This window comes from Orcinus orca, chromosome 3, assembly GCF_937001465.1.
Source record: "Orcinus orca chromosome 3, mOrcOrc1.1, whole genome shotgun sequence".
Classification (NCBI taxonomy): domain Eukaryota; kingdom Metazoa; phylum Chordata; class Mammalia; order Artiodactyla; family Delphinidae; genus Orcinus; species Orcinus orca.
In genome coordinates this window covers 90,788,487-90,860,575 of record NC_064561.1, presented here as the reverse complement: position 1 = coordinate 90,860,575, position 72,089 = coordinate 90,788,487, and the positions used below count along the sequence as shown (strand labels likewise).

General features: G+C 39.6%; 1 protein-coding gene across 1 annotated transcript; it reads right to left on the bottom strand.

The window, feature by feature from the left end:
* Positions 1 to 11,969: 11,969 nt before the first annotated feature.
* On the bottom strand, positions 11,970 to 34,204 carry FEM1C (fem-1 homolog C). The gene is made up of 3 exons (XM_004267467.3): positions 34,015 to 34,204; positions 32,444 to 33,161; positions 11,970 to 16,643 (listed from the first exon to the last, which is right to left on the bottom strand). Exons 2-3 carry the CDS (start codon positions 32,985 to 32,987, stop codon positions 15,337 to 15,339), a joined length of 1,851 nt encoding a protein of 616 aa, XP_004267515.1. The 5' UTR covers positions 32,988 to 33,161; positions 34,015 to 34,204; the 3' UTR covers positions 11,970 to 15,336.
* Between the last annotated feature and the right edge of the window lie 37,885 nt (positions 34,205 to 72,089).

Here is a 72,089-nt window from a genome sequence, read left to right as displayed (position 1 = left end):
CCACAACCCTTCAATTTCTGAAAAAACACAATATCCACCAAGTGCAATAAATCAAAGCACCATATAAAGAGGTATGCCTACATAGAATCCAGACTAACTTCATTCTCTTCATATAGGATGCCCAAGTTGAAAATTTGATATCCTGGAACCCCTGGGGCCCTGGTTGCTCTATGGGGATACTCCCAAAGCCTTGGACACACAGGTCTTCCACCTGAAGAAACACCACATGCTGAGGACAGCTACAGAAATAAAATTATAACCTCTGGGAGGAAAGGAGCCATCCTGAAGAGAGCAGCACAGGGGGACTGGCATGCCAGGAACTCGAGATAGTACAACTACAGGGGATGATCAAGTAGAACTGTTTAAAATGATGAGATAGGTGGAAATTGAAAAAGGAACAGGAAATCGTGAACAAAATAGAGCTTCTAAAAATAAAAATATAGGGACTTCCCTGGTGGTGCAGTGGTTAAGAATCCGCCTGCCAGTGCAGGGGACACAGGCTCGAGCCTTGGTCCGGGAAGATCTCACATGCCACGGAGCAACTAAGCCCCTGCGCCACAACTACTGAAGCCCACGTGCCACAACTACTGAAGCCTGCGTGCCTAGAGCCTGTCAACGAGAAGCCACCACAATGAGAAGCCCACGCACCACAACAAAGAGCAGCCCCCGCTCGCTGCAACTAGAGAAAACCCACGCACAGCAACAAAGACCCAATGCAGGCAAAAATAAATAATTAAAAAAAAAAACCTCACAAAAAACAAAGTGTCAACATGGTTAGTTCCCTCTGGAGGCTCTGAGAAAGAAACTGGTCCATGCCTCCCTCCCAGCTTTTGGTGGCTGCCAACAACCCTTGGCATTCCTTAACTTGTAGCTACATCACTCCAATCTCTGCCCACATCTTCAAAGAGCTTCCACTCTGTGCAGCTCTGTCTGACATGGCCTTCTCCCCTATGTCTCCCTCCATGCATTCTCCTTTTCTGTCTCCTATAAGGACACTCTTCATTGGATTTAGAGCCCACTGTAATCCAGGATGATATCATCTCAAGATCCTAAGTTATATCTGCAACTCTTATTCCAAATAAGGTCACATTCCTAGGTCCTGGGTGGACGTATCTTCTGAGAAAGCAATTCAACCCAGTACACATGTTAAAAATGAAAAGGTAGCCACTAAAAATGTTTTTTCTTTAATGGAATGTATAAATTCTAAAAAAATAGAGGGAAAAAAAGAAATATAGAAAACAATCTCCTTGAAGTAGGAAACAAGAAATAAAAGCTAAATAAAACCATGGTAAAATAAGCTGTTAGAAATTAAGTCCAAATGAATTATAAATTAAGTGTAAATAAGTTAAACTGCAATTATTAAAAAACAACTTCAGATTCAATTAAAAATGAAATAAAACAAAACCCACATGTACCACTGCTGATCAAAATATTCACATACTTAGGTCCCATTCTCTTTAATACCGTCCTCAGAACCTTAGTTTAGCAAGGCAGAAGTACATTCTCATTTGATTAATATCCTGAAATCATTTTCACCTGTGACAACATTAAGACCAGTCTATAAACAGAGGTTACAAAATAGAAAAAAGGAAAAAACTGTTTTCAAACCAAATTTCCCCCATTCTAGTGGTAGCTAAGGAGTTAAATTTTCTGGATCAGTTTTAAGATTTTTTTATAAGTAGTTTTAGATGGCTTAAAAGATTAACAAAAGGTTAAAACTGTGAGATTTATTTTTGATCCCTCACTCACTTTTATTCTTCTGCCAATTCTACATCTTAATAATAAAAAAATTTCTTTGAAATTCCAGACTACAGAGAACAGATCTTGTTAATGAACCTGGTAGACTCTGACTGATTTTCAATCATGGCGAGCACAAATTCTGAATGCTCAGCATGGGCCAGATTTAATGAGTTCAGAATACAAAAGATGTTACTTGGAAACACACACACATACACTCTCACTCACTCAAAGGATACCTCCTACAACTTTATGTAAGGTAAAGGACACATTTCAAAATAAAATACAAAGTACAAATTTTAGCACAAAAATGATGTCAAATAGATGAGGAAAATTCAGTCAATGGACTATGCACTTTTCCTCTAAACCTCATTTTGATAAAAAGGTGAAATAGCCAGCCAGTCCTAAAAATGTGAACGATGGTTTATAAAAAAAAGTGTACAATGTAACGTATAAGCAATTTTAATTCGAGATCTTTCTCAATTCTTATTAAACCTAAAAGTCAGAAAAACCCTCTGCCCTTCAGAACACAGCTGAAAATTAGCTTCGCTTGCCTCCTTAAAAATATTGTTCACTCTTCAATGGCAAGTTTGTATTATTAATCTTTATATCCCCACTCACTACAGGGTCAATAAATTTACTGAATGTGTGAGTTTACATGATAAATTACTCCCAAATTTATTTCCCTTCAGTCCTAAGGACTCTTTCCCCTAAACTTTCAGTAGATTGGTAGGCTAGAGAAGTTTAAACTTTGATCTCATGTCATTGTATGCAGGTAAAGTATTGGGGCCTAAAGAAAAGCCAGTGCATTCAATATGGATCCTATAAGGTGTTATGGTGGTTACTAGCAACTCTCTTATTTTGGCTTTTAGCACAAATAATTAAGGTGTTTCAGTATTTAAACACAGAGAATAATTTCCGTTTCTTTTTGGGTTTTTCTTCCCGTGGCACGCGGGCCTCTCACCGCCGCGGCCCCTCCTGCTGCGGAGCACAGGCTCCGGACCTGCAGGCCCAGCGGCCATGGCCCACGGGCCAAGCCGCTCCATGGCATGTGAGATCCTCCTGGACCGGGGCACGAACCCGTGTCCCCTGCATCGTTAGGCGGACTCCCAACCACTGTGCCACCAGGGAAGTCCAATAATTTCCTTTTAATAATTTCCTTTAATTTTCCTTAAAAAGATAATTAAGACTCTTTCCTAACCTTGCTCCCATTTACTTCTAACGATCCTCAAACATCACTTCATTTTTAAGGCCTACTCAAAATATCAGAAGATGAATTTCACCAACAGACATTCTGATTCTATTTCAGTAATCTCAACTTATAAATTTAACATTAAAAAAAGCTAGAGAATCAGCAAAAGCAGTGAAAAGATACTAGAGTCAGCTTTGTTGAACAATCAGCTGAGACAGGAAGGAGAGAACAATTTTAGTTAGAAACAGGTTAAATGTATATATTTTTACTTTAAAATTTTATACATTATGTCTTTGAAACATTTCCCTGTTTTTTTTAATAACAATTCTTTTTTTAAAAATTTATTTATTTAATTTATTTATTTTTGGCTGTGTTGGGTCTTCCTTGCTGCACGCGGGCTTTCTCTAGTTGCAGCGAGCAGGGGCTACTCTTCGTTGTGGTGCACGGCTTCTTACTGTGGTGGCTTCTCTTGTTGTGGAGCATGGGCTCTAGGCACATGGGCTTCAGTAGTTGCAGCACGCAGGCTCAGTAGCTGTGGCTCGCTGGCTCTAGAGCACAGGCTCAGTAGTTGTGGCGCATGGGCTTAGTTGCTCCATGGCATGTGGGATCTTCCTGGACCAGGGATTGAACCTGTGTCCCCTGCATTGGCAGGCGGATTCTCAACCACTGTGCCACCAGGGAAGCCCCATTTCCTTGTTTTTGATGGTGAGCTATATAGCTTGTAGTCAGAACGTTACTCTCTTTGATGCCTATTACAAAATAGTCATTAAAAAAGTTTGTTGGGGTTAAAAGGTGCTGCCTTAAGTAATCTTAGAAAATGGTGTTTTGACTAAATACTGTAAGGCTAACAACAGAAATAGAAAAAAAGAAATATACATAAGCACTGTACTCGTAGGTAAATTTCTCACAAGGATACCGGGTTTAGCAATTCTAAAACTACTTTATGTAATAGGGTTGAAAAAATAAGTAAATAAATTGTAGATAATGGGAGTTAGGTTTGTCACTGACAGAGAAAGAAGCTACAAATAAGCAAAGGGAGAAGGCTGTAATGAATCCTGTAGTGCTAGATTGGGAGTAGGAGATGTCAGTATGAACTCAGATTTATTTTAAATATATACAGATACAGAAATAATTATAGGTATGTGTATTTACATGTGTTAATATACGTTCAACAAGTACATCCAAAGTCAAATCTTGGATTCTAAATACCATTCTCCAACTAAAGCAACAGGGCTCTAGGGACTTCCCTGGTGACGCAGTGGTTAAGAATCCGCCTGCCAATACAGGGAACACAGGTTTGAGCCCTGGTCTGGGAAGATCCCACATGCCACAGAGCAACTAAGCCCATGTGCCACAACTACTGAGCCTGCGCTTTAGAACCACAACTACTGAGCCTGCATGCCGCAACTACTGAAGCCCACGTGCCTACAGCCCGTGCTCCACAATAAGAGAAGCCACTGCAATGAAAAGCTTGCGCACCGCAGAGTAACTCTCGCTCGCTGCAACTAGAGAAAGCCTGTGCGTAGCAACGAAGACCCAATGCAGCCAAATAAATAAATAATTTTTTTTTTTTTTTTGGTGGTACGCGGGCCTCTCACTGCTGTGGCCTCTGCCATTGTGGAGCACAGGCTCCGGACGCGCAGGCTCAACGGGCATGGCTCACGGGCCCAGCCGCTCCGTGGCATGTGGGATCTTCCCGGACCGGAGCACGAACCCGCGTCCCCTGCATCGGCAGGCAGACTCTCAACCACTGGGCCACCAGGGAAGCCCAAATAAATTTTTTTTTAAAAAAAAGCATGTTTAAAAATGAAAAAGCAACACGGCTCTAGAGAAATGTATGATTCTAGGGCTGGGGCAGAGAAAATACAAGATGATCCTAGAGTATATTTATAGAAAGTAAGGAAGGCTAAGGAGGAAAAGTGGGGTCATGTCAAAATACCATGGCTCCCAATGGCCAAAGCTGAAACAACCTGAGCAAGAAAAAAACAATTACAGTATTTAATTATAATACACAAAAATAAAATATAAATCCATGATCCTATACTGAAAAATGATTGATTGAGGGAGACGGGACAAATCTCCCTTCCGTTAGAATTCCACATGGATACCCCTGTCTAGGAAGAGGAGCTTAATTACTCTCCTCTTCGAACAAGGGCTGGACTTAGCAACTCACTTGCAAAGAATACCCTATGGAATAGAAAAATATAACTCTCAAATAGAGAAAGAAACCCACCAGATACCATCTCAACCAAGTGATCAAGGTTATTATCATCAGTGTTGTACTGTTGGTAGCATGTACCCTTGATATGATGTAAGGAGAAGGGCACCTCACCTCTGGTGGTATTCCTCCCCAGAAAATCACAATCCCAATAAAATCACGAGAAGATATCAGATAGACCCGAACAGAGGAACATTCTACAAAATACCTGACCAGCACTCTTCAAAAACGTCAAGGTCTAGCAAAGATCAATAAAACTAAAAGCTGGTTCTTTGAGAAGATAAACAAAATTGATACACCATTAGCCAGACTCATAAAGAAAAAAAGGGAGAAGACTCAAATCAATAGAATTAGAAATGAAAAAGGAGAAGTAACAACTGACACTGCAAAAATACAAAAGATCATGAGAGATTTCTACAATCAACTCTATGCCAATAAAATGGACAACCTGGAAGAAATGGACAAATTCTTAGAAATGCACAACCTGCCAAGACTGAATCAGGAAGAAATAGAAAATATGAACAGACCAATCACAAGCACTGAAATTGAAACTGTGATTAAAAATCTTCCAACAAACAAAAGCCCAGGACCAGATGGCTTCACAGGTGAATTCTTTCAAACATTTAGAGAAGAGCTAACACCTATCCTCAAACTCTTCCAAAATACAGCAGAGGGAGGAACACTCCCAAACTCATTCTATGAGGGCACCATCACCCTGATACCAAAACCAGACAAAGATGTCACAAAAAAAGAAAGCTACAGACCAATATCACTGATGAACATAGATGCAAAAATCCTCAACAAAATACTAGCAAACAGAATCCAACAGCACATTAAACGGATCATACACCATGATCAAGTGGGGTTTATTCCAGGAATGCAAGGATTCTTCAATATATGCAAAACAATCAATGTGATACACCATATTAACAAACTGAAGGAGAAAAACCATATGGTCATCTCAATAGATGCAGAGAAAGCTTTCAACAAAATTCAACACCCATTCATGATAAAAACCCTCCAGAAAGTAGGCATAGAGGGAACTTTCCTCAACATAATAAAGGCCATATATGACAAACCCACAGCCAACATTGTCCTCAATGGTGAAAAACTGAAAGCATTTCCCCTAAGATCAGGAACAAGACAAGGTTGCCCACTCTGACCACTCTTATTCAACATAGTATTGGAAGTTTTAGCCACAGCAATCAGAGAAAAAAAGGAAATAAAAGGAATCCAAATCAGAAAACAAAAAGTAAAACTGTCACTGTTTGCAGATGACATGATACTATACATAGAGAATCCTAAAGATGCTACCAGAAAACTACTAGAGCTAATCAATGAATTTGGTAAGGTAGCAGGATACAAAATTAATGCACAGAAATCTCTGGCATTCCTATACACTAATGATGAAAAATCTGAAAGTGAAATCAAGAAAACACTCCCATTTACCACTGCAACAAAAAGAATGAACTATCTAGGAATAAACCTACCTAAGGAGACAAAAGACCTGTATGCAGAAAATTATAAGACACTGATGAAAGAAATTAAAGATGATACAAATAGATGGAGAGATATACCATGTTCTTGGATTGGAAGAATCAACATTGTGAAAATGACTCTACTACCCAAAGCAATCTACAGATTCAATGCAATCCCTATCAAACTACCAATGGCATTTTTCACAGAACTAGAACAAAAAATTTCACAATATGTATGGAAACACAAAAGACCCCAAATAGCCAAAGCAATCTTGAGAACGAAAAACGGAGCTGGAGGAATCAGGCTCCCTGACTTCAGACTATACTACAAAGCTACAGTAACCAAGACAGTATAGTACTGGCACAAAAACAGAAATATAGATCAATGGAACAGGATAGAAATCCCAGAGATAAACCCACGCACATATGGTCACCTTAACTTTGATAAAGGAGGCAGGAATGTACATTGGAGAAAGGACAGCCTCTTCAATAAGTGGTGCTGGGAAAACTGGACAGGTACATGTAAAAGTATGAGACTAGATCACTCCCTAACACCATACACAAAAATAAGCTCAAAATGGATTAAAGACCTAAATGTAAGGCCAGAAACTATCAAACTCTTAGAGGAAAACATAGGCAGAACACTCTATGACATAAATCACAGCAAGATATTTTTTGACCCACCTCCTAGAGAAACGGAAATAAAAACAAAAATAAACAAATGGGACCTAATGAAACTTCAAAGCTTTTGCACAGCAAAGGAAACCATAAACAAGACCAAAAGACAACCCTCAGAATGGGAGAAAATATTTGCCAACGAAGCAACTGACAAAGGATTAATCTCCAAAATTTATAAGCAGCTCTTGCAGCTCAATAACAAAAAAACAAACAACCCAATCCAAAAATGGGCAGAAGACCTAAATAGACATTTCTCCAAAGAAGATATACAGACTGCAAACAAACACATGAAAGAATGTTCAACATCATTAATCATTAGAGAAATGCAAATCGAAACTACAATGAGATATCATCTCACACCAGTCAGAAAAGCCATCATCAAAAAATCTAGAAACAATAAATTCTGGAGAGGGTGTGGAGAAAAGGGAACACTCTTGCACTGCTGGTGGGAATGTGAATTGGTACAGCCACTATGGAGAACAGTATGGAGGTTCCTTAAAAAACTGCAAATAGAACTACCATATGACCCAGCAATCTCACTACTGGGCATATACCCTGAGAAAACCATAATTCAAAAAGAGTCATGTACCAAAATGTTCATTGCAGCTCTATTTACAATAGCCAGGAGATGGAAACAACCTAAGTGTCCATCATTGGATGAATGGATAAAGAAGATGTGGCACATATATACAATGGAATATTACTCATCCATAAAAAGAAATGAAATTGAGCTATTTGTAATGAGGTGGATGGACCTAGAGTCTGTCATAAACAGTGAAGTAAGTCAGAAAGAGAAAGACAAATACTGTATGCTAACACACATATATGGAATTTAAGAAAAAAAAATGTCATGAAGAGCCTAGGGGTAAGACAGGAATAAAGACACAGACCTACTAGAGAACGGACTTGAGGATATGGGGAGGGGGAAGAGTAAGCTGTGACAAAGCGAGAGTGGCATGGACATATATACACTACCAAAGGTAAAACAGATAGCTAGTGGGAAGCAGCCGCATAGCACAGGGAGATCAGCTCGGTGCTTTGTGACCACCTAGAGGGGTGGGATAGGGAGGGTGGGAGGGAGGGAGACGCATGAGGGAGCAGATGTGGGAACATATGTATATGTATAACTGATTCACTTTGTTATAAAGCAGAAACTAACACACCATTGTAAAGCAATTATACTCCAGTAAAGATATAAAAAAAATAAAAATAAATAATAAAAATTAAAAAAAAGAAAAGAAAAAAATATTTCTTTTCTAAAATCCAAAAAAACACAAAAAACAAAAACATCAAGGTCTAGGAAAACAAGACTGAGAAACTGTTAACAGACTAAGGGAACACAATGACTATATGCAATGTGGTGGCTTAGATTTCATGCAGGAACAGAAAAAGGACATTAGTGGAAAACTGTGAACTCCAAATAAAATCTATAGTTCGGTTAATTGTTTTATACCAATGTTAATTTCTTGGTTTTGACAAACTAAGTTTTGATAAACAGGTACCGTGTATGTGAGACGTTAACATTAGGGGAAGCTAGATGAAGGGTATACAGGAACTCTCTGAACTATCTTTGCAACTTTTCTGTAAATCTAAAATTACTCTAAAATTTTTTAAAGTTTTGGAGTATTCATAGAAATAAAAATATTCTACAACTCTTACTAGTTTGTATAATTCATCTGTAAAATAAAATTTTCATAATTCAAATATATCAAGACTTGTTCAAAGTCAGTGATGTAGAGAAAGAACTAAATATGAGAAATATCAGCTTATTTTTAAGATTATAGAAAAATCAGAAAGGTTTAAATGTATTATATAAGCTCTTTATGTGTAACTAAAGCGTCCATAATTTCTTTAATAAGTTGTATTTAGATGAATAGAAGCTATCCTAACATCAGCTATTTCAGAGATAAACAGGAAGGAATTGTTACCTACTGACAATGCATGTGGACTTATTTTGCTAACTGATTTTTTCGTGAAGATTACCCTGAAAGAGCATGGAGAATATGCCTAATTTTCCCTTAACACTCCATTATAAACAGGTCACACTCATCTAAATTCATTCTTGACCTAATTCTATTTTTCGAATTTTAGCTACCACCTATTGCTTTAAGAATTTGTCTTGAAAGAACTTAAGGTTTAAAACAGAACAAAAAAAAAAAGAAAAGAAAACATACCTAAGCATTAACCATGTATAACTGAGAGGTATGAGATAGGTGGTTTTCTTTTATTTTCGAAAAGCTACAGTGAATAGAATAATCATTTGACACAGTGTCTGTTACTGCAGGAATTCAATATTATTGACTGAATACTGAACTGGTATTACTTCTGCTATTAAAGAATCAAGGTGATCGATCGGAGCCGCCCTTAAAGGAGTGGGACGTACCCGAGCTGGGGCGCCGAAAGCCTGTGGGCAAGAGGCTCCCGTGGGGGCATCCCTGGTGGCGCAGTGGTCGAGAGTCCGCCTGCCGATGCAGGGGACACGGGTCCGTGCCCCGGTCCGGGAAGATCCCACATGCCGCGGAGCGGCTGGGCCCGTGAGCCATGGCCGCTGAGCCTGCGCGTCCGGAGCCTGTGCTCCACAACGGGAGAGGCCACAACAGTGAGAGGCCCGCGTACCGCAAAAAAAAAAAAAAAAAAAGAGGCTCCAGTAGGAGCTGGTGACCCCCAGGAAGTCTAGGGACAAGGGAATTTCTGCCTACCCTGAGTCAGTCCTTTCCACATGGGTGAGGTCCATCCACGGAGCAGCGGGAACAGTCTGCGAAGACCTGAGGCCTCCGTCTCTGCGGTTCCGGGTGGCTTCCATCGCAGCGCGTGCGCAGTGAAGCTCCTCAGCCCTGTACCAGCGCCACGTGGATGCGAGGCTCACGTCGGCCTGGACATCTCCGAGAACAAGTGGGTCCACCTGTGTGACATCAGGACCACCTGTTCTCCGTGCAGAACCGACTAGAACCCAACCTCGACAGCTCTCTGAACACACATGCTCCTAAGTTCTAGAAATGCCCACAACCTGTAAGTACCTGCAAGAAAGTCTAGTTAAAGCAGGTCTCCCTGTGAGAACCCTGACTCCAGCTGTCCAGCCTCTTTCACTGTTGCCTTGGTTTTTCCTTAGATGGTCTGTCCTTTCTTTGTTATCTTAAGCTGTGGTGTCATTTTAGTTTTGTTTTTCAATTGTCTTTAGTTAATCCCTTGTAATGAATATGTTAACTACATTTTGTTTAGAAAAAGAAAAATCAGGTGCCAAGTTTTTGAACTAGGTATTATCACAAGTATCCTTTATAACTTTATAATCTACAAACCCATTTGTTTATACGGATGAAAGGATTTTAGAAATAAGTATCAATCCTAGGATCAATTGGTACTATAATGTAAACAAGAGGGGAACCTGCTATTAACAAAATTTTCTTTTGGAAAAGGAAAAAATTAAATTAATAAAATAAGGCTCAAATTATGTCTAAAATAAATCAAGGAGACCTCACTTTAGAAGAGACATTACTGGGAAGTTTTGTTAATGTTTTTATAATAGACTATCTTTTTTTATTCATCTTTGGCAATGTGAAATACTTTAAACCACTCCACTCCTTGACTTACACCAAAGTATAGTTATTAATAAGCACCCAATTGTATTAGTGGGACTACTAATCAAATCCCTCTTTAATGTGAACATATGTGTCTGAAGTGTATCCCATTTTAAAGTTTAAATTTTCAATTTTTTAAGGCATGGAACTGTATTGTTTTATTTTTTAAATCAGACATTCTATATTAAGAAACTAAATTGAGATAATTATTAAAAGCTGAGTTAATTTAGGGAGAGAAAATCTTATTTAAAAGAGCCTTATAATAAAACGTAAGGTAACATGGCATACAGGAACCAATTCACAATTCCCACAACCCCATATTACTCAAGAAAGAACATTCTAAATGTGCAGAAATGGAGGGGAAAAAAAGGATATAATAACTTTTTTTTTTGCTCAAATCCTTAAAAATATTCTTAGCCTTATATATTTGCTAAGATTTCCTTTTAAATGTTGGTGGTGGTAGTTGGGAACAACCATAGCACCAAGGGTAAAGAAGACTAACACTTCAAAGGGTCCTGTGAAAACTATGACAAAGCCTGTATTTGTTATGGATAAGTTAATGATTCAAAAGGGGAAAGCCCATACAATTGAATATTTCAATTTATGCCTGGAGTTTAGAAATTATGCATTTTCTGGATCTGTTAAAACTTCTTATATTAGGAAACTTACATATAAGGAAAAGACAAGGACTACTTACATTTTGCAATTTAAAAGTGATGAAAATAAATTTATAAAATTTACCTTCATAGTAATATATTTATGATATACTTCTGATACTTAATATCAAACTCAGTTAAAAAACTGAGTTAGACCAGTTAAAAAACAAGAGTTAAAAGCAGTCCCTCTCCCATGCATCCCACAACAAAAATCTTCCTGTATCTTTAGTTTCTGTGCTCTTTACTGGAAAAAAAAAATTAGAATAAACTACATAAATCATCTTTGTTTTTTACATACTAGTATAATAATAAATGCTAACTCGTGAGTTCTAACTGACTATAAATTACCAGTAGGTGTTTTTGAGAAAGGAGTCCACTATCATATGCCTTAAGATAACATCAGTCAAGTATTGAGTTAATAAGAATACACTAGTATTTGGCGCAAATTTAATTTTATTAAACCTTACAATGAATGTTGTGGCGTATCATTTTCCATTGTGTGACAGTTTATTGGCTGGCATCTGAATACAGTACTTTTTGGAAAAATACACAATGGGAATTGACAAAAGGGAGAGAAACTAGTTGCTTAGTGATGTATGAGGGCAAAAAGAAAAAGATGACAATTAATTTTAGTTTTCCTAGTAACTAAAATGGTTAAAGTTCCAAGCAATAATGCTGCTGGTACAGTGCACAAGAATATGGTTATTATCTCATCCGGCCCCCACAATTCTGGGGAAATTAAAAGGATTATTATACCTGTAAAATTCAACCTAAGGCTTCTGCTGGGTAATATTATTTTAAAGAGCTACTTTTTCAAATATAACCTCAACAGTTTTCTCAAGTCACAGGAGACGGGGGCCTCGAAAACATTATACATTACAAGTCACTTTACAAGTGAGCAATCACTTAACTGCAAAATCATAATGGGCACCAAATTACCTTTGGTTGATTTGGGCTAATGTCCCTGTCAGATTTATGGATAAGAAAATGACTCTTTTTAAAATCTGTAATCCACTTGTCTTTATAATGTAGACTGGCATCTAAATAAAATGACCATTTCTTTTACAGAAATGATCAAGAGTGGAACATCTAAAATTCAGCAGGCCTTAACAGGGGATTTTTATGGAAATGCAACCAAAACTTATACATTAGCTCCAGCCAACATTACCATACTACAGTGTACAGCTGAGAGTACAATTAGCTCATTATTAAATTACTCATCTGTTGGTTAAAAAAAATAACACAAACTTAAGTTTTTTTTTAAAATTCAGTCTCACAATTTTGTGAATACTTTCTGACAAAGGCCTTAAACAGTTATCTGAGGGCACATTTATGAAACAACCTCCTCTAAAATAAAATGGACAATTTTGAGCTTTTAAACTACGTGATTTTTCAAGAGCTCCTAACATCATTTGGGGAGATGGCAAATAGAGAACTGTATCTTAATTGAAATAAGGCATTTCAGTTATCAAGACTGAGGAATAGTTCTAAGTTATCTATATTCAGTGGTGGGAAAATGCTATGTAAAGAAATCCTTATTTTATACTAGAGTTGCACAATTCAAATTCACCTATAAAATAGTGTGAGATGTGCCTTACTATAAGAGCATGTAAGCCCTCCTACACCCTCCCAAAAAAAGGAATATTTAATCAGTTAAAATCCAATTGCTCACCGTTCACCCCAAAATTATTGAGATCAACTAATGTAGATTTACTGTACTTGCAAAATTTTCCTTTCTTTAAAAAAAAAAAGGCTGTTCACGCATATAATTCTTATTCCAGAAGGTCAGAGGCAAATGATTTCAAAAATTGATATCTGATATTTCCAGAATAATTATCTAAATCACAAACTATTCTTAATTTATGTGGCAGTTCAAATATTTCATCAAATTTTCCTATAGTAAACAAGATATTAAAATCTCTTCATCAAAAGGTTGCAGAGCAACCATTTATATCCAAATCACCTTTTTCAATGGTGAAATTAAATATACAACCTAGTAAAATGAGTAAGGATATCTCTTAAAAAATTAAACTTCAATTATTTAACCAGAAAGTTAAGTCTAATGCTTTTTTGTTTATTTACTATTCTTCATTACAAGTTTTTTACTGAGTAAAGATGAAATAAACCTAATGTGACTGTTTGCAATGATGACTCCTTAAATACCCCTACATCAACCCTCAGAATAAAATGTCAACACAAAAATCCAAGTGATCAGGCTCATTAAACTCACAGGTAAACTGAGTTTTTCCTCAAACCAATAAGGAGCTTTTTATTCAGAACAATTGCATTAAGACATTTGCAGGGCAAATATGCCATCATAAATTTTATTCTGAATAACAATAAAGTGCTGAATGATAATTACCTGAATCTTTTTTAGTACTTTTCACTTATTTTTTCTTAAGTTAAAAGAGCCCTTTCTGTGGCATTAGCAAAGCTGTGGAAAAAAAAAAATCCAAAAAAAAAAAAAGAAAACAAAGAAGGGAGGGAGAGAGGAAAGAAAGAAAAGAAAGGAAGAGAGAAAGAAAAAGAAAGAGAAAAGAAAAGCTAATTTTCAGTAAGGGAAGAGGAAGCACTGCAACCTTTTGTGTTTAATTAGGGTGACAAATAATTGAGACCAAAGTAATTCATGCAAGTTATCTTCAAAGGTATACTTAAGCTTGAAGAAAGAAGGAACACTGTTACTGACCTCTGATACTATGGCAGTAAATTGCATACTAAAAATACCTTAATTATCCTAGATGCCTAGATCTGGCTTGGCAAGCATCATGCCACTGACATGCTTCAGCTCTTTTTTGTAAATAAAAGTGATTTGCAGTTCAATTACTGAATACTTCAGTGTGACTCATTAAGCTGTGTGATAAAACTTTGAGGTTAAATTTAAGCAAATTCTCTACACCTAATCACATCATCAGCACAAGCAGGACAATGCTGGCGCAGCATGAAAGGTGGGTCACTTTACAAAGATTCTTCCTTTTACTGCATGATATATTAAGACGACAGACCTAAATTTCAACTGGGTTAATGAGTTAGAATAGCTTTGTTTCCCAAATTTAGCACACAATAATTTCAGTGGATTAGAGAAAGAAACCTCAGATGTAAAGAAAAAAACAACAAAAAAGCTTGAGCTGTGGTAGCTAACCTGTAGCTCTAAAAATTGTCATGCTACAAGAGTACTTTCGTAAAATGAACTTTGTAACATACTTAGCAGTGTTTCAGAGTTGAAGGTGACCAACTGCTGCATAGAAAATATGCTAACATACAACAGTCAAGTTGAAGCCAGTGCATAGAGAAGATAAAGCACTTATGGTAACTGCAAATGGTAACAAGTCCATAAAGTTTGTACAACCTAACATGGATCCATAAGGGGAAAGAAATTGATAAGTAGAAATGGTTAAGTTAAAAATGAGGTGGAAACAGGGGAGAAGCTCAAAGAGAAGGAAGAAGCACAAAAAAGACATTCAATTGTATAAAATTCACAAACCAGAAAAGTATAAAGACACCACTGAAAAATGGTTAACTCTATCCCAAGCACCCAACAGCAAACAAAACCAGAATGGATAAGCCTTTGGCAGACAATTTTAGAAATCTGAATATGAGATTACATTTCTCAATAATTCACAAACAATATATTATATGGTATATTTATATTAAATACTGGGAAACCAATCCTGTAAATTTGATGCTTACAATGCTTTAGCCAATGAGAGCACGATGAAATCAAGCTAAATGAATGCTGGTGTTACCACAACAGTGCTCATTTATGAAACAACTGTTACCAAGTCGTGCTTCAACAGTCAAATTATCATCTATGAAGTGAAACGAAGGTCTCTAGCTTTTCTGGGATATGCCCTTTATAGTATATTCTATGATTCACTATGACACGAGCAGCTAGACACTGCAATGTGGTATGATTTATAGGCTGGATCAAATTTTTAGCCATTTCCTTCTCGTCCAGCAAGTCACTAGCAGTTTGTTTGTGCAAGTTTGTGGCATCAAAATGTGCACCTGATTTAATAAGGAGATTCATGATGTCTGGATGGTTGTTCAGAGCAGCGATATGGAGGGGACTGTTGTCATCCGAGTCTCTGACGTTCACATCAGCACCACATTCTAGCAGTATCGCAGTAACTTGCAGAGATGGAAATTTACAAACAGGGTACTGCCCTACACAGGTAGTATTCTTGTCCACAGCCAGATGAAGAGGGCTGAAGTTATTCTTTCCCCTTGGATGCAGCTTAAGAAACCTGTATATAGTTTGCTTTTTGAAATGATCCTGTTCTAGAGTACAAGGAACTTTTTCTAATATGCAAATCAAGTGCAAAATAATGGAAAGAGCCTTATTTAACTGTAATGGGTCTGCTGGACACTGAGTTTGTTTGATCGCTCGCTCTATTTCAAGGACACTTTTGCACAGTATGCCCATAAGATCATCAAATGTAACAGTGGTTCCCAGACCTTTAGCCCTATACTGTAGCATAAAAGAGAACAGTTCTGCAAAAGATAATAAGCTGCTGGCGGTCATCGGGCTTAGAGGGTCCAAATTGTTCTGCTGCATATCCAAAGCATACTTCCATAGGTTGATGCATCGTTTGAAATTTCCAGAGTCTGCATAGACAGCACCTCTATATCTAATATAGTAAGAGGTGTCAGGATGAGAAGGACCGAGAATACGTTCTCTAATTAATAGTGCCTGCATTCTCATCTCATCAGGATCAGCAATAAGACCTTCTAGCTCTTCTGCACTGTTTACCTCCTTGGCATAATCATAAGCCATTATTAGTGTCTGCGGTACTGGTTTGCTAATTATATTAGTCCTATCACTGTACCTCATGTTCATTGCCTTTTTCCAGTATTTCAAAGCCCCAAGGAGATCTCTTTTTTTGTCTACAAATGTAGCTCCCAGAAGCTCTAGAGCATTGATCCTTTCTGTCTTGCTGGTCTGTGCATGGTGAGTCAGGAAATCCACAATATTTGTGTGACCAGTCACACTTGCTGAGAGAAGGGGAGTCATTCCATAACCATCCTTTTCCATCTTGGCACAATACATAAGAAGCATCTTCATGATGTCCAAACTTCCAGATTCTGCGCAATCATGCAATGCAGTATTACCTTAAGGAGGAGGAAAAGAAGAGATAACATATTTGAGGGACCAGGATATAATGTAATACATATGTATACTTTAGAATCTAAAGAAAAGCAGGCAGCTCCAAGCTGCCCTCAATGGGACATACTTTAATTTGATTACAAATAAGAAAAAATGATCTCCAGCACCTAAAGCTAATGTCTGACACACAGCAGGGGGAAAAAATATTGGTTAAATTCTTTGAATAAACGAAATGACAAAATAAGGCATGAAAAGATATTCAAAGTCACTAAATGAAATTCAAAATTAATCCACGGCCTGATATTTTTCAGTAATGTTTTCAAGTGTATATTCTACAACTAAAAACTGACGAAATGAAATTAACCACCTATTTACAGTTTTGCTGACAGTCACTTAACTTTCTGGGTCAGACTCCACATTTATAAATAAGAAATCTAGTCTGTAACACCTAAGAGTCTCCAATTTGATTCTAAGAGCCAGAAATTATTTTTTCAGTATTTCTGATTGCCAAGTGAACCTCAGCTGTTTTAGTCAAAAATCTTGGTAACAAAGTACAAGACTTTCTTCAAAAAACTCACATAAGAAAAACAAGTCCACTGAAACCTAAAAAATATGTGGGTGGTTCAACATGAACTTTAAAAGGAGACATCTGAAGTGTCCTTTCATAATGGATTATTTCCCACTGTAATTTAATTTTCTTAAACATTCTTTTTAAATGTACTAAATGTTCTAACACCGTCCGATTCTTCCCACACATGCATTAAAACTGACAATAGACACTGGCACATTAGTAAAAGGCTGTGTGGATGGAACATACTAAGACATAATCACTCATTTTAGCTACCTAAATTTAATCTAAACATTCTACTAATGATCAAAACAGAAATTATCATGCAGACCTTTGATATCTACATACACTGTTTACAGAAAATTTCAACAGTCTTTTTAGGCTGTGTGTGTGAAAAATAACTAATATAGCTGCCTGAGACAGCTATCTTTAGAAAGACCTGCTTGCAAGGATGGCCCTGGGCTGGCATCTGGAATGTTGTCTGGTAAACAGTTCCAAGATATAAAACTTTCCCTAAATGATAAGGGTGGGCTTTTATGCTGACTACCTGCTTTCCTTCTGGGACTGTGGAATTTTGCGTATGTGCTCAGCAGAGGGTGCCTTTGTGACCAGTGCCCAATAAAAACCTGGACATTGAGTCTCTAACCATTCTCTCATCAATCAAAATGGGTTTCCCTGGGCAGGAATATTGCACACATGCATTTATGTTGCTAGGGGAAGACAGCTCTTTGTGACCTCACAGGAAGGAGAGAGCATAAAAAAGCCTGCACAAAGATTCCTCTAGGCCCCAACTGTGCCTTTCCTCTTATGATCCAGGTACATGTCCTTATTATATCACTGTAATAACTCTTAGCCATGAGTACAACTGTATGCTAAGTTACCTGCAAACATGGGGGTGGCCTTGAGGACCCCTGACACAGGATGTGTACTAGAAAGTTGTTTAAACCTGAATACTTCACGTAACAGATCTACAGATAAAATTCCAAAAAGCACAAGTTGTAATACATTAGGACTTTAAATCTCTTCACAAGTTTATCCTGTTTATTAGTCTTCCATGATATCTATAGGGATTATATTAAAAAATCTGGATATGTTGTGACCCAGGATTCCAATGGTCTACAATGGAAGGGTGTCTGATAGAATGTTTTAGCAATGTGTATGGTAACCAACCACTAAGAGAGCCCAGAACTTCTGACTACTAATGTTCATTTGCTCAAAATAATTTCAATTAAACATGACTACTACTAAGTATATTTTTAAAACTCTTTTGAATTATGGATCCCTAATATTCCCATTTTCTCTAAGAAATAGACAATATAATAGAAATATAAACAGAAGGCTTAGATGGCATTCTTCTCTATTCAGAACAATAAAATCAAGAAAAAGAATGCAGCAAAAGCCAGTTTTTTAAGTAACTGAATTGACATATTAGAAAAATGCAGAATATATATATTTTGAATACACCATATACTGAAAAAATGTTGTTTTGTTTTGTTTTTTGTTTTAAAGCAATAAGAGACTCTCACATCTAGTATTGGCAGAGGTAGCATGATTACCCTCCCAATCAGAACCAGAAAAGCTGAAAACTGCATTTAAAAAAAATCTGTACGACCGCCTGTAAGAGCTCACAGGGAGACAACATCCAGGAGAATAAAGAAAATTAGTTAAGTAAAGTCCAGAATTTGGGGAAGCTTTCTCCAACGACCTCTATTGATTCTGGAATAGGCAGCTAAAAAACTGGGCAGAGCTTTTGACCTTTCAGGGCTAGAGGAGAAAACTGGAGTCCAAAGGCCATTAAGAAATCCCTATACACTTTAGGTTATAGCTCTGAAGGGCTGCTCTCTAGGAGTTAAGGTGAAGTGCAAAGAAACCAGCGTTCACAGGCACTGAAATGCAAGTTAAAATCATCTTTATATTGAATTAAAGTGATCCAGAACTGCTAGTATATATGTAATCAAAAGCCAGAAGCAAATACAAATACTACTTAGATGAAGATATTATCATATTAGAGCTCAAATTATTTTTATATATTCTTCATATATAATGTTTGGTATCCAATCAAAAATAATGGACAAAAGAGAAAACAAGGAACCACAACACAAAAACCAAGGATAAGAGCTAAGAGAAAAGCCCAACAGAAGATCTAGATAATACAGTTATCAGACACAGACTTTAAAGTAATAATTATGCTTAGAGTATTCAGATATTTAAAAAAAATTTGAGAATTAGACAGAAAACTGCAAACTACAAAAAAGAACCAAACGGACATTCTAGAACTGAAAAACTCAATGGGTGGCTTTAAAAGCAGACTACACACAGCTGAATAGAGAATTAGTGAACTAGAAAATTAAGTCAGATGAAAATACATAGAAAGAAGCATGCAAGTGAAAGGATGGAAAAACAGGAGACTATAGAGACAGAGGAAACGATGTCAGAAGGGATAACATGCTTAAAACCAGAATTATAGAGTAAGAAAATAGGCCCAAAGCAATATTTAAAGAGATAAAGTTTGAGAATCTTCTGAAGCTGATGAAAGATTAAGCATAAATTTAATAAGTTTTATAAACAACAAGGATAAACAAAAAGAAAGCCACACTGAGGCACTCTACGGCAGAACCGTTAAAAACTAAGGACAAAGAGAAAATCTTAAAACCAAAGAATAGGTGGACATGACCTGCCAAAGAACAACAATTAGACTGACAGCAAAGTTCTAATCAGAAACAAGAGAAGCCTTAAAGCACTAAAGGAAAATAAATGCCAACTTAGAATTCTGTGAAGTAAAGGACCGTTTCAGGTGAGAAAGAAAAGATGAGCCACATGGAAGCCTGGAAAGGAGAGTATCAACATTGACAGAAAGGGTAAATTTGTGAGATATCTAAATAAATATTGACATTAAAAATAATATCTTGTAACAGGGTTTGAAACACCTATAGAAGAAAAATGCTTGACAGCAATAGCATAAAAGTAAAGAGGGTAATTGGAGTTGAAGTATTCTAAGATTTCTGCCTTGCTTGGAAAGAGGTAAAATTAGAAATTTATGTTAGCTTTTATAAGTCAAAGTAGTACTATCTAGAGTAACCACTAAAATAATAGAGGGTATGCATGCATATAATTACTATATCCTCTAATATAGAGAAAAAATGAAAAATAATCCAAACAAAGACAGAAACAAAGCAAAACAGGTAGACAAATAAAAATCAGTAAGTAGCTAGGAGATTAAAGCCCAAATATATAAGTAGTTACATTAAATACAAGCAAACTAAATGTTCCATTAAGACAAAAACTGTCAGACTGAAAATACAAACACACATAGAACTCAACTACATGCTGCTTACAAGAGAAATACCTTAAATGTAAGGATAGAAAAATGTAAGGATAGAAAAAGGTTTAAGTGAAAAGATGAAAAAATATATATACTTTATGCAAAAATTAACCATAAGAAAGCGGTCTGATAAATATCAGATTAAGTAGACTTTAAAACAAAATACATGATTACAGATAAACATTTTATAATGGCATAAAATTCAAAACAACAGAAAGATATAATTCTAAATTTGTTTTCACCTAAAAACAGCAAAATAAATAAAGCAAAAATCAACAGAACTACAAGGAAAATCAGATAAATCCACTCATAATACATTAGAACACACCTTTTTCAGTTTAGGAGACCAAAACCAATAAGGATATTGAAAATTAAATGAACACTGTAGAATTTAATTTTTTTCTAAGGACACATGGAACATATACAAATGCTGACTACATTCTGGGCCATAAAATGAGACTCACACAAATGTCAAGGGACTGAAATCACTGAATATGTTCTAAGTCCACAATACAAGTTAGATTAAAAACAAGCGGAAAAAAAAAAAAAAAACCCTAGAAAAATCTCCACATATTTGAAATTTAAAAATATACTTTTAAATAGCCCACGGGTCAAAGAAGGAATCCCAATGGAAAGCAGAAAATATTTTTATCTGGATGATAATAAAAATGTTAAATAAAAAATCTTGTGGGATATGGCTAAACTATGCTTAAATGTACATTAGAAAAGAATGGCTTTTTGAAAAAACAGCTAAGTTTCCATCTCAAGAACTTATAGGGGAAAAACAATATATTAAACCTAGAGAGACTAGAAGCAAATAATAAAAAACAGAAATAAATGAAGAGAAAAGGTACCAGTATGCTAGCACGGCATTTTTCCCCTAAATTGTATTAACTATTGCGAACTTATATTAATAACTATGCAAAGTAGAGAAGATAAACTTGTCTACAAACAGAAACCAGAGAAATTGGTAGTAAAATAAAAACCCATGTCTCCCAGTTGCCATTTCAGTGTATTGCTCATTACTAAGGTCATATTTTAAATGCTAGTCATACTACACTCCAGTGAATAAGTTATTTCTAATATAAACCAAGCATCATAATAAAACTTCCACCAATCATATTACTTTCCAGCTCAAAAGCTTTCATGCTTCCTCTAAAGAAATAGCTGAAAATCTTTAAGATTTCAAAATTCTACAGCATTGATTCTCAAAGCACTATCTGTGTGAGGATGAGAAAGCAACAAGGCAGAAATCTATAGTTTTAGAAGGCATGTCATGTGAAGTAAAGCTTAATCTTGGTAGTGGGAACACACATAAGAAGATATATTCTGGGAAACAGATTTTTAAAAAGAGAAATATTTCCCTAACCTACCTCTCTAGCCTCATTCGTTGTCATCTCCAGTATGAATGCTGCTCTGTGAATCTAGCCCAGGAGCCAGCAAACTTCTTCTGTAAAGGGTTAGATAGTATTCCAGCTTTTGCAGTCCATAAGGTCTCTGTTGTAATCACTCAACTCTACCATATAACAAAAGTATCCATAGGCAATTGGTTAAATTAATGGACATGGCTGTTTTCCAACAAAACTCTACTTATGGACATTGAAATGTGGCTTTTGTGTAATTTTCACATGTCATGATATATTATTCTTCATTTGATTTTTTTTTCAACCATTAAAAAATATAAAAAATATATCTTAGTTCTCAGGCAGTACAAAAACAGGGGGTGGGCAGGATTTGACCTCTGGGCCAGAGTTTGCCAACACCTTCTCTAACCCAAAAGACATCATCAATACCAGCCACACACAAGGCAAAGAAACTGCTTAGGCTTCCCATCACTGTATTCTAAGTTACCTCTCCCAGTTCCTGGAATAGTCCCGCTAACTTCCACCTCCATGCCTCTTCTCTTAATTTTCCTGTCAATATACTCTTTCTTCTTTGCCTTTTTAACTTCTTTTCCTCCAAGTTGCACCAGAAATTTCAGCTGCTCAAAGAGGCCTTCTTGGTTATACTATGTCAATTTATCATTTTGAGAATGCCTGGTGAATAAATGTTTCATTCATCCTGGTAAGTACTCATGTTATATCTACTACTATAATCTTACGTAATACCTTACATAATATGTTAGTGCTTCACAAATAGGTTTTCTTACCTAAACTGTCTATTCCTAAAGTACACAGAGCCTATGTTATATTTCCTTTATATCCCAGATAGCAGTTAGCACAATATCAAAGCTAAGGTAGATTCTTAAATTTTTAATACTTGATATCACAAAAAATGATTCAAATAAGGACAAAATAACTTTAAAAACTAAAATCTTAGGGCTTCCCTGGTGGCACAGTGGTTAAGAATCCACCTGCCAATGCAGGGGACATGGGTTCGAGCCCTGGTCCAGGAAGATCCCACATACTGCAGAGCAACTAAGCCCGTGCACCACAACTACTGAGCCTGCGCTCTAGAGCCCACGTGCCACAACTACTGAAGCCCACATGCCTAAGCCCATGCTCCGCAACAAGAAAAGCCATCGCAATGAGAAGGCTGTGCACCACAATGAAGAGTAGCCCCTGCTCGCCGCAACTAGAGAAAGCCTGCGCACAGCAACGAAGACCCAACGCAGCCAAAAATAAATAAATAAAATAAATAAATACATTAAAAAAAAAAAGTAAAATCTTAGCAGGAGGGGATCCTTTATTATTCTAACAGGTTAAGTATATAACCGCCACACTTTCATGCCCTGGAAGCCCTAAAAAATTTCTGAATTATAACCTAGACCATTACTTAAAAGTTAAGAAAACAGAGGTCAAAAAAAAACCCCAATACAAAAGCATAATTTTACAGCAAATATGTCATATCTCCAAGTGTCTTTACATAGTATATTTTGATAAAGTTGTAATCAGAAAATATACAACTGTTTCCTGCTTTTCACCTACATCTTAGTCATTTTGTCATGTTCCATGTATATAGTCTACATGAACTATTTACACAGATACTACATAATCACTCTTAATGGCTTTATGGTTAAAGTTCAAGTAAGGAGGCATGTCATAATTTACATAAACACTTCTCTGTTGATGGACATCTGCATTCCTTCAGAATTTTCACTATTAAAATTAATGCCTAAAAAACTATAAGGACAGATAACAGACCAGTGATTGCCAGAGGGTGGGTGCTGAGAGAATGGTTAACTGCAAAGGGGCATACAGGAAGTTTTCATTCCACCTCTATTGTAGTGGTGGTTAAATTACAGTTTATGTTTTTCAAAACTTAGGGAACTGGGCTTCCCTGATGGCGCAGTGGTTGAGAATCCGCCTGCCAATGCAGGGGGCACGGGTTCAAGCCCTGGTCCAGGAAGATCCCACATGCCGCAGAGCAACTAAGCCCACGCGCCACAACTACTGAGCCTGTGCTCTAGAGCCCGCGAGCCACAACTACTGAACCCGTGTGCCACAATTACTGAAGTCCGCACGCCTAGACCCCATGCTCTGCAACAAGAGAAGCCACCGCAATAAGAAGCCTGCGCACCTCAACGAAGAGTAGTTCCCACTCACCGCAACTACAGAGAGCCCACGCGTAGCAACAAAGACCCAACACAACCAAAAAAATAAAAAATAAAAAAAGTAATTGTGGTGATGGCTGCACAAATCTGTGACCATACTAAAAATCAATGATGGGTGGTTTTTAAATGCGTGAATGGTATGTGAATTATGTCTCAAAGCTGTTTTAAAATCAAAGTATTTGTTTTTAGTGAAGTATAAGTTTTGACTGATAGAAACAGCAATTAAAAGGTTTTTTATCATAACAGATTTGTCTGGAAATGCACAAAAACAGTACTTATTGTAACAGGGAACAGCCAATTTTGACTCCATGTTGGATCTGTTTCTTTGACTTTAGCCTTTGCTTTTCGTTGCTTTTGTTATTATAATCATACATAATTTCCTGCCTCAGGGAACCCTACCCACCTGTGAATGGCTGCAAGAAAAAAGAAATTAACACATCCCCTCCGGGAGGCTGGCCATTCCAGGAGACGTTCTCCAAGACTGATGGCCCTTTTTACTTTACTTCCTCCCCACCTCTCCCTCTCTATTCTGCCTTTTTACTTTACTTCCGATTCTGTAAAAAAAACTGGCATCCAGACCCCATAAGGTGGTTTTTTTGGGGACCCTAGTCTGCCATCTTCTCGGTCTGCCAGCTTTCCGAATAAAGTGGTACTCCTTGCCTCAACACCTCGTCTCCCGATTTGCTGGCCTGTCGTGCGGCGAGAAGAGCCAGCTTACACGACAGCTCCAGCTCGCTCATCATCTCTCCTCTTTAGCCTGCTGTGCTTGGCATCCATTCTTCTACCTTGCAGCTGGGGCTAAGCCGAGTCTTTAAGAGAGGTCCACCTATAAACATGGGGGCCGGGGGGCGGGGAGGGAGGGGTGCAGTTCAACTGCATAACAAGGCTGATTGCAAGCATTTTACTCCTGGAATAGCTAATTGGTATGTGTTAAGGGAGCAGGCGGGAAGGGGTAAAGAGGAAAACTTCAGGGTATCAAAGGAGCACTAGAAGGTTCCTCTGCTCAGAATATAATATTTCCCTTCCCCATGTATGCTGTAACACCAGAGATACTCAAGGACAAGAGTTTGAAAAAACAAAAAAAAGAATCAAAAATAGGATGGGGGGGCTTCCCTGGTGGCGCAGTGGTTGAGAGTCCGCCTGCCGATGCAGGGGACGCGGGTTCGTGCCCCGGTCCGGGAAGATTCCACATGCCGCGGAGCGGCTAGGCCCGTGAGCCATGGCCTCTGAGCCTGCGCGTCCGGAGCCTGTGCTCCGCAACGGGAGAGGCCACAACAGTGAAAGGCCCGCGTACCAAAAAAAAAAAAAAAAAATGATAAAAAACTACTGGTATTAAGATTACCACGTGCCTTCCCCTCATTAATTCTTTATATAAGGCAGTGAGCTAGGAACACAGAGAAATTTAACAATACAGGTCCTTGAGCTCACTACAAAGTTAAATGCTAAAAAATGCTCAAGATGCATTCATGTGACTCAAGGGGGATGAGGACTGGCCTTTGAAATGGGTCTTGATAGCAAGCAGTAATATCTGAGCTAAGGGATCAGGACTAAATTCAACTAATAATAGTATAATTTGATGAAAATTACACAACATAAGTTGATGAAAACATCAACATTACAATTCAGACTTACATTCTAGTTCAGACTCTCTATTCAACTGCAGCTCTACCCAAAGGTAGGGAAAAAAGAGGAAGAGATATTTTAATCAAATTTGCATCCATGTGACTTCTCTACCTGGGCCTCTCCCCAACTCTTCCACCTCTATCTTCCAACACATGCATTCCCGATGTCTCAGTAGCATACATCTTTAGAATGCCATGGGCTTCCTAAATTTTCTTTTAAACAAATTTAATTAATCAATGTGATTAAAATCTCATAAAGATGAACTCAGTGAGGGAACTATATGTAGCTAAAAGATCAATAAGTAAAACTTAACCACTGCCTTAAATTTGTGTTGCTGGGGATGACTCTGAAATAGCAGTAGTGTTCAGGAACTACTCATTTTCACCATCTTCAGTTCAATCTTGTGAGGACACAGTTTACAATCCAATCTTCACGGATAGAGGAACACAATAGATATTTCCCTACTGCACTCAATAGACACATCATCTACAGCTTAGCTTCCCCAACTAGGATGCCAAGTTTCCCCGAAGACACAGAGAAAGTGTGCCAGGAGATACAGGAGGGAAAACGATGAACAAGAAACAACTTGCAGGAGCAACTTGATCTGGGATTAAAATGTTAATGAACTCAACTAGTTAAACATTATTATTATAACAAAATAAGTATGGAATGTTACAGAGTAGAAAGAAATTTTAAATCCCTCTCTTTCACTCTTCTCTGCTACTAGGTGTGTTCTGAGGTAACCAAGAGCTGAGCTAGAGTTCTCAAAGAAAAACAGAATTTCAGCTTCCAACACTCTCAGTCCTGAAGTATACAAATAAACTACCTACATGACAATAGTCATTATCCTTGTCCATTCTCTTAATACCAACCATTCTTAATTTACAGTGGAGATTTTCTTACGTGAAATTCCTTTGGATTTACAGTGGATAAGAGAAAAAAAGGATTTCTTTTTTTTAACATTCTCTTGATTGAAATACATCTATACCCTAAACTGCCTATACTATAGGAGAGAAAGAATGCCTGGGGTTTGCTTCAAGCTACTGCAGAGAACAAAAGGAGGGAGAAATATATTTTTTAACATATATTAGCAAATGTGGATAAATGCTGAAGCAAGGTGATAAATACATAATGGTTCTAAGTATTCTTCTCTCTTTCTCCACTTACATATAAGTTAGAAAACTTCCATAATAAAGAGGCAAATAGGGGCTTCCCTGGTGGCACAGTAGTTAAGAATCCGCCTGGTGGGCTTCCCTGGTGGCGCAGTGGTTAAGAATCCACCTGCCAATGCAGGGCACAGGGGTTCGAGCCCTGGTCTGGGAAGATCCCACATGCCATGGAGCAACTAAGCCTTGTGTGCCACAACTACTGAGCCCACGTGCCTAGAGCCCGTGTTCTGCTACAAGAGAAGCCACTGAAAGGAGAAGCCCGCGCACCACAAAAAAGAGTAGCCCCTGCTTGCCACAACTAGAGAAAGCCCGCACACAGCAATGAAGACCCAATGCAGCCAAAAATAAAGATTTAAACTAAATTAATATAAATAAATAAATAAAACCAAGGTTTAAAAAAAAAAAAGAATCCGTCTGCCAATGCAGGAGACACAGGTTCGAGTCCTGGTCCAGGAAGATCCCACATACCATGAAGCAACTAAGTCCATGTGCCACAACTACTGAGCCTGTGCTCTAGAGCCCGCGAGCCACAACTACTGAGCCCGCGTGCCACAACTACTGAAGCCCGCACGCCTAGAGCCCGTGCTCGCAACAAGAGAAGCCACTGTACTGCAACAAAGAGTAGCCCCCACTCGCCACAACTAGAGAAAGCCTGTATGCAGCAACGAAGACCCAGTGCAGCCATAAATAAATAAATAAAAGATTTATTTATTTTTAAAAACGAGGCAAAAAACTGCCTGATCTAGCTCTCTCAAACCCTTTTAAAGTTAACCATACTTACGAGCCTACATGGTTTTCTCCCTTTTCTAAGCTCCTATAGAGTTCTACCTGTACCACTCACTTTTCACCATCACTGTCTTAATGTCTTCATGTACGTATTTCTGTACTACAAGGACCAGAAAACAGTCCTTGCCATCCAAGAGCTTATAATCTTTCCTCTCCTAAATGCAACACATTCATTCAACAAACTCATTTATCAATTGCCCCCTGTGGGCCAGATTACTCTTTCTAACACATGGATACAAACACCAGGTCTCTAGCCTCAATGAGCTCACAATGTAACAGAATTAGAATGTACTAAGATGGGTTTCTCTAAAAAAAAAAAAAACACCTCAGTCGTTCCTCTGCTGAAAACATTCACCGACTTACCTACCACTGCATAAAGAATAAAGTCAAACTCCTTTACCTGGAAGTCAATGTCCTTTTATACTCTAGCCCTGACTGCCCTTTGGTCCAAATATGCTACTTTCCAATTTCTGTACCCTCCAAGCATATTTCTCAATGTGTCTTTCCTTATGCCATTTCCTAAGCCTTAAAAACTGGATCAAATCCCTTCTGCAGATCTCAACTCCAACAATCCTTTCAAAGCCCAGTTAACTCCATGAGGCCTTTCCAGTCAGTACACTCTTCCAAAATCCTATATAATGAATTTATATTCCTTTATCGGTGAACAAATGTGATGTGCTGTATCTTTTCAGAGCCTCCACAATGTCCAACACAATATCTGGCCTACAGAAAATGCACAGGAATTATCCTATTACTAATTTACTTAATTATCTTGGGTATCTAAAATAATTGACCCATGTGTGAGGATAGCCTGTCCTCTGGGGCCAGTCTCCCCAATCCCAACTCAAAGAGCTGTTCTATATAGGTCTGTAGTACTCAACCAATCACTTTCAGGTGCTCAATTTCCAGTCAAATTTGGGTGTAAAAGCAGAATTGAGGGTTTAAGTAACTTTTCCATAGATCTGCAAAGTCCTATTATGAGTCAAAACATAAACAAACAAACAAAAAAACCCTCAAATATAAAAGAACCAGGGCTTCCCTGGTGGCGCAGTGGTTGACAGTCTGCCTGCTGATGCAGGGGACACGGGTTCGTACCCCGGTCCGGGAGGATCCCGCGTGCCGCGGCCACTGGGCCTGCGCGTCCGGAGCCTGTGCTCCGCGACGGGAGAGGCCACATCAGTGGGAAGCCCGCGTACCACAAAAAAAAAAAAAGAACCAAAGAAAGCCAAAGATGACTATAACCGTGAAGTACTGAGATCAGTGTTATGGCCCTAAGATGGGCTTGTCTAATCACTCCTGATTTGAGGTCTATATTTAAATAGCAACCAACTTTCCTGTCTCAAAAATGAACTGTTGTGTTAAACTGCAGCAGCATTTCTAAATATCTCAGTTTTTCTCCCCCTTTTGAATGGCATGGGAAAAAATGGAACCCACTGTCCCCTCAGGTAATGAGTTAGTTGGGGATAAAGTATTTCCAAAAATCTAAAACAAGAAAGCACTACTGCTGCATTTACCACAGTGTGGTTTAAGTATCTGCTTATGAACCTGTCTCTCCAAACAAGCCATGAGCTCCTGAAGAGCAGGGAATCAAGGACTGGATATCTTGTCTTACTCATCTTTGTATATCCTAAGTCAAACAGTCTGGCACACTCAAGGGACTCAATAAGTGCTCTCTCAATTAATGAATGAATTCCACCTTAGGTTAAAACATGTTCAAAATGCCAACAGCCTGTTAAAAAGTAATGGAAAGAGGTTAGATAATATATTCAAATGTCAACTGCCTGTTAAAAAGTAATGGAAGGTAGAAGTCACATGCATTTTATATTTAAGCAAACCAAGCATAATCTACTGACATTTTCCTTCTTCAGAACCATTTCCAACAGTTTACATATAAAATTTCCTAAGAAATTATCCCATTTTATCCCTCATCTTATCAGTCTTTTCCATTTTTTGCATGGGGATAAAAATGTGGGAAAAAAAAATCCTTTCTTGACACTCTACCAGATCCTTCTCCAGTGTTCCTGCCTCAGTTTCAAATAGTTCCTGTTTTTTTATTACCCCCCAAACCCATAAAATAAAAAAAAATCTGAAAAATCGATGAGGGAATTATCAAAGAATGGAAGCTTCAGGACCAGAGTGGGGGAGGTACATACGTACTTTAATCTGCCCCCAATATTCTTTAAGACTCACTGTCAAATTTAAAAGGCACTATGCAAAAGTTAAAGTACTGCACACAAAGTGATATGTTATATATACATATACTACACACGTATGTATTATGTGTATATATGTATGTATATAAAACTGAAGCTATATGAAAACAATTTTTGGTATAAAATTGTTTTCTCTTATGTGTACTTCTTTAAACAGCATAAATACTAGATATTGATACTGAGGTAAAAAAAGAAAAAACTCTAGAATTAGCCAGAAGAGGGAGTATACACATCCTCAAGTATAAAACTATATGATGATGGTGTTAAAAGGTTTTATTACCTCTGAAATAGCAAAGGTAATCAAGTTAAATATTGTTCACAGTTTACTAAGGGAAAATGCTCACTAAAATATGGGCTATTTACACTATAGTTCTCCCATACATTATATCTCTAAAAGTATAAAGAACTTTGAAAAAGAGAATGAAAAATAGTACCAGTACTAACCTCTCCAGTGACCTAAGTTTAAAACATGCCCCAATTTGATTTAAATACGTGAGTTTATCAACAATCTCTACATCATTAGGCTGATGAATAAAAAGCCCAAAACAAACTAAAAATTCAACAAGCCTAAACATGCAGCCATACCTTTTAACCCTTTCTCTTCTAGGTATGATTTCAAAGCATTCCCAATACTAACATGGTCAATTAAGCAGTAATTTGTTCTTTTAAAACAAACATTCTTTAAAAGAATGATGATTGTTTAAAAAAAAAGAAAGTCATGCTGTCCTTTTACCCAACACCTACATCAAAGATAATCAGAAACAATAAATCATTCATAAGAAAGAATGTTTACAGAAACATTTCTTATAGTGAGAAGGCAGAAGCAATGTAAAACTCCATTAGTAGAAGAGTATGCAGCTACTGAAATTAAAGAGCTATTATTAATGACATTAAGGATAACATTTATTAAGCTAAAAAACAAGTACAGAAGAGCATATAAAATAAAATTTCATACATATATCTAAATGCAAAATTCAGTACCTTTGGGAGGATTATCTCTAAGTGCTGGAATTTTGTGAGATTTTATATTTCCTCAGGAAAAAAATTTACAAAAAAATCACAATGTGGCTGTAACATTTTTATGACAAACCTTTTTAAAAAAGATTATACTAACTTCAGTAAATATGTCCAGTAACTATGTGGTGCCCCATAATTGTGTGGTTTAGCCACTCTGAGAGGCAATCAGTCACTATCACAATGATAAACTGCACATTCACTTTGATTTAGCAATTACACTTACAGGTATTTATAATACAATTATTTTCACATAAGTGTGCAAAGCCACAGATTTGTTCAAGAATATTCACAGCAGCATTGTTTATTTTGCATGTGACCTGTCTGTCAACAGGGACTAGATAAATTATGCACACTCATACAATGAAATACTGTGTAGCCATGAAACAGAATGAGGTAGCCACGTGTGTTGGAGCTGAATGACATTCAAGATAAATTGAAAAAAAAAAGAAAGAACAGTATGCATCAACTAACAAAGAAGAAAGAGGGAGAGATATACAGACAAGTATACTTGTATTTGCATAGACTATCTTGAGGACACACAAAACACTGTAAACAATGGTAGCTGGTGGGTTGGAGGTCTAGAAATGAAGGGTGTTAAGACTTATTTTTCATACTAAACACTGTAAACCAATTTATATTGTGTGATTTTTTTTTTTACCATGTATGTATGCTCCTTTAAGTTTCATAGTTTTTTAATATTACGCAGTGAATTACTTTGCTGTTGTATAAACAAATATGTTTAAGGAAAATAATGTTAATGCTAAGTATTAATATTATACTATCAAAACATTTGTTTTTAAGGGTTAAAAAAATCCTAAACTATCATCTGAACAGTATACATGACCATAAACCTGAACTCTTCTTCTGGACAAAGAAGTTTACATTGTTGCTAGTCAGCAAATCCACATCTGCTTAACCTAGTCCTTGTTTTGCTCTGGGCATTGTGGCAGTTTAAAAAAATCTGTTCTCTCTTGCTATATTTAATGAAAGGATTTTCTATTGGCCACACAGTAAGTATGGAATAAGGGAACAGATTTTCTCCTTTTCATGGATATTAATCCTCCCGGGTCAGTATGGCCTAGCCATCCCTGACAGAATAACAAATGAAATGCCTACATAAGACAAACATGACAATGACTCACTAAGTATAGTAGTTTCTACTCCAAGGGTATTCTAAGAAAATAAAACTAAGAAAAATATATTAAATCAAGTAAACTAAGTAAATTAAGTAAACACAAGTCTAATGGCTCAGATCAACTGCCACTAACATGCTCGAAACTTTGGGGAACCCACTTCCCATAAATTGTAAGTTACTCCAAATAAAGAGAAAATGCGGCTTAACACAGTGATAGAGGGTGTTTTTTTTAAATCACATTTGTCCCATGTACTATCAAATACCAAAGAAACAATCAACAAGGTTATACTGGAAGGGATACCTAATCAAAATAGGTCTGTCAGTGTTGGCTTACTCAACACCACTGCTTATAATTATGTATCAAACTTCCTGAAAATAAGTGGTAAACACTTAAAAAATTAAAATGAATATGAACTCACCTTTAACACTTTTTCTATTAACATCTGCCCCCTTTTCAAGTAAATACTGAGCAATCTCTTTGTGTCCTTTGTAACATGAGATCATCAAGCATGTATGCCCATGTCGGTTTGACACTTCCAAATCAGCTTTGTGTTCTACCAGGTACTTGACTATTTCCAAATGGCCATCGAAACAGGCAGCTCGAAGAGGAGTTGAATTGGTTAAAGTCGTGTTGTTGACAGACGCTCCATGATTTAACAAAGACTGAACCACCTTCAGATGTCCTGCTGCAGAAGCGGCCCACAAAGGGGGAGCCCCCTCAATGGTTTCGCCATCAAAATTGACCGAGCCCCCGACTTCTATGGAGGCACTGCACTGCTCTAGGAGAAATTCCACCATGTCAAGGTGCCCATACCTGGCGGCCATCAAGAGTGGGGTGGCCCCATTTGTTTTTTCAGAGATCAAGGAGGAAACCTCCTCTTTAGATTTGCTTGCCAACAATTTGGTGAGAAGCCGGAGTTTGCCATCTCGAGCTGCATTAAATACTGCTGTCTTTAGATCCATTTATGTCCAGTTGAGAGGCTGTGCTTTATTTATCTTTCAAAGCAAAGCTCCAGCTTAACTCTATTGACACTGGCAAGGGTTACAGGAACCAAAGTTCAGTGTTAATCACGGCGCCCCAGAACGGATGTATGTTCTGTCTATTGCCGTCCAACATATGACAACCAGAGCGCCAAACTGGAGAAAGAAAAAAAAAAAAAGTAGCGGTTTTGAAATTTCCATAGGTAAAGGCGAAAACACTAGGTTTTCTTAATTTTTACTCCTGGGGGCGGGGGGAGCCACACTTTAGGGACTACTCCGCCTCCCCAAAAAAGGTGGGAAAGAAGAATACAAAAAAGATACACACAGAGACCCAAATGTTATGGTGGGAGACACTCTCTTCTCTGTATACGGTAAATTTAAACACTACAGGCAACCGGTTTTCTCGCCTCCTAACCAGCCAAGCTTTGGGCTAGTTTTGCTTTGCACACGCCCAGAGAGAGTACAACCCAAAGAGGCAGGAGACGCGGGTGCAGAAATGTTTCCCTTTCTCACATCTGCAGAGGAGAGCGGGCCAAGGGCGCGAGGCTGCAAGGCCTCGCCGTGGCCAGGATGGCTTTCGAGAAAGAACAAAAAAGGTCGGACCCAACAAATCGCGGCCAGCTAACGCCAAAACCCTCACCCAAAAGGTTCCCTCTCCTTTAAAACTACTCGAGGCTCTCAGGAAATCCGGCTGCCTTTTAGCGAACTTCGCCCGCCCCATTCTGATCCCCACCCCCCGCCCCGCAAAGGGGTCCGTAGGTTCCCCAAACCACAGCCGCCCCTACACAACCTTCACCTCTACCTTTTCCCGATAGGGGCAGCCCCCTCCCCAAGCTCCTCCATCAACCACGACCCCCTCCCGCAGGCCGATCAGCCTGTGGCCTCCAGCCCGCTGCCCGCCTTCCGTTCCTGCGAGCGCCCTCCTTCCCCTTCCCGCCCAGGCCTCCCCGCGGGAGCCTCAGGCCGCGGCCCGGGCTCGGCCGACCGCCGCCGCCGCCGCCTCCACTACCTGCCACGGGGCTAGTCCTCCCCGCCGCCGCCGGCCGCTCGGGCTCGGGCTGCCCCCTCAAAATGAGACCGCTATCCGCGCCGCCGTCCGGACCGCCCAGCTCCGCCTGCGGCCGCACAGCTTCTCCATACCCCGCGCCCCACAGGAATGAATCCGGCCGCGCCGCTCGCCCCGCCTCGCCCCGCCCCGCCCCGGCGAACTGCCTCCCGCCCTCCCAGTCTGCGCGGGCTGCAGCGGCTACAGCAGCAGCCGCGGCGGATGGTGTAATGGACTGCGGGACGGGGGCCGGACGTGCCAGAGCACTGCTTCACATCACCGACGCGGCAGCCTCGCCATTGGGCCGGGGGAGGGCGGCGGCTGCAGCGAGCAGCCGCCTAGGGGCGGGGCGGGGCGGGGCGGGGCCACGCCGGAGGCGGCCGCCGAAGGTTGGCGGAGAGGCCGTCGAGGTGTCGGGGGCTGCTCCGCGCTCCACCTTTCGGGGCGCTGGTTTCGGGTACCTTTGGGTTCCAAGGCCATAACCCCCCAGAGGGGTGGTAGCCATTCTTTCTTTCTCGCAGACATCAACTCTCTCAAACTAGTCTCTTCTAAGGCTCCTTCCTTTGGTGGGCCCTGGAATATACCGAGCTCGTTGTGAGGCCTCAAAAAAGCAAAACAAGAAAAACGCAACAAACTTGAGAAAAAGCTTAGTTTTGGAGGCTGCCAAACATGGCTTACTTTATAAAAATATGAACTCCAAGAAAATATAAAGCTATAAGGAATGATAAAGCTTAACAGCAGTGTAAGTCATCGAGTTCTTCACTCTGAACAGTAAAACCAGGAAATGAGAGGAAGCTAAAAAGTTAATATAAATGAAAAGAATTACTACTTTGTGCAGCAGGAAATAAACTTGTGGAATTCATGACGTTAACACATGGGATGTTTTAAACTAGGCTGAGGAAGAGTTTAAATATGTTTGGAGACTTAACACCCATAGTGAATCATGATGAGAAAATAGTTTTGAAAAACGTAGTTTTCAATCTCTTGAACACTTTATTTTGGGGGACTTGAACTCACACACAGTTTTTTGGTACCGTTAAGAGAAAGAGAATGTTAGATTAGACATTATCTGACCCCCAGCATCATAAGTGTAATTAGCATTATTACTTAAAAAGTAATGCAACATTAAAGACATTTTATTTAAAAATCACTTCATTTTTGCATATTTACTTATAGTATTGTCCAGAATTTTATGTAGTTTTGTATAATTGAAATAATAATTTACATACAACTACATATTTTGCTTTTTTACCTTAATATACTCTAAAGATGTCTCATTTTTTATGGTCTTAATAATCATTTTTAAGTGGGGCATTATATTTGCCTCAGGCAGTCAGTATATAGGCTCAACATCAGTACTCCAAAATTGAAGTTAAGGTTACTACCACTGAGAGGAAAATAAAGAAGGGCAGAATAGAAAGGATGAGGGTAGCAATCTATAAAAATCAAACAACCAAGAGGAATTGGCTGTTTTATCCCTAGTGTTAAAGATCACAGTTCTACACTCCCAAGGTGTAAACACCAGAGTACAGTTTCCCAACCAAGGCCTAATGTGAGCTGACCTATCTCTCTTATCAAATTCAATAAGATGATGTAAAAATTTACATCAGTGGTCTTCAAATGGACATGAGCATCCCCCAGGGGATTTTCAAGGGGTAGGTGCACACTTAGTTTTAAGGCCACCAGTTTCTGAATCTTCAGCTTGCATCTGTATCACTTCCTAAAACTGATCTGCTGGTAAAGGAATGCAGTATGGCATCTCCCTGTTTCATTTCCCAACTCTTTTACAATAGCCATATATTTCCCAAATTGCAAAAATAAAGGACATAATTTTCACTCACTGAGAATCTTAAAATGGTGCATTGTTCCAGGGTATAAAACCAGGTAGGGCTTCCCTGGTGGCGCAGTGGTTGAGAGTCCGCTTGCCGATGCAGGGTACACGGGTTCGTGCCCCGGTCCGGGAAGATCCCACATGCCGTGGAGCGGCTGGGCCCGTGAGCCATGGCCGCTGAGGCTGGGCGTCCGGAGCCTGTTGCTCCGCAACGGGAGAGGCCACAACAGTGAGAGGCCCGCATACCGCAAAAAAAAAAAAAAAAAACCTCAGGCAACCTTTGTCAGTTCTTTATCAATTTAAAATATTGGACTGTACAGAGAAAGTATACTCCTAATGACTGGATAACAAATTCTTTTGCAAGCTAGGTGATTTCCAAATAATTACTTTCAACAAAGTATGACCTCAAGATCACTAAGTGAGTTTATAAATTGGAAGGAGTTCAAAGAATTGAGTGAATTGATGTGACACTTCTTACAGCCCCATATACTTATTAATGTAAAAACATTTTCTTAGAATTTGTAAAAATGAAAAATTGAGAAAAACACTGACGCTTAACTCTGTCTCATTCTTGTAAGATGTAGTATTTAACAACAAATGTATGCACTAATTGTAAAAAATTACATGTTTAGTAATTATAAACATTTGTAATATATTTTGCATTGTTTAGAATACCTGATCATTTCTAATAAATATAATAATATCTTAGTCTAGAAGAAAATGTTCTAGCACATAGTCTTTCAGTCATAGGAAATTTTAAAATTAAATATATTTATATTTTCATCACAGATAAATATAATAGGATGATCAATAAAATACATTCAAACATAAAAATACATTAAACTACGGTATGATCCTGAGGGATGGGGAAGTGGAATGGAGCTATAAGTGTGAAAAGAAAAATAAATTACATAAAATATACTGAAGGTAAAGAAGAGTTTGTTCATATATTTTGTAAATAGCTGATAATAGGCATAATTGCTATAGTATTTAGGTTTCATTGGATTCACTTAAAAGAGTGACTATTCTAGCTTAAAATGTCATTTTTACAGTATGCAGGAAATTGTATCCTTTGCAACTGCTTAAACTTACGACGAAAAATTTTAGATGTTAACCTAGAAATATGCAAGAGGGTAACTAATATTTCATGTATGTGAACAAAAATATTTGAAGACTACTGATTTACTCATTAACCTGCTATTGGAGGTTGTCTCCGTTTCTACAGATTTTGGCAGTATTTGTTCTTCAAATCTTTGTTTTTAGTTTTTTTATTTTCTTAAATAGAAACTCAACTAAAATTCCGTTTTCTGTTTTGCTGAAAGATCTTCCATTGTGTTTCTAAACACCCATCTCCTAGGGCACCTTTTACGATTGGGGAGGAGGAGTTTTTCGTTTGGCTTGCTTGGTTCGACCTGGATTGGTTTGGTTGCTAAGGCTTTGGACTCTGGTTTAATCAGCAATTACTGTGGTCCTGAAAGCCTCAGAATATTTTGGGGGATATAACAAGGAGAACCATGGACTCAAGGTCAAGGAGTCTGCAGGTGGTACAGGTGGGAACCAGAGAGGTAGAAAAGGGGGAAAGGACCAGAGGGAGCCTCTGAATAACCCATTCTGGTAAGTGCCCAGGGGATGGCAGGCAAAAGACGAGCCACTTTCAGGAGCCAAGGCAAACACCCAGTCTACCTCTGAGGGGAAGCCTTGTGTCACTGCATTCACAGCTCTGACTCATTGGGCTTCCCTGAGACCCAAGGCACTACAAGTCCCTAGGAGGGCACCTCTCTGCAAGGCCCCCAAGACACTGTAAGCCCAGAGGGGTCACTACCCCATACCTGAAAGGGTGGTGGGAAGGAACTGGACTAGCAGAGACGGGGCACCCTTATTACTAGAACAACAAACATTTTCAAGTTGTCTAAGTTGTTTTCTTCTTTTCATGTATTGCTTTGGGATAAATTTCCAGGAGTTGGATTATGGAACATCTTTCTGGCTTCTCATACATATTGTATCACTTTCCCAAAGAGTTAGGCCAATCTGCTTATACTAGTGGCAAGAGAGTGTGCTGAATTCGCTGAAACTTGTACCCACTAGATATTATATTTTTAAAATTCTTGCTACTTTGGTATGTGTAAAATAGTACATCAAAATTTCTCAAATTTGCCTGACCACCTTGTGATTTTTTGGCGTCCATATAATCTCCTATAATTAGTAAACTATTCCTTCTTAAGTTTTCCTTCTGGGGATTTTTCAATGTTTTATTCTTGCTTGTCTCTGCTTAAACCAGAAACCTCAATGAAAGATTCTGCTTGCACAGTTTTGGTAAACTTTGTTAACTTCATCTAACTTCAGGAAAGGATAGGATGAATGAAAAAATACTTCTTGGGGCTTCCCTGATGGCGCAGTGGTTGAGAGTCCGCCTGCCGATGCAGGGGACACGGGTTCGTGCCCCGGTCTGGGAAGATCCCACATGCTGCGGAGTGGCTGGGCCCATAAGCCATGGCTGCTGAGCCAGCGCGTCCGGAGCCTGTGCTCCGCAACGGGAGAGGCCACAACAGTGAGAGGCCCGCATACTGCAAAAAAAAAAGAAAAAACACTTCTTGTTTTTAGTAACTAACTGAGCACTGGTTTAATTTTAAAAAGTGTGAAAGGAACCTACTTTAATGACTATAACACAAAAATAGTATAGCAGTGTGTATGCTTCCCAAGCTATTTAGAAATGCCTTTCTTATAAAAGAAATCTATTTTATTAACACTGATAATTTGTTTCGCCAAAGTAGTTTTTCATAAATTCATTCATCATGTCAATAGTTACTGAATCCTATTGTGTACTATGTTAGATGCTAAATGGATATGATCCCTGCTTTCAAGGAATTCATGGTCTGTGGGAGAAATGTAGCAATAAACAGATCAAAGTGCAATATATATATAAACAATTGTGAGAGCTCAAACGATAGAGCCACTAACTCTCCTTGGGCAAGCCTGGAAAGGAGGTGATGTTTAAACTGGATCTTCAAGGATTACTGGAAGGACAGCCAGCCAAAAGGCAGTGGGAGAGAGCAGAAGCCCCAACAAGAAACAGAGAGCTGAAAAAACACAAGAGGTGGCCCTTTCTTTCTTTCTTCCCCACTTCCCACCCAGGTACAGAGTGGAAAACTAGGCGACCTTCTGAATGTACAAAGATTTCACCCAATCCCCATAAGATGAAAAATCTATCTCCACTTGCTGCAGCAGAATGAGCCTCTACATTATTGTTTCTTATAATGTGGCCCACAAACCTCAGGAATAAGAATCACCTAGGAAACTTGTTTAAAATGAGGATTTCTGGGACACACTCTCAGAAATTCAGATTCACTAAGTTTTAATGTGAAGCACAAGAGTCTGCATTTTAAACAAATCCTAGAAATCATTTTATGCCCATAAAGCTTGAGAACCAGTCTTATAAGTCCCTGTCATCCAACTTTCTAAAGAGAAGGTGAGGGAGATTGGTTCAACATGGCAGAGTAGAAGGACGTGCGCTCACTCCCTCTTGTGACAGCACCGGAATCACAACTAACTGCTGAACAATCATAGACAGGAAGACATGGGAACTCACCAAAAAAGATATCCCATATCCAAAGACAAAGGAGAAGACACAATGAGACAGTAGGAGGGGTGCAATCACAATAAAATCAAATCCCATAAGCGCTGGGTGGGTGACTCACAAGCTGGAGAACAATTATACCACAGAAGTCCACCCACTGGAGTGAAGGTTCTGAGCCCTGTGTCAGGCTCCCCAAACTGGAGGTCCGGCAACAGAAAGAGGAATTCCCAGAGAATCAGACTTTGAAGGCTAGTGGGATTTGATTGCAGGACTTAGACAGGACTGATGGTAACAAACACTCCACTCTTGGAGGGCACACACAAGGTAGTGTGTGGATCAGGACCGAGGGGAAAGGTGCAGTGACCCCACAGGAGACTGAACCAGATGTACCTGGTAGTGTTGGAGGGTCTCCTGCAGAGGCAGGGGGGAAGCTGTGGCTCACCTCGGGGACAAGGACACTGGCAGCAGAAGTTTTGGGAAGTACTCCTTGGCATGAGCCCTCCCGGAGTCCAAACATTAGCCCCACCAAAGAGCCTGTAGCCTCCAGTGCTGGGTTGCCTCAGGCCAAAAAAAAACCAGGGAGGGAACCCAGCCCCACCCATCAGCAGAAAAGCAGATTGAAGTTTTACTGAGCTCTGCACACCAGAGCAACACCCACCTCTACCCACCACCAGTCCCTCCTATCAAGAAGCTTGCACAGACTCTTAGATAGCCTCATCCACTAGAAGGCAAAGAGCAGAAGCAAGAAAAACTACAATCCTGCAGCCTGTGGAACGAAAACCACATTCACAGAAAAATAGACAAAATAAAAAAGGCAAAGGACTATGTACCAGATGAAGGAACAAGATAAAACCCTAGAAAATCAACTAAATGAAGTGGAGATAGGCAACCTTCCAGAAAAAGAATTCAGAATGATAGTGAAGATGATCCAGGACCTCAGAAAAAAAATGGAGGCGAAGATCGAGAAGATGCAAGAAATGTTTAACAAAGGCCCAGAAGAATTAAAGAACAAACAGAGATGAACAATACAATAACTGAAATGAAAAATACACTAGAAGGAATCAATAGCAGAATAACTGAGGCAGAAGAACGGATAAGTGACCTGGAAGACAGAATGGTGGAATTCACTACCACGGAACAGAATAAAGAAAAAAGAACGAAAAGAAATGAAAACAGCCTAAGAGACCTCTGGGACAACATTAAACACAACAACATTCACATTATAGGGGTCCCAGAAGGAGAAGACAGAGAGAAAGGACCTGAGAAAATATTTGAAGAGATTATAGTCAAAAACTTCCTTAACATGGGAAAGGAAATAGCCACCAAAGTCCAGGAAGTGCAGAGACTCCCAGGCAGGATAAACCCAAGAAGAAACACGCTGAGGCACATAGTAATCAAATTGCCAAAAATTAAAGACAAAGAAAAACTACTAAAAGCAACAAGGGATGAATGACAAATAACATACAAGGGAACTCCCATAAGGTTAACAGCCGATTTCTCAACAGAAACTCTACAAGCCAGAAGGGAGTGGCACGATATATTTAAAGTGATGAAAGGGTAGAACCTACAACCAAGATTACTCTACCAGGCAAGTATCTCATTTAGATTCGACAGAGAAATCAAAAGCTTTACAAACAAGCAAAAACTAAGAGAATTCAGCACCACCAAACCAGCTCTAAGACACATGCTAAAGGAGCTTATTTAAGTCAGAAACAGAAGAGAAGAAAAGGACCTACAAAAACAAACACAAAATAATTAAGAAAATGGTAATAGGAACATACATATCAATAATTACCTTAAATGTGAATGGATTAAATGCTCCATCCAAAAGACACAGGCTGGCTGAATAGATACAAAAATAAGACCCGTATATATGTTGTCTACAAGAGACCCACTTCAGACCTAGGGGCACATACAGACTGAAAGAGGGGATGGAAAAAGATATTCCATGCAAATGGAAATTAAAAGAAAGCTGGAGTAGCAATACTCATATGAGATAAAATAGACTTTAAAATAAGGAATGTAGGGCTTCCCTGGTGGCACAGTGGTTGAGAGTCCGCCTGCCGATGCAGGGGACATGGGTTCGTGCCCCAGTCCGGGAAGATCCCACATGCCGCGGAGCAGCTGGGCCCGTGAGCCATGGCCGCTGAGCCTGCGCGTCTGGAGCCTGTGCTCCGCGGCGGGAGAGACCACAACAGTGAGAGGCCTGCGTACCGCAAAAATAAATAAATAAATAAGGAATGTTACAAGAGACAAGGAAGGACACTACATAATGATCAAGGGATCAATCCAATAAGAAGATATAACAATTATAAATATATATGCACCCAACATAGGAGCACCTTAATACATAAGGCAAATGCTAACAGTTATAAAAGAGGAAATAGATAGTAACACAGTAATAGTGGGGGACTTTAACACCTCACTTACACCAATGGACAGATCATCCAGACAGAAAATTAATAAGGAAACACAAGCTTTAAATGACACCATAGACCAGATAGATTTAATTGATATTTATAGGACATTCCATCTGAAAACAGCAGATTACCCTTTCTTTCTTCTCAAGTGCACACAAAATATTCTCCAGGATAGATCACATCCTAGGTCACAAATCAAGCCTTGGTAAATTTAAGAAAATTGAAATCATATCAAGCATCTCTTCCAACCACAACACTAGGAGATTAGAAATAAATTACAGGGAAAATAATGAAACACAAACACATGGAGGCTAAACAATACGTTACTAAATAACTAAGAGATCACTGAAGAAGTTAAAGAGGAAATCAAAAAATACCTAAAGACAAATGACAAACACGACAATTTAAAGCCCATGGGAGGCAGCAAAAGCAGTTCTAAGAGGGAAGTTTATAGCAATACAATCCTACCTCAAGAAACAAGAAAAATCTCAAATAAACAATCTAACCTTACACCTAAATAAACTAGAGAAAGAAGAACAAACAAAACCCAAAGTTAGTAAAAGGAAAGAAATCATAAAGATCAGAGCAGAAATAAATGAAATAGAAACAAAGAAAACAACAGCGAAGATCAATGAAACTAAAAGCTGGTTCTTTGAGAAGATAAACAAAACTGATAAACCATTAGCCAGACTCATCAAGAAAAAGAGGGTGGGGACTCAAATCAATAAAATTAGAAATGAAAAGGGAGAAGTTACAAAGGACACTGCAGAAATACAAAACATCATAAAAGACTACTACAAGCAACTCTATTCCAATAAAATGGACAACCTGGAAGAAAAGGACAAATTCTTAGAAAGGTATTGTGTTCCAAGACTGAACCAGGAAGAAACAGAAAATATGAACAGACCAATCACAAGTAATGAAATTGAAACTGTGATTAAAAATCTTCCAACAAAAATCCAGGACCAGATGGCTTCACAGGTGAATTATATCAAACATTTAGAGAAGAGCTAACACCCATCCTTCTCAAACTCTTCCAAAAAATTGCAGAGAAAGGAACACTCCCAAACTCATTCTATGAGGCCACCATCACCCTGACACCAAAACCAGACAAAGATACTACAAAAAAAGAAAATTAAAGGCCAATATCACTGATGAATATAGACGCAAAAATCCTCAACAAAATGCTAGCAAACAGAATCCAACAGTACATTAAAAGGATCATACACCATGATCAAGTGGGATTTATCCCAGGGATGCAAGGATTCTTCAATATACACAAATCAATCAATGTGATACACCATATTAGCAAATTGAAGAATAAAAACAATATGATCATCTCAATAGATGCAGAAAAAGCTTCTGACAAAATTCAACACCAATTTAGGATAAAAACTCTCCAGAAAGTGGGCAAAGAGGGAACCTACCTCAATATAATAAAGGCCATATATGACAAACCCACAGCAAACATCATTCTCAATGGTGAAAAACTGAAAGCACTTCCTGTAAGATCAGGAACAGACAAGGATGTCCACTCTCGCCACTATTATTCAACATAGTTTTGGAAGTCCTAGCCATGGCAATCAGAGAAGAAAAAAAAATAAAAGGAATCCAAATCAGAAAAGAAGAAGTAAAACTGTCACTATTTGCAGATGACATGATACACTATACATAGAAAATCCTAATGATGTCACCAGAAAACTACTAGAGCTAATCAGTGAATTTCATAAAGTTGTAGGATACAAAATTAATTCACAGAAATCTCTTGCATTCCTATACACTAAGAACAAAAGATCAGAAAGAGAAATTAAGGAAACAATCTCATTCACCATTGCAAAAAAAAAGAATAAAATACCTAGGAATAAACCTACCTAAGGAGGTAAAAGACCTGTACTCAGAAAACTATAAGACACTGATGAAAGAAATCAAAGATGACACAAACAGATGGAGAGATATACCATGTTCTTGGATTGGAAGAATAAATGTTGTGAAAATGACTCTACTACCCAAAGCAATCTACAGATTCAATGCAATCCCTATCAAATTACCAATGGCATTTTTTACAGAACTAGAACAAAAAGTCTTAAAATTTGTAAGGAAACAGAAAAGACCTGGAACAGCCAAAGCAATCTTGAGGGAAAAAAACAGAGCTGGAGGAATCAGGCTCCCTTACTTCAGTCTATACTACAAAGTTACAGTAATCAAGACAGTATGGTACTGGCACAAAAACAGAAATATAGATCAATGGAAAAGGATAGAAAGCCCAGAGATAAACCCACCTAACATCAACTAATCCATGACAAAGGAGGCAAGGATATACAATGGAGAAAAGACAGTCTCTTCAATAAATGGTGCTGGGAAAACTGGACAGCTACATGTAAAAGAATGAAATTAGGGGCCTCCCTGGTAGCGCAGTGGTTGAGAGTCCGCCTGCCGATGCAGGGGACACGGGTTCATGCCCCGGTCCAGGAAGATCCTACATGCCGTAGAGCGGCTGGGCCCGTGAGCCATGGCCGCTGAGCCTGTACGTCCGGAGCCTGTGCTCTGCAATGGGAGAGGCCACAGCAGTGAGACTTCCGCGTACCGCAAAAAAAAAAAAAAAAAAAGAATGAAATTAGAACACTCCCTAACACCATACACAAAAATAAACTCAAAATGAATTAAAGACCTAAATGTAAGACCAGATGCTATAAAACTCTTAGAGGAAAACATAGGAAGAATACTCTTTGATGTAAATCACAGCGAGATCTTTTTTGACCAACCTCCTAGAGTAATGGAAATAAAAACAAAAATAAACAAATGGGACCTAATGAAAATTAAAAGCTTTTGCACAACAAAGCAAACTATCAACAAGACGAAAAGACAACCCTCAGAATGGGAGAAAATATTTGCAAACGAATCAACGGACAAAGTATTAATCTCCAAAATATATAAATAGCTCATGCAGCTCAATATCAAAAAAACAAACAACCCAATGAAAAACTGGGCAGAAGACCTAAATAGACATGTCTCCATAGAAGACATACAGATGGCCAAGAGGCACATGAAAAGCTGCTCAACATCACTAATTACTAGAGAAATGCAAATCAAAACTACAATGAGGTATCACCTCACACCAGTTAGAATGGGCATCATCAGAAAGTCTACAAATGCTGGAGAGGGTGTGGAGAAAAGGGAACCCTCTTGCACTGTTGGTGGGAATGTAAACTGATACAGCTCCTATGGAGAACAGTATGGAGGTTCCTTAAAAAACTAAAAATAGAATTACCATATGACCCAGCCATCCCACTACTGGGCATATACCCAGAGAAAACCATAATTCAAAAAGACACATGCACCCCAATGTTCATTGCAGCACTATTTACAATAGTCAGGTCAGGGAAGCAACCTAAATGCCCACTGACAGACGAATGGATAAAGAAGATGTGGTATATATATATATACAATGGAATATTATTTGGCCATAAAAAGGAATGAAATTGGGTCATTTGTAGAGACATGGATGAACAAAGAGACTGTCATGCAGCATGAAGTAAGTCAGAAAGAGAAAAACCAATATCGTATATTAACGCATGTATGTGGAATCTAGAAAAATGGTACAGATGAATCGGTTTGCAAGGCAGAAACACAGACACAGATGTAGAGAACAAACATATGGACACCAAGGGGGGAAAGTGTGTGTGGTGTGTGGTGGTGGTGGGATGAACTGGGAGATTGGGATTGACATGTATACACTAATATGTATAAAATAGATAACTAATAAGAAAAATAAAAATAAAAAGGAATCTTTTCTTAACCAGAAAATTCAGAAAAAATAAATAAAAAGATAAAATAAAGAGAAGGTAACATCACAGGTGTGGGTCTCAGCCATGTTTCCTCCAATTACAGCAGTATATTTTCAGTAGGACCCATTGAGCAGAAAACCGAAAACTGCTATAGAATTCTTTAGCGCAGGCGTAAAGATATGGCTTTATGGCTGATGGATTACCCCAGCAGTGTTTCGAGAATGGCTTATTGGGGAATTTTCCAACCTGGTTTACAGCCCGATGAGCCCCACCCTAAGTGAAGAACCCCATTGTTGAGTTCTCTGTCACCACCCAGACTGGTATCAGACAGGCCAGGTTCTTGTCAGTTTCAAGCATATGAGACCCCACCCAAGTCTTAGGAGCCACACTTTATTGGAGAGGGAGGAATCAGATGGCTTCTAACCCAGTAGTCCACCTAGGTCCCCTGTTGCCACACAACCTGAGTCTAGGGCACTCCTGCCCTCTCTCCCAGCCCTGGGAACCGTGCCTCAGACACCACTCCAAAGTCCCTGTTGGCCAGGCCCTAAACACCCAAATGATCTTCTGGTGCCTTACTTCTCACAGAGCCCAGGAAATGAATTTTGCTTTCACAACCCTCACTCCTTTGGTGTCTTCACAACCTGCATCAGTTCCAGACTCTTACTTCAAAGCTGCCTTCTTTCATGCCCACCTTCCCCACTCAGGAGCTCCCAGCCACCTCCTTGGATGCTCAGCTTAAAGGACATTTTTGCTCCATCGGTGGGGATAAATCATTACTGATGATTCTGCCTCTGCCAAGGTGTTGACCCCAAATTCCAGAGCTCCTTCAACACCTCCCTGGTATTTACAGTCCTGGGAACTTCATGCCATCAGCCCTCCCAGTGGAATCCACTATGTCCTAGTGTAGAATTCTGGAAGGTGATTCTGCTCTAGGTTCAGCTCCACCTCATTTATTTTCCTTCTGACTTCCTGCACAGCTAGTGACTGTCTGCTGATTCTGTGCCTCCCACTCCACCTTTAGCTCCTTTCTATGTGGGCCCAGTGTGTTCTACTGCCGACCCTCTCTGAAGAGGCCAGTGCCACAGCAGAGTCACTTTCCCTGTCCCCAATCCTACCTGTTTCTGTCTTCTTTTTCCTGCCACCAACTGGTAGGCCCACCATGTTTGGGGCCTGCCCCCGCCCTGAACTCAACCCTGATGGTGAGGACCCTGGCACTTTGACTCTTTCTTGTTAAAGCCACTCAACACACCTTCAACCTTTCAATACTTCTGATTGGAAACCCCCTTGCAAGTCGCTGCCCCAGTTGTGACTGAGGCCAATATATTCCTTGGTAATAGTGGCTCCTGTCTGGTTCCTCTACTGGCATTATTCTCCACAGCTAAATTGGTTCTTCAAAGCCAGTCCCACACTAGTAGGTAGGTCTCATGCTAAGCCTCAGTCTCTCTTCCTGCCCCGTAAGGCCAGAGTAGCCCACCATACTTACAATCCAATCTTGAGTTATGATTCCTAGTCAGAAGGGGATAAGGCCTTTGGCATCAGTTTTGTAAGTTCAGTACTCTTGTGGAGCACCCCTGAGAAACTGTCTTCACATTGGTGGTAGATCTGTGTTACAGACATAAGGTTCTCCCCTTAAGAAATATAGGTGCAATCCTCAGGAGAAGGCTGGCAGATGTGTCCTTGAAGCTGAGTACTGCTGCGCATCCATCCTATCGAGGCTCAGTACCATCAATCAGTTTACCGTGATTTATTTTATATTTATTTATTATATTTATATTTATTTATTTTATCATTTTACTTAAGCGTTTTCCCGCCTTGGAACAGGTTTCAATTCTTTATTCTACCATACCCCATCCAAGAACACCAAAAGCATCCCTCACCTTCTAGGTCCCTATTCAAAACAGCCCTCTGTTGGTCATTTGCGGAGGACAGGCATATTTTGTCCATCCATTCATTCACTGATTCACTCATTCTTTTTTTTTTTAATTTATTTGTTTTTATTTATTTTTGGCTGCGTTGGGTCTTTGTTGTTGCATGCAGGCTTTCTCTAGTTGTGGCGAGCAGGGGCTACTCTTTGTTGCGGTATGCGGGCTTCTCATTGCGGTGGCTTCTCTTGTTGCGGAGCATGGGCTCTAGGTGTGCGGGCTTCAGTAGTTGTGGATCACGGGCTCTAGAGTGCAGGCTCAGTAGTTGTGGCGCATGGGCTTAATTGCTCTGTGGCAGGTGGGATCTTCCCGGACCTGGGATCGTACCAGTGTCGCCCGTATTGGCAGGCAGATTCTTAACCACTGCGCCACCAGGGAAGCCCCAGTCACTCATTCTTTCAACACCTATTTTTTGGTGACTCTGTGCTATGCCCAGTAATGAGCCTGGGAGCACAGTGTATGTGAGCAAGGTCATGTCTCATGTGTCCTCCTGGAGCACTGGAAACACCTAATTTGGGCTGGGGGGACAGGCTGCAGTGGAAGGGGGCCTACCAGAGGCAGTGATGATTAAGCAGAAGTCTTCAGGGTGAGGTGGAGTTTTCACAGATGAAGAAGTGGTAACGAAGAAAAGTTCAGGCAGAGCGGAAACACTCAGAGGCAAGAGAGAGCCTGGCTGCCGAAGAGCTGAAAGAAGTTCCATAGGGCTGGGAACCAACCTGCAACAGGGACTGGTGGGACATGAAGGCAAGGAGTTATTGAGGAGTCAGGTCATGGAGCATCTCAGGAAGCCACATAAAATAATTTGAACTTTCCTCAGGTAGAATGCGAATCTAAACAAATGGGGCAGAGCCAGATCCAGCTTCTGCTAGCCTAAAGGGTGCCAAGTAAAAATCAACTTCCACTTTTACTGAGAGCAAGCTGGACACGATGCTGAAAACTGTCTGGTTAAGTCACTGGCTCCATAGCCAAGAAGCTATCCTGAGAACAAAGCTTTTGCTTAGATTTCAAGGTCTGCCGCCTGGATCAGTGAGTAAAAACAGCAATTCGTCTATGTTCTACCTCCCTCGCAAAAACAACAAGTGCACATCCAAACTCTAGTCCAGTGCATCTATTCAGTAGGTTTCAGTGCTAGAACCCCATATTTTTCCTGCTCAGAAGAGCCCTACCTGTTAGAGTTCTGCCTCAGCTGAACTCACAACACACAATAACATCCACAGTGTGTTTTTTCATAAAATTACCAGCCTCGGTCCCTTAGTTACAATAATGTAATTTATCTCTGAGTGTAAGTCTATGCCAGTACCAAGTTGGCCTTGGGCAGGAAGACTCTGCCCTAGTTCCCAGACCAAACCAGATACAGAATAGACAAATCCAAATGTTCTTAGTCTACTCATCAGAAAAACAGGAGCCTCTGACCTGGGGGTAGGTATATGTGAGCTGAGACCTGAAGGTGATGGAAGCTGTAGCCAGTTGTAGAGGAGGGAGAAGGGGTTCCAGGCATCTGGAGCATCTTATGCAAAGCGCGGCCCTTGAAAGCTAGCACTGAGGGTTCAAGTGCTGACCGTGGGTTTCCAATTTGTTCCTGTTTCCTCTGTTGATAATTAGTACTATAATTTGCTGCTACTGACAATACACTAAGCATTTATTTAGTGCGTCTGTGTGTAAGGGGCTGTGCAAAAAAGCTTTAGGATTGTTGCTTTATTGAATTTTTATAACAAACACAGTGAGTACTATTACACAGATGGAGAAACACAGGGATTGAGAGGTTGAGTAACTCAAGCAAAATCACATGGTCAGTCAGCAGCAGGTGGAGTTGGTATCCAGACAATCTGACTCCAGAACTCGAGTTCTGAATAATGGTGCTACACGCCTCTGCCATGTACTTCCTCAGTAATGGGTGTTTGCTTTCCGAGTTGCCGCCCTCCTGGCCCCCCGGGTCTCTGGGTCCTGGAGCTGAGCTTCTGCTTATATAAGCTTCTGCTCCTATAAGGACTCTGCCTCTCTGGGACCTGTCCCACAGCCTTTAGCTAGCAGGCCTGTCCCTCCACCACTGGGGAAACACCCATGAGAGCAGGCCTCCACCCGGGTCCTGCTCATGGTTTGCATCCCTTAATTGCTTCGCATCCACCTTCTCACCGCTCCTGGCTCCTCCAGGAGTCCTGCTTCTAGATTTACGGCTCATTTGTAGACTGATTTGCCCTGCAGATCTGACATGTGACCATGTCCCACTGGAACACCTGTGGCTGGCTCATATGAATTATGGTTTGCACCTACCCCTTTCCTTCTGCTGTTTCTGACTTCTTTGAGTAAATACCACACCCAGGAAATTCCACTCTCTGAAACTTGCCCCTTTTGATAGGCCTCCATGGAGTGTCCATGCTAGCATAGGGCCTAGATGTCTGGCCTTGGTTGGTGGTCAGTGTACATCCGGAACATTTTTTGCCCAGGTCACTTCACCCACAAGGTAAGAAGGGCCTAGGGGCCCGATGGCAGACATCATGGTAGAGGTACTTGACCTTTTCTGTGCTTTGTTACCTATTCACCAAATCTGCGCAGAGCAGCAGTGACAGGAACACAGAAAACATGCAAAAAACTATTTGTCCAATTTCTGTTGTTATTCTTTGTGCTCTGGGAGGGGGCACGGGGGAGGAAATTAGCGGAAGAGAATTTCTACAACAATTTTCTATGTGGTATCCATGGAGTTAGTTTCTTATCAAAAAGAATTTGCATGAATGAAACATTTTGAGAATGAATTCTTCTGAAGAGGACATAGGTCCTTTCTAGAAGGTCTTCTAATGCTAAAACTCTGCACGCCCTCTGTCTCCAGGCCCTAGTACTGTCCCTGCCACATTTTTATAATGTTTCATGGCTACTAAGCTTAGGAAGTTAGCACATCATGCCAGATACAAGCATAGGTTTTAGAGGCCACTGATTCAGTTCAACACACATGTATTGCCTGCACTAGGTTCGAAATAAGATTGAATCCCTCTCCTTGTGACTTTATAGTCTGGTGTGCGCAACAGACACTCAAACAGGTAATTTCAATTTAATGGGCAAGCTGTGAGAAAAGTATGCAGAGTGCTACGGAAGCAACCATCACTGACTAATTGTGTGTCCTTGGGCAAAGAGCAACCTCTCTCAGAGCCCCAGTTTCTACAACTATAAAATGGGGTCAAAGTTCCTACTGCCTAAGGATTGCTTTGAGAACTAAATGAGACAACATTTATAAAACACATAACACGGTGTTTTACACACAGGAGGCACTCAATAAATGGTGTCCATTAGATTATCTAGTAGGCCAGAACCCAGAGTTCTTGTTCTATCTTTGCTTGCTAAGGGTGTCTGATTCTCCCACTACAAACTGAGTTTTCACACAACCCTCTCACTGTAGTAATTATAACAATAACCCACTGTTAATACTTGCCCTTGTTCACAGGACAGACTAGACAAGAAATGATGGCTGTATTGGCCCAAATCTACAACTGCAACTTGAAAAACGCCTCAAAGAACATTCTGTGCTCACAGTGGGCTTGGACCATTGTTTTAACATGTGAAGAATGAAACTGTCTACATTATCACTATAACTTCTTCCTCACCTTGCCTCTGTCTGCTACAAATCATTAGACTAAAGATCTTTTCTCTCTCTTGCCCATATCAGCCTTCTCATGACTTTGTCTAAGGGTCACACTCAGGACAGCCTTGTGAGCAAGAGGTCTCTGAGGTTGTATGATTTCAATGCCACTGCCAAAATAATCCCAAAGAGTCATCCATGTGCTGGACACTGGGTCTATATTAGGTCTTAGGGAGCTCTTATTTTATATTAACAATTTGACTACCCAAATACATGACATTTGGTTGGCTTTTTCTTATTGATGACATTTGACTATTTTAGAGGAAACTTGGCTTAAGGAAATGCTAGTAAGCTTTGTTTCAAGCATTTATTGTAAACTTTTTTTTTTCTCAGTTCTTTGATTTCCTCATATTTCATCACTGAGATAATCGTCTATCAGATGACCATTCCTAATAGATGCTCCTTACTCCTAGGAGTCATCATCTTATGAGTATGAGCTCACTGCTTGGGAAATGACTCATAATCTACCATAGGGTGGTTAATATCATTGTGCTTAAAAACTGGGGTGCCATTTTATTCTCTTCATAAACATTTGGGGACTTACCTGGTGGCGCAGTGGTTAAGAATCCACCTGCCAATGCAGGGGACATGGGGTCGAGCCCTGGTCTGGGAAGATCCCACCTGCCACAGAGCAACTAAGCCCATGAGGCACAACTACTGAGCCTGCGCTCTAGAGCCCGCGAGCCACAACTACTGAGCCCACGTGCCACATCTACCAAAGCCCGCACGCCTAGAGCCTGTGCTTCGCAATAAAAGAAGCCACCGTAGTGAGAAGCCCACACACTGCAACGAAGAGTAGCCCCTGCTTGCCACAACTAGAGGAAGCCTGCATGCAGCAACGAAGACCCAGTACAGCCAAAAATAAATAAATAAAATAAAATAAATATTTGGGTTATGCTTACTAATATATCATGTATCCTCATGTATCAGCCATGAATTCCTCAAGATACTTGAAATGAAATCTACACAAAAAATCAAATCATTCTTACAGTAGCATTAGTCTAAGAATGATACTCAATGACCCTCAGAGGCCAGAACCAAGAGCCAAGAGAGTAAAGCAAAGAGTCAAGCAGAATTATTCTCAGGCTTTCAAACCTAATGAGCTGGTCCAGCTGGATGTCCAAACTGCTTTGAACTGATAACTCCTTTGTGCCTTCCATTTACATGCTTTTTGAGTGAAATGCCTATAACAGTTAACATGCCTGTCCCACCATTGTTTGTTGGGAGTGTGGGGACAAACAACTTGTCTCTGTAGTTCTACAGGCCCACAGATAGAGAGGAATTGTGCTCCAAATGAATTACTCCCAGGAGCCTCATCAGCACCTGATTTAGATGATGGTATTTTGGGCTTTTGAGCTGATGATATTTAGATGAGCTTTTGGACTCCGAACTGATGCTGAAAAGGGATAAGGAAGGCCCTTAGGAACCTTTGGAGGAGGTTCACGTATCTTGCATGTGGAACACATGTGGACCACTGAGGGTGACAGGGTAGATTGCAGTAGTCAGAATCCTACCCCAATGTCTTTCAATCTTATATATATAACCAAATTCTCTCCCCTTTCAGTGTGGATGTGATGAGATATCATTCCCATGATTATGTTATGTTAAATGTCAAAAGGGAGTTTACACAGCTGGGCCTAATCATGTAATTACATGAGCTGCGCAAAAGCAGAGAGTTTCCTCTGGCTGAAAGAAACAGAAGTCAGAGAGACTCAGAGCATGACAGGATTCAATGGATGACTGGAGAGTCTCCTGTTGGCCTTGAAAAATTCTGCTGCTGCAATGCTTGAAGAGAGCCGGTGAAGGGAGACCTTCAAGATGGTGGAGGAGTAGGATGTGGAGATCACCTTCCTCTCCACAAATACATCAGAAATACATCTACATGTTGAACAGCTCCTACAGAACACCTACTGAATGCTGGCAGAAGACCTCAGACCTCCCAAAAGCTGTGTGGCTGACAGGGTCTTGGTGCTCTGGCTGGGTGTGAGGCCTGTGACTCTGAGGTGGGAGAGCTGAGTTCAAGACATTGGTCCACCAGAGACCTCCCAGCTCCATGTAATATCAAACGGTGAAAATCTCCCAGAGATCTCCATCTCAACACTAAGACTCAGCTCCACTCAACGACCAGCAAGCTACAGTCCTGGACACCCTATGCCAAACAACTAGCAAAACAGGAACACAACCCCACCCATTAACAGAGAGGCTGCCTAAAATCATAATAAGGTCACAGACACCCCAAAACACACCACCGGGCACAGTCCTGCCCACCAGAAAGACAAGATCCAGCCTCATCCACCAGAACACAGGCACCACTCCCCTCCACCAGGAAGCCTACACAACCCACTGAACCAAACTTACCCACTGGGAGCAGACACCAAAAACAACAGGAACTACGAACCTGCAGCCTGCGAAAAGGAGACCCCAAACACAGTAAGTTATGCAAGATGAGAAGACAGAGAAACACACAGCAGGTGAAGGAGCAAGGTAAAAACCCACCAGACGAAACAAATGAAGAGGAAATAGGCAGTCTACCTGAAAAAGAGTTCAGAGTAATGAGAGTAAAGATGATCCAAAATCTTGGAAATAGAATGAAGAAAATACAAGAAACGTTTAACAAGGAACTAGAAGAACTAAAAAGCAAACAAACAGTGATGAACAACACAATAGATGAAATCAAAAATTCTCTAGAAGGGATCAATAGCAGAATAACTGAGGCAGAAGATCGGATGAGTGACCTGGAAGATAAAATAGTGGAAATAACTACCGCAGAGCAGAATAAAGAAAAAAGAATGAAAAGAATTGAGGACAGTCTCAGAGACCTCTGGGACAACATTAAACACACCAACATTCGAATTATAAGGGTCCAAGAAGAAGAAGAGAAAAAGAAACGGAGTGAGAAACTATTTGAAGAGATTATAGTTGAAAACTTTCCTAATATGGGAAAGGAAATAGTTAATCAAGTCCAGGAAGCATAGAGAGTCCCATACAGGATAAATCCAAGGAGAAACACGCCAAGACACATATTAATCAAACTATCAAAAATTAAATACAAAGAACAAATATTAAAAGCAGCAAGGGAAAAACAACAACTAACATACAAGGGAATCTCCCTAAGGTTAACAGCTGACCTTTCAGCAGAAACTCTGCAAGCCAGAAGGGAGTGGCAGGACATATTTAAAGTGATGAAAGGGAAGAACCTACAACCAAGATTACTCTACCCAGCATGGAGAAATTAAAACCTTTACAGACAAGCAAAAGTTAAGAGAATTCAGCACCACCAAACCAGCTTTACAACAAATGCTAAAGGAACTTCTACAGGTAGGAAACACAAGAGAAGGAAAAGACCTACAATAATAAACCCAAAACAATTAAGAAAATGGTAATAGGACCATACATATCGATAATTACCTTAAAAGTAAATGGATTAAATGCTCCAACCAAAAGACACAGACTGGCTAAATGGATATAAAATAAGACCCATATATATGCTGTCTACAAGAGACCCACTTCAGACCTAGGGACACTTACAGACTGAAAGTGAAGGGATAGAAAAAGATATTCCATGCAAATGGAAATCAAAAGAAAGTTGGAGTAGCAATTCTCTATCGGACAAAATAGACTTTAAAATAAAGACTATTACAAGAGACAAAGAAGGACACTACATAATGATAAAGGGATCAATCCAAGAAGAAGATATGACAATTGTAAATATTTATGCACCCAACATAGGAGCACCTCGATACGTAAGGCAAATGCTAATGCTAAAAGGGGAAATCGACAGTAACACAATCATAGTAGGGGACTTTTCACACCTCACTTTCACCAATGGACAGATCATCCAAAATGAAAATAAATAAGGAAACACAAGCTTTAAATGATACATTAAACAAGATGGACTTAATCGATATTTATAGGACATTCCATCCAAAAAACAACAGAATACACTTTCTTCTTAAGTGCTCATGGAACATTCTCCAGGATAGATCATATCTTGGGTCACAAATCAAGCCTTGGTAAATTTAAGAAAATTGAAATCATATCAAGTATCTTTTCCAACCACAACGCTATGAGACTAGATATCAATTAGAGGAAAATATCTGTAAAAAATACAAACACATGGAGGCTAAACAATATGCTACTAAATACCCAAGAGATCACTGAAGAAATCGAAGGGGAAATAAAAAAATACGTAGAAATAAATGACAATGAAAACACGATGACCCAAAACCTATGGGATGCAGCAAAAGCAGTTCTAAGACGGAAGTTTATAGCAGTACAATCCTACCTCAAGAAACAAGAAAAACCTTTCTTAGGTCAGTCTCCCAAGACAATAGAAATAAAAACAAAAATAAACAAATGGGACCTAATCAAACTTACAAGCTTTTGCACAGCAAAGGAAACCATAAACAAAACGAAAAGACAACCTACAGAATGGGAGAAAATATTTGCAAATGACGCAACTGACAAGGGCTTAATTTACAATATATATAAATAGCTCATACAACTCAACAACAAAAAACAACCCAATTAAAAAATGGGCAGAAGACCTAAATAGACATTTCTCCAAAGAAGACATACAGATGGCCAAGAAGCACGTGAAAAGCTGCTCAACATCACTAATTATTAGAGAAATGCAAATCAAAACTACAATGAGGTATATCACCTCTCACCAGTTAGAATGGGCATCATCAGAAAATCTACAAACAACAAATGCTGGAGAGGGTGTGGAGAAAAGGGAACCCTCTTGCACTGTTGGTGGGAATATAAGTTGATACAGCCACTGTGGAGAACAGTATAGAGGTTCCTTCAAAAACTAAAAATAGAATTACCGTATGACCCAGCAGTCCCACTACTGGGCCTATACCCAGAGAAAACCATAATTCAAAGAGTCATGTACCACAATGTTCACTGCAGCTCTATTTACAATAGCCAGGACATGGAAGCAACCTAAGTGTCCACTGACAGATGAATGGATAAAGAAGATGTGGCATATATATACAATGGAATATTACTCAGCCATAAAAAGAAACGAAATTGAGTTATTTGTAGCAAGGTGGATGGACCTAGAGTCTGTCATACAGAGCGAAGTAAGTCAGAAAGAGAAAAACAAATACCGTATGCTAACACATATATATGGAATCTAAAAAAAAAAAAAAAAGTTCTGAAGAACCTAGGGGCAGGACAGGAATAAAGACGCAGACGTACAGAGTGGACCTGAAGACATGGGGAGGGGGAAGGGTAAGCTGGGGTGAAGTGAGACAGTGGCATTGACACACATACACTACCAAATGTAAAATAGATAGCTAGTGGGAAGCAGCCGCATAGCACACGGAGATCAGCTCGGTGCTTGGTGACCACCTAGAGGGGTGGGATAGGGAGGGTGAGAGGGAGGGGATGTGGGGATATATGTATACGTGTAGCTGATTCACTTTGTTATATAGCAGAAGCTAACACAACAATGTAAAGCAATTATATTCCAATAAGGATGTTAAAAAAAAAGAGAGAGCCTGTGAAGAGGAATGCAAGTGGCCTCTGGGAGTGGAGAGTTGTCCCTGGCTGACAAAAGGAGGACCCCTGTCCTATAACCACAAGGAACTGACTTCTGTCAATAACCCATATAAACCTGGAAGCAGGTTCTTCCTTGGTCAAGTCTCCAGAGGAGAATTCAGCCAGTTGACACTTTGATTTCAACTCTGTGCAGCTCCCAGCAGTGGACTAGCTATGCTTTCCAGACTCCTGACAGACAGAACTGTCAGCTAATAAATGGGTGTTACTTGAAGACACTAAGTTTGTGGTAATTTACCGCACAGCAAGAGAAAACGAACACAATTTCTAAGTATGTATTGACTATGTACAATGTTAAGTATGCCTTTCTATAACTGAAGTCAATTATTATTCATATCATCAATTTCTCATTGTCCTATTAGCTATGATGACAACAGCTAACAACCACATACTCCTGCTTTCAAACTCAATCAAATCACACAGCGCTGTGTCCTTCGAATTCCCAAGGGAACTCTAATTCATTACGGTCATCACAGCAATAGAACTGAGTGAAATCAGAGTTCACTCAGAGTTCACCTTGGTAAGCTTCACAAGGGACTTAGGTGATAACAGAACATGGCAGGCCAAGAATGGCTGATGCAGACAGACAAAGGCTGGCAGGCACTGTAAGCCACGTGGGTGTGGGAGGCAGGCTGGAGGGAAGGCCAAGAGAAGATGCTTCAAGGGTCCAGAGTCCAGGCTAAGATACTACAGAAACAAAGGGTCAGGGACATGAGCAAATAACCTGCCAAACTAGTCAGGATCCAGCCTACGAAGACGCCAAGCCTCAGGCTCTAGACAAGAGGTCCAGGAAACAGAAGCTAGCAACAAGAGGGGAAGTGAGATTAGGTCACCCCCAACTTATCTCAGCATGTTGAAAGGCTAGATGGGAAGGGAGGAACCTATAACCCACACAGCTGGGGGTTCAACAGATAGAAATTTATCAAGAAGAGTCAAGGTTTTCTAAAATGTGGTTCCTCCCTCCTACACTGTTGGTGGGAAAGTAAATTGGTGCAGCCGCTATGGAAAGAAGTATGGAGGTTGCTCAAAAAACTAAAAATAGAACTGTCATATGATCCAGCAATCCCACTCCTGAGCATATATCCAGACAAAACTGTAATTCAAAAAGACACATGCACCCCGATGTTCACAGCAGCATTCACCATAGCCAAGACATGGAAGCCACCTAAATGTCCATCGACAGAGAATGGATAAAGAAGATGTGATACATATAATATATAAAATGGAATATTAGCCATAAAAAAGAATGAAATAATGCCATTTGCAGCAACATGGATGGACCTAGAGATGATCATACTAAGTGAAGGAAGTCAGAAAAAGACAAATACCATATGATATCACTTATATGTGGAATCTAAAATATGACACAAAGGAACTTATCTGTGAAACAGAAACAGACTCACGGACATGGAGAACAGACTTATGGTTCCCAAGGGGTACGGAGGATAAGGGAGGGATGGATTGGGAGTTTGGGATTAGCAGATCCAAACCGCTGTTTTATATAGAATGGATAAACAACAAGGTCCTACTGTATAGCACAGGGTAACTATATTCAGTATCCTGTGATAAACCATAATGGAAAAGAATATGAAAAAGAATATATATATATATGTATATATCCATATATATATATAAAACTGAATCACTTCGTTGCACAGAAGAATTAACACAACATTGTAAATCAACTATACTTCAATAAAACAAATTTTTAAAATATAATAAAATGTGGTTCCTGTATCAGCAGTATCAGCATCACCTGGGAATTCACTGGAATTGCGATTTCTCCAGCCCTACCTGAGACCTAAGGAAACAGAAACTTTTGGGTGTAAGGCTCAGCAACTGATGTTTTAACACACCCTCTGGTCATTTTGATGCACAATGAAGTTTGAGAACCCCAGCTATAGTGTCTTCACTCCTACCTTCCACTGACAAGCATCTTGAGAGCCGTAGAACCAAACCACTAGCCTAGCTTTCTCTTCCCTCATTAGCCAGCTTCCTCTATTTTCACACTAGAACCTCTCTGTCAGGACATGTGGAAGGGCAGCAACAGTCAAATGCTGTTTATTTTCCTTTTCATCTCGGGTATACCATAAAGCAGATTATTGTTGAGCTGCATGTATGCATATTAATTCAAGACAGGTTTATAATAGATTATAAATTATTATTGTGGAAACAAATCTGAATTAAATATACTCCAGAAGAGAAGGGGAAAAAACAATCAGGAAATTACTATCGCCAGGCACAAAAGAAGGAAAACAAAGCAATGAGAAAGCTTGCAGGTAATCCTCACCCTTGAGATCTCTCACATGAACAAGGTTTTAGAATACGAGTGTTTAAACAGTTTTTCTGAATGAAGAAAATTGTTTTTGCAATGTAAATGAAATAAGAAAATCCTGTCTAAGTTAAAAATCACATATATTAGGAGTGTTGCCTGTGAGAGAGATTTTTGTGCTTATTTTGGGGCAGTAGCTGAACATCTATTCTCTTTATCATCCAAGCATTATTTACTTTTTTTTTTCAGAAATGACACTTACTAAAATGACTTCATTAAGTGTCTCCTAGACTTTTCCCTGTATTTTCCAACTTTTAATCCAGAATCTAACTGCAGCTTTTATTATTCCTACCCCTATGTCTTCATGGTTTATTTTCAGTTTGTAACTGGCCACGTGGCATTAAAATATTTCTAGAACTGAAACACATCAACTGAAGCTCATCTTTACTTATAATACCATTTCCTGTACATTGCTTAACAAGTTATTATCATTATCATGGTCTTTTGTAACCAGTTGTTAAATATATAAACAAGAATAGATAGAAAGGGAGAGACCAAGGACAAAGGTCTTTTTAAAAGTAAACACCAGGGACTTCCCTGGTGGCACAGTGGTTAAGACTCTGCACTCCCAGTGCAGGGTGCCTGGGTTCGATCCCTGGTCAGGGAACTAGATCCCACATGCATGCCACAACTAAGAGTTCGCATGCCACAGCTAAGCAGCCAGCAAGCCACAACTAAGGAGCAGGTGAGCCACAGCTAAAGAGCCCGTGAGCCGCAACTAAGGAAGCACGCCTGCTGCAACTAAGATCAGGGGCAAATAAATAAATATTTTTAAAAAAAGTAAGCACCACATTTAAAAAAAAATAAGAATGATAGCTGGGATTTGATTGCCAAAAAATAAATGTGAATGAATAAAACATAAAGTAGAAATTCCTTTTCTATCTTTTGTCTTAGGATGAAGGAAGATGTGGCCAGTCTGAGACTACATCGTTTCTGAGGAAGTATTTTCCTGCTATTATTGGGGTATTCCTAGTCTAACTTTCTTACATCAGCCAAAAAGAATTACAGAATTTTCCCAGCATGGACCATTAATAGAAACAACAGTATTTTGCTCCCTTTATATTAAAGTACCATTTCCATATTGTTTTTTGTTCTTGATTTCAAAACACAGCATTACATATAGAAAAGCGTGTGTGTGTCTAATATTGTTGCATTTTGAATTGAGAAAAAAACAAAAATGACAGCCGCTGACATCTAAAAACTTGACTTATACTCACAGCGAGGCCATGTTATTCTCCTGTTAGACATGAATCATCTCACAGAACATCAACTTCAGGCAAGGTTACTCTTAAGACCATAATAAAATGAGATCAAATAATGTCCCTTCATAATTTTGTCTAAGCACAGACAGCAACAAAGGCATTGTGTTACCTGCAAAATGCCAAATATCTCCTTACTTGGCCAAGATGACTGATTGCTACTTATTAGCCAATTACGACTCTACCCTCCATCTAATCTCTCCTCTCTATAGATAAGATTTATTGATGACCAGTCATAGAATTGCTCCTGCTTTCTTACAGCCTCTGATCTGGAACAAACCCCACCTCCTTAGAGCCTCCCCTAAATTACCTAACCAAAGTCCCAATCCTATAATACATTATTTCTAATATCCTTTTACTGAGATGCTCCATCATTCTCCATGATGTATGTTCTCCCTCTCTGCAGCGAGTAATAAAACCCACTTTGTCTAACTACAGGTGTGTTCTCATTTTTGCTCATAAACAACAGAAATGTATTTCTCACCATTCTGGAGGCTGGAAGTTTGAGATCCGGGTGCCAGCATGGTCAAGTTCAGGTGAGGGCCCTCTTCCAGGTCGCAGACTGATGACTTCTCCTAGTATCCTCACGTGGTGGAAAGTGGAGGTCCAGGTGTGTCCTTGATGGTCAATTGTACGTTATTTTAATTTAAAAAGACAAAAGCCTCTTCATGAGGATGCCTATAATCCTTTAATGCAAGTTTTAGAATGGATATGGAAAGCAATTAATGATTGACCCAGCAGCTCATCTAATAGTTCAATGTTCTGTGCCAACTCACCTAGTTCTTACTTTGCACTATGCTTAATCCCTTGAGAAGTCAAATAGCATCAATGATTCTGTTTATATATTACTTATAAGCTTAGATTTGGTCGATCTAGAAATGTTATTAAAAAAGAGAGAAAACTCCATATCTTACTAATGATCAAAAGCTACAAGCTTTTTAGATAACTTTGACCAAGAAGATTATGACCCTCTATCTTGAGCACTTACTCTATGCAGGTATTACACTAAGTGCTTTATACAGCTTAGCTCACCTAAAACTCAATAAATTTGGAGTCACAGATGTCCAATTAAAAGTGGTTTAAATAAGGAAGAAAATGCGCTGTCCACATAGCTCCATGATGTTAACACAGACTCCTCTGCTTACCGCCATCCAGAAGCTGTCCTCAGTGCGTCCATGGCGGCTCTTTTGGATTGCAAGTTGGCTAGAGTAGTATTGGGCTTCACACCGCAGGAAACGAAAGTAGATTCCTAGCATTAATTTTTATTAGAGATGAAATGTTCCTCCAATTGATTTCCCCCTCAGGTCCCATAGGCCAAGACTCGGTCATGTGTCCAGGCCGTGGTTACAAGGGCAACTGAGAACATAAGCATCTGGAATTTTCAGGCTTAATAATTGGAGGTGAGCTCTATCGGCATGGAAGGAAGGAAGGAGAGGTAGCTGTCAGGTAGGAGGCAGACAGCATTGTTCACAGGTGTTATTATCGCCATTTTACAAAGGAGGAAAGGAAGCTTAAAGACGTGAAGTAATTTACCAATTAATACTCAGCTAGAAGGTTTAGTGCAGAATTCAAATCCAGTATGCAGAATTTCAAAGCCCAAACTTTTTTAAGGGCTTGGGCTCTAAATCAGATGGACCCAGGTTTGTATCTAGACTCTGCATCCTGTTTCCTCATTTGTAAAAGGAAATTATTGTATCACTTACTTCTTTGAACTATGGCAAAGCCTAAACAGATAATGTATATATCTAAACAGATAATGTATATATATATTGTGTGTTGAGTACAATGTCTGGCCCTGTTATCACTGTTGTCTTTGCTATCAATCAGCAGCAGCATTATTACCCCATTCCACTGAGAATGCCACTCACTGGGTGAAATTTCTAGGTGGTTGTTCAGAGTCCAAGTGCTCTTCTTCCGTCCTTCACGCTACCCGGTAAATGGAGTTTACTCTGTTACTATGACCATACTCTTACCTGGCCTGTGCCCGTCACTCATCTGAACCGTCCTGGGAGCAGGGATCATGTCTCATTTATCTTTATATCTTTAGCCTCTTGCACAATGTGTGATGCATAGTATGTGCTCAATAAAAGATTCTGAATGAAGGTGTAGGTGAGGGTGGAAATAATTCTATACTTCAACAATTGAGAACCGAGTCCTATTTCTCAACCTCAGAAAAATCATTTCCTAGAAAAACATTTGATTACAAAAATCTCATCTGGGAAGGCCTAACTGACAAGGCTCAGCACTGAATAAAAACCACATGTATTTAAAGAAAATTTTTATTTTCCCCAACCCCCAAAGTGTTGCTGCTGTAAATCTTCTCTCATTTTAAACCTTGATGTTCTTTCATTGATTAAAATTTACACTAATGTGTCAACAAAATTTCAGCTCACAGTAATTACTCAAGACGCCACAAAAAAATCTATGTGTCTTACAAGGTGAAGTTCTTAGAAAATTCAGGAATAACATTTAAAAACTCAGCAATAAGATACTTTTGGGATAAAAGGAAAATGCATTCCATAAATATTTTGAATAGAACCAACTGAAAAGAAATGTTCATTTCTTAGGATTGAGTTCAAGTAAGTTTCCATGTTTCCTTGTGTCTGAGGATAGTAAACGAAGCACAGGATTAGCAGCAGACAGTTGACAACACTCACCCTGAGAACATATAAACACGCTATGGGAAGCAGGTGCTGCTGTACGTGAAATAGGAATTTCAGTGGCAGGAAAAACAGGGCAAACATATGTTGGCGTCCTCACCTGCTCATGATCCACATCACAATCATGTAATTAGCCTCTTTTTCTTCTCGTTAATTTATAAATGGTTAAGACTTTTTTTTGACAGTAAAATTGTAACAATGGTTGATTTCTCTATCATTGTTATTTTGTTTTGTTTTACAAAAAGTGTGCAGTCAAGCTACTGGCAAATAATAAAATTGTCCAATATCCCTTTTCATTCTAATTTTGCACATTTAATTTTACTATTGTGTTTCTTAAACATTTTTTCTATAAGCCACCATTTTTTAAAATAAATTTATTTATCTATTTATTTATTTTTGGCTGCATTGGGTCTTCGTTGCTGCGTGCAGGCTTTTTCTAGTTGCAGTGAGTGGTGGCTTCTCTTGTTGCAGAGTACAGGCTCTAGGCGCGCGGGCTTCAGTAGTCATGGCATGCAGGCTCAGTAGTTGTGGCGCACGGGCTCAAGAGCGCAGGCTCAGTAGTTGTGGCGCATGGGCTTAGTTGCTCCACGGCATGCGGGATCTTCCCGGACCTGGGCTCAAACTGGTGTCCCCCACATTGGCAGGCAGATTCTTAACCACTGCGCCACCAGGGGAGTCCTAAGCCACCATTTTTAAAGCTATATTTTTATATATCAGGTACTCAATAGTGGAACCATGATTCCAGTAAGAGTTCTTTCAGGAAGGCGACTATGTCATAAAGTGGAGGATCATTCAGCATTTATAGGCTGCTCTGATTTCAGAAAATATTTTTCAACCATTGATACACTTCCTATGCCTGTTATTCAAACACAACCTTGTTATGAAATCTAATTGTTAAGGATTTCATTAAGAATTACATTATTATAAAATAATACTGCTTCTTGTAGAAAAGGGGGAATACAACAAAACACAAAAAAATTAAAATTATGCACAATCCGGGCTTCCCTGGTGGCACAGTGGTTGAGAGTCCGCCTGCCGATTCAGGGGACATGGATTCGTGCCCCGGTCTGGGAAGATCCCACATGCCGCGGAGCGGCTGGGCCCGTGAGCCATGGCCACTGAGCCTGCGCGTCCGGAGCCTGTGCTCCGCAACGGGAGAGGCCACAACAGTGAGAGGCCCGCATACCGCAAAAAAAAAAATTATGCACAATCAACCCTGTAGCTGGCTAATGCTAACATTTTGGTTTACTGCCTTCTTGTCTTTTTTCAAAGAATACATAATATATACACATTCAACTTTTAAAAACAAATTAGAGGGCTTCCCTGGTGGCACAGCGGTTAAGAATCCGCCTGCCAATGCAGGCGACATGGGTTCGAGCCCCAGTCAGGGAAGATGCCGCAGAGCAACTAAACCCATGTGCCACAACTACTGAGCCTGTGCTCTTGAGCCCATGAGGCACAACTACTGAAGCCTGCGTGCCTAGAGCCTGTGCTCTGCAACAAGAGAAGCCACCACAATGAGAAGCCTGCGCACCACAACAAAGAGTACCTACCACTCGCCACAACTAGAGAAAGCCCGCTTGCAGCAACGAAGACCCAATGCAGCCAAAAATAAATAAATAAATTTATTTTTAAAAAAAACAGGGCTTCCCTGGTGGCGCAGTGGTTGAGAGTCCGCCTGCTGATGCAGGGGACACGGGTCGTGCCCCGGTCCGGGAAGATCCCACATGCCGCGGAGCGGCTGGGCCCGTGAGCCATGGCCGCTGAGCCTGCGCGTCCGGAGCCTGTGCTCCACAACGGGAGAGGCCACAACAGTGAGAGGCCCACGTACCAAAAAAAAAAAGAAAAATTAGAAACATGCTAATTATACTTTGGTTTCTTGCTTTTTCATTTAAAATTATAACTGGAATTTTTATGGTAATAAATATTTATGAAAAGAAAAATTTTGACTCAGTGAATGGTATTTTAAGATAAAGATTTCCATAATTTAATCAAGCCTCCACTGGTGTACATCTACATCATTTTCAACTTTTGTTGTTATAAAAAATACTATAGTAAGCATCCTTGCACATAACATTTCTATATATCTCTATTTTCTTGCTTTGGAACACTACTAGAATATGAATTTTTAAGGTCCTTAATATATATATTTAAATTTAAAATGCTTACTATTAATTTTAGAGCTATAACCATAACACAGAGAGTCAAAATGTCCTAAAGTAAAAATTACTGGTGCACTTGTACAAGGTCCACTTTAGAACCTTGGCACATAATGCATACGAAAGCTTGTCATTTTTGTTAAAAGCTCCCAGAACAGTACATCCATGTTGCTCTTTGGCATAAGATATTGCTAGACAGGAAGACACACATGATATCTTTATCATCAAGATACCAAATCTTATCATACTAAGTGAAGTCAGTCAGACAAAGACAAATATCATGTGATATCACTTGTATGTGGAATCTAAAAAAATGATACACATAAACTTATTTACAAAATAGAAATAGACTCACAGACATAGAAAACAAACTTATGGTTGCTAAAGTGGGAGTAGAGGGATAAATTGAGAGTTTGGGGTTAACTGATACACACTACCATATATAAAATAGATAAATAACAAGGACCTACTGTATAGCATGGGGAATTATATTTAATATCTTATAATAACCTATAATGGAAAAGGATCTGAAAAAGAATGTATGTAAATATATCTGAATCACTTTGCAGTACACATGAAACTAACACATCATTGTAAATCAGCAATATATCAAAAAATAAAGATATCAAATCTTCTTAAACTAAGCCATAATGTAAAAGTACAAAAGGATTTTTGAAGCAATATAAACATATTTTAATAGTTATATGTTAAAATTAATATTTCATACTCATGAAATATAGGAAAATTCTGAAAATGAAAAGTAATAAGCATCGATTAGCTTTCTCAGATATTAAAGCATATTATAAAGTGCCAATAATTAAAACAGTATGATAAGTATGCATGAACAGATTGACAGATGAACGGGAAATACTACGAAGTCCAGGAATAGACCCAAAATTTGTACGTGAACCCTTATTATATCATAAAGGTGGAATTTAAAACTATTGGGGAAAGACAGATTATCACAAAAAGGTGTTAGAGCAACTAGAAAAAAATTACCCCAACATCTCACACTTTACACCAAAATAAATTCCATAGTGATCAAAGACTTTTAAATGTGAACAACAAAACCATAGAGGTATGAGAAGAAACCACAGGATAATTTTTAATAATCTTCACATGGGGAAATCCTCCCTAAGCATGAAAAAAAAAAGAAAAAAGAAAAAGCCCAGATAAAAGAAAAAATTGATAAATTCTATTATTTTCAAATAAAAAAGTTTCCACAGGAAAAAATAAGCAAAGTCAAAACCTACACTCAGAATAATATTTGCAGCTTAAATCATAGACAAAGGCTAATTTATCCCACACATAAAAAACTCCTATGAAATCCATACGAAAAGACCAATAACCCAATAGAAATTTGGGCAAAGGGTGTACACAGATAGTTCACAGAAAAGGGAACCCCAAAGGCTCTTAAACATATGAAAAGATGTTCAGCCTCACTTTTTTAAAAATGCCAACTTAAACTTGGACAATACTATTTTTTTGAGATGCTATTTTTTACCTATTAGATTGGCAAAGATCGACACATTTGGTGACACATTCTCAGAAGGATCTGGGGAAACAGGCCCTCTCACATAATGTTGGTGGCAGTATAAATTGATGCAACCTTTGTGGAGAGCACTTTGGCAGTAAAAAATCTACAAAAAACGTTCATTAACCCAGCAAGTCAACTACTACGCTTTAATCTTACTGATATATTCATTCATACATGTACAAAATTTCATATATACAAGGTTGTTATAAGAACACTGTAATGGAAAAGATTGAAAACAACCTAAAAGTCCATCAACAGGGGCTGGTTAAAGGAAATGATACAACGAAGCAATGAAATATTAGACAGTCAATATGAATAACGAAATGAGGAAGCTCCTCATGTATTGAAATGGGATGACTGCTGATATTGATTGGTAGGTAAGATAGATGTAGAATCATGTACATATGCACATGTGTCATTGATTGTATATGCATCGAGTATCTTTGGAAGAGCACAAAGAGGTGACGATATTAACTGGCTTTGAGAATGGAAACTGGAGTGCTTCATTGTACCCTTTGAATTTTTAAGTATTTGAACATATTATGTATTTTAAAAATTAAATAGAACTACATTAAATTTTTAAAGTTGAGTAGGTCATAATCACAGAAAACAGCTTGGGTCCTAATGAGGTAGTACAAAGAAAAATAAAAGAAATATCTTAGCAAAAGGATAGTAACCAGGACCTAGTGTTCCTCTAAGTCCCCAATTGTTGGGTACTCTGAATTATCTACTCCCCAAGCCAACCATGTAGCAGAGCACTAACCAATGCCAGAAGCTCCCCAGTGGTTCCAATCAGGCCTAGAGCCGCCCTCACCTTCCTCTCTTTGCTTGAAGAGAAGAATGAAGAAGCTACTACAGCACACACTTAGACTGACCAATGAATGAATGGCTGGGAGCCTTCCCATTCTTCAGCCAATATAAAACACAGTGAAGCAAAGAAAGTATTAGAGTCACTGGGTCAGTGACTACTGATCCTTTTGTTACCTCCCCTTTAGAGCACAGCCTCTGAGTCTGACAGCCACCCAGGCAGGGCTAGAAGGAGGCATGTAGATGAGGCCCACAAAGATGGAGTTCACCTTTACAGACATTTTTTGTTTTTTAAGTTAAAAGCAATGAATCTGTTCTTGTTTAAGTGGCAGATGGATTGTTCCTTGGCTTTAGGCAAACTTATCAAAGGAAAGTGAACCAATATGGTCTGGAAGGAAAAAAATAGAGCAACTATCAAGATCTGGATCTAATTGCTTAGCTAATAGCTTAGCAGTCAAGCCTTGAATAATGGGCTAAGTCAGGATGAAAGAGTTATTCCCCCTTTCTTAAGCACTTTACCTGTATTAACCCATTTACTTTTTTTTTTTTTTTTTTTTTGCGGTATGCGGGCCTCTCACTGTTGTGGCCTCTCCCGTTGCGGAGCACAGGCTCCGGACGCGCAGGCTCAGCGGCCACGGCTCACGGGCCCAGCCGCTCCGCAGCATGTGGGATCTTCCCAGACCGGGCCACAAACTCATGTCCCCTGCATCAGCAGGCGGACTCTCAACCACTGCGCCACCAGGGAAGCCCCAACCCATTTACTTTTTACAACAAATCTAAGATGTAGTCTTTACTATGATCTCCATTTTACAAATGAGGCAACTGAAGCATGGAGAGTTTAACCAATTTGCCCAGTTACCCAAGGAGTAAACAGTAGAACCAGGATTGAGCCCAGGTAATGTAGCCCCATAGGCTGCACTCTCATCAAAACATACGACATTCTATGTCATAGTAATTTTACCTATAGTATGATCCAAGCATTACAAAAATAATTTTTGTTGGAACTAGGCCCTTCTGAAACTCATAGAGCAGAGTGTATGTGAACGTCCTGTATTTGTTTCCTTTAGTCAATGTTTCATACATTGCTGAACAACCTTTTTGCTTTAAAGACCCAACAAACCACATAGTTACATGTATCCAGGAGCTTTGCAACACTAATTTTCCTGAAAGAAAAGTGATCCCCACTTATCAGTCCCTCGAATTTTTTCTTCTTCCCTTTAAATCAAAGCAGTGTTTCATTTACCATATTTAACACCTAGCATGAGCAAAGAAAGCAAATAGAACAAAGCAAAACAAAACAAAAGTCCAAAGCAAAACTTAGGTCAAAACTTCCATCCTAAAGACTGAAGACTGGAAACATTAGCTAGACAGCAGCACAGCAGAGTTAGGACATGTATCTCCTGACTCCCAGTCATGAGCTATTCATACCAGGCAAAGAAGACTAAAAATAGGGCCACCTCACCATGTCACTTCTTGTTTTTACTTAGAAATTGCCATGGTTTTCTCTTTGTACTACAGACCTCTCCTAAGATTCTCCACTTTGAGAAAACAGATCCATTGAGAAGCCGCATTATGGAGCCTAAGAACAACCAAGACTTGGAGCCAGACCAGTTGCTATTCCAATGACTTCATTAACTACCAGCCCCTGATCTTGGCTTATGACTTATGTCTCCAGCTTCAGCTTCCTGTCACTCATATTGGACATAATAAGACCAGCCATATAGAAACTGGGGAATATTGGAGATAATGGAAGTGAAGTGCCTGACACAGTAGGTGATAAAAAATGAAGCCTATTAGTACCAGCATGTAATTGATTGATTTCTCTGTTGGGTCTTCCTCTTTTTTCCACTCCTCAAACCATTGCACGTATAAGGAAATTCTCTAGCACTTAACATGACCATCAGTGTGTGCAAACTTAAAAAATGATTATTAACTATTTCAAACATACAGAAAAGCATGGAAATAATATACCACCACCTATGTGTGTCTCCATTAAAAAAATGCCACCTTGCATTTCATAACTTTATATAAATGGTATGTTTGTCCATCTTATTCTACAACTTGCTGTACCCTCTCCAGCATTATGCTTCTGAGATTTACCCATGTTGATATATGTAGCTGTTAGTTATTTTAAATGCTCTATAGTATTCAACTGTATGAACCTTCCATCATGTATTTCTGATAGAGACACAGATGTAGAGAACAAATGTACAGACACCAAGGGGGGAAAGTGGTGGGGGTGGAGATGGTGGGTTGGATTGGGAGATTGGGATTGACATGTATACACTAATATGTATAAAATGGATAACTAATGAGAACCTGCTGTATAAAAAATAAATTAATTAAATTAAATTTAAAAAATTACCATATGATCCATCATGTATTTCTGAGTTCTCCTACTGATGGACATTTAGATTGTTTCCAGTTTTTTACTATTACAAAGAATATTGCAGTAGACATCCTCCTTACATGTGCTTCTTTGAGTACCTGTGAGAGGGTTTCTCTAGGGTACAAATCCAGAGGAGGGACTGCTAGATTCACAAGATCCTGTCACTTTCAACATCACTAGCTATTGCCAAATTGTTTTCCAAATCACTACAGCACTTCGTTGTTGCCCCTTGTGGGGTTTTGTTTGTTCATTCTTTACTGAGCAATATTTTATAGACCATAAAATTTACCCATTTAAGGTGTACAGTTCAACAGTTTTTAGCATGTCTGTGAAATTGTGCAACCATCAGCCAACATAATTTTAGATTCATGTGATAGTGTTTTTATTTATAAAATATACTTAAGCAATCTGTAAAGCGGGTTACATGTCCTATCCAATGTAACCGCGGAAATACCCTGGGAGAAGCTAGTTTGTAGAGATTGCCCTGTTTGAACCCTGTTGTTTGAGGCGGTAGCTGGAAGGCACATTCCCAATTAGATTACGAAACTGATTAAACGCAAGTTCTTGTTATTTGCTAACAAAGGCATTCCTATTTATTCACCTCAGAGTAAAATGACTCAGAACTGACTCTATTTGGAGAGAAGGGAGGCATGCTATACCAAATAAAGGAGCTCTTTCCCCCCAGAACGTTTCTGGCTCCTGCCAGAAAGGGAGGGAGGTGTGAACCAGGGTAGAGGATGGAGTAAACAGTTGTGGAAGCCAGGGTACCGGCAAAGGGAAGGGGGAGCCACCACCGTCTTTTATTTTCCTCCACAGGTTAACTTGCTGTGCTTTCATCAAATCATTTTTGTACTCTGAGTTATTAATTAATGGCACTTTCAAGTATTATTTACTCCATCTCATACTTAATGTGTTAATTGTCAACGCAGGTTGCCAAGTATGACTTGGAATACAAATTTAGGTAAGAATATTGTTCCCACCCAGCCACTAAGTGTTCAAAACCTAACACATTTCTTTCTACTTGGAATCTCCTGAGAAACATCGGTTTCATGGACAAAAACACTGGTCTCCTGTATTCATTCATTCCTTTCAGTCATTGCTTTAAGGACGTCAATTTTCAGATACTATGGTTTCATTTCATCAGGTGCCTGGCAGCTTTCTGAACTCTCCTCCTTACCCTTCAGCCCTTCCCACAAGTACAGAGTACACAGTCATGTTCCGTGATAGCCCATCAGGTGACACAGACTGGGCAATGTTAGAGTGTGATGTGGAGGAGAGGCACAGACACGGGGCTGACACCCAGGGCAGACGTGTTAGATCTCACCTCACCAGCTACGCAGGCCTGTGATTTAGGAATGAGCTGCGTGGGATGGGAGGACCCAAGGAAGTTGTTTCTATAACTACTTCCCTTGCTCCTTACATGAGGAGGCCTGAGGCTCTGACAGGTTTTCAGTCCACTCCAAGGCCCGACTAAGGCTTTAGGACCCGCAAAAGTGAACGACATGGGACAGAAGTGGAAAACAGCCCTGACTGGCACTGGAAGGGATTAAGGCCAGCAAGTAACCTGGAACGCAGGGTAGAAATCCAGTTAGTCAGGACAGGAAGAAGCAAAGCAGATGAGTGCTTGTCTCACTACCCCTCCACCCACCCCAAGGGGAAACAGTCTAACCAGGCTTCATCCAGCCTGTATCCCCAGCCAAAACAAAATTATCTACCAGTTCCTGAGCCCCAGCAGAGGGCTGAGTTAAAGGGGTTACCCTGCTCAAATGCAAATATATGCAAAATGTACCTACCTCTTCTGAGCATCAAGAGCAAACAAACACAGCTGAAGTCATCCGCACCTGGGCGGGCCACTCCCCTGAACAGGCTTCAGAGCTGGTCTACTTTCCTGCTTTTCTAGTCTATGGCCCAACTTCCCTAACTTGTTACAGTCATGGGGCCCCGCTGCCGCGTTTTCCCTGCCCCCAGCTTCCTCCACGCCAACAGCTATAGCTCACACATCTCCTGCGGATCAATGGTCAGTGCCTGGATGGGAACTGGCCTGCACACGGAAACGAGGCCCAGCATCTCGCTTCCTCTTTGTTTAAAAATCTATTCCTTACAAGCTACAATGGTTCCAAGAACAAGGTTGCGGGTAATTATATTTTCCCTCTGCCCCATCCCATGTTGCA

Excerpts from the sequence above, each read along its gene's own strand:
- FEM1C (XM_004267467.3), bottom strand. The coding sequence starts at position 32,987 with ATGGATCTAAAGACAGCAGTATTTAATGCAGCTCGAGATGGCAAACTC. Across the intron at positions 16,644-32,443 it reads TAATAGAAAAAGTGTTAAAG|GTAATACTGCATTGCATGAT; the intron begins GTGAGTTCATAT and ends CTCCTCCTTAAG.